At 33.7% G+C, this 71,501-nt stretch overlaps 6 protein-coding genes across 11 annotated transcripts; 5 read left to right on the forward strand and 1 right to left on the reverse strand.

Annotated features, from left to right (window-relative positions):
* Nucleotides 1-5,533: 5,533 nt before the first annotated feature.
* LOC108467687 (taxadien-5-alpha-ol O-acetyltransferase) lies at nt 5,534-7,121 on the forward strand. The gene is made up of 2 exons (XM_017768419.2): nt 5,534-6,253; nt 6,327-7,121. The coding sequence occupies exons 1-2, from the start codon at nt 5,789-5,791 to the stop codon at nt 6,948-6,950; spliced, it is 1,089 nt and encodes a 362-aa protein (XP_017623908.1). The 5' UTR covers nt 5,534-5,788; the 3' UTR covers nt 6,951-7,121.
* Nucleotides 7,122-21,663: 14,542 nt separating this feature from the next.
* LOC108467520 (uncharacterized) lies at nt 21,664-25,044 on the forward strand. Of its 2 annotated transcripts, XM_053031874.1 has the most exons (8): nt 21,664-22,050; nt 22,408-22,496; nt 22,610-22,685; nt 23,281-23,330; nt 23,417-23,755; nt 24,123-24,161; nt 24,455-24,641; nt 24,717-25,044. In XM_053031874.1, the coding sequence occupies exons 1-7, from the start codon at nt 21,876-21,878 to the stop codon at nt 24,632-24,634; spliced, it is 948 nt and encodes a 315-aa protein (XP_052887834.1). In that variant the 5' UTR covers nt 21,664-21,875; the 3' UTR covers nt 24,635-24,641; nt 24,717-25,044. The 2 variants fall into 2 exon arrangements, with proteins under 2 accessions (XP_052887834.1, XP_017623651.1); XM_017768162.2 differs by having other exon boundaries at nt 24,455-25,044.
* Nucleotides 25,045-25,463: 419 nt separating this feature from the next.
* On the forward strand, nt 25,464-29,629 carry LOC128296534 (uncharacterized). Its single transcript, XM_053031875.1, has 2 exons — nt 25,464-25,798; nt 27,551-29,629. Exon 2 carries the CDS (start codon nt 29,090-29,092, stop codon nt 29,447-29,449), a length of 360 nt encoding a protein of 119 aa, XP_052887835.1. The 5' UTR covers nt 25,464-25,798; nt 27,551-29,089; the 3' UTR covers nt 29,450-29,629.
* A 14,275-nt stretch (nt 29,630-43,904) lies between these two features.
* Nucleotides 43,905-47,087, reverse strand: LOC108469005 (vesicle-associated protein 2-1-like). Of its 4 annotated transcripts, none has more exons than XM_017769883.2 (8): nt 46,656-47,087; nt 46,363-46,453; nt 45,855-45,925; nt 45,670-45,751; nt 45,430-45,545; nt 45,192-45,323; nt 44,533-44,601; nt 43,905-44,337 (listed from the first exon to the last, which is right to left on the reverse strand). In XM_017769883.2, exons 2-8 carry the CDS (start codon nt 46,421-46,423, stop codon nt 44,125-44,127), a joined length of 744 nt encoding a protein of 247 aa, XP_017625372.1. In that variant the 5' UTR covers nt 46,424-46,453; nt 46,656-47,087; the 3' UTR covers nt 43,905-44,124. The 4 variants fall into 4 exon arrangements, with proteins under 4 accessions (XP_017625372.1, XP_017625373.1, XP_017625371.1 ...); XM_017769884.2 differs by having other exon boundaries at nt 46,646-47,087; XM_017769882.2 differs by having other exon boundaries at nt 46,363-46,462; nt 46,656-47,061.
* Nucleotides 47,088-58,700: 11,613 nt separating this feature from the next.
* Nucleotides 58,701-63,843, forward strand: LOC108467714 (uncharacterized). 2 transcript variants are annotated; one of them, XM_017768457.2, is made up of 15 exons: nt 58,701-59,228; nt 59,311-59,384; nt 59,595-60,422; nt 60,545-60,611; nt 60,716-60,778; nt 60,903-60,966; nt 61,091-61,184; nt 61,257-61,340; nt 61,409-61,498; nt 61,615-61,642; nt 61,956-62,471; nt 62,559-62,620; nt 62,772-62,881; nt 62,965-63,052; nt 63,144-63,843. In XM_017768457.2, exons 1-15 carry the CDS (start codon nt 58,868-58,870, stop codon nt 63,456-63,458), a joined length of 2,844 nt encoding a protein of 947 aa, XP_017623946.1. In that variant the 5' UTR covers nt 58,701-58,867; the 3' UTR covers nt 63,459-63,843. The 2 variants fall into 2 exon arrangements, with proteins under 2 accessions (XP_017623946.1, XP_017623947.1); XM_017768458.2 differs by having other exon boundaries at nt 59,314-59,384.
* A 264-nt stretch (nt 63,844-64,107) lies between these two features.
* Nucleotides 64,108-66,525, forward strand: LOC108467763 (bax inhibitor 1-like). Its single transcript, XM_017768520.2, has 6 exons — nt 64,108-64,474; nt 64,990-65,133; nt 65,225-65,316; nt 65,658-65,844; nt 65,946-66,101; nt 66,209-66,525. The coding sequence occupies exons 1-6, from the start codon at nt 64,373-64,375 to the stop codon at nt 66,257-66,259; spliced, it is 732 nt and encodes a 243-aa protein (XP_017624009.1). The 5' UTR covers nt 64,108-64,372; the 3' UTR covers nt 66,260-66,525.
* Nucleotides 66,526-71,501: the final 4,976 nt, after the last annotated feature.

Here is a 71,501-nt window from a genome sequence, read left to right on the forward strand (position 1 = left end):
AAAAATACTATAAAAAACAATACAAACAAAGTTGTTCAAAAAATTAAGAAAAAAAAGTGAACTGTCACTCTCATTTTTCTTACGCGCTTCTTGGTACAATATAAAACAATTAAATTGAAAAATGAAAACACCATTAAAAGAATATAGTTTTTAGGATAAATTACACTAACAGTCACCCAACTTTGGGATAACTGACAAAACAGTCACCTAGGTCTCATTTCAGTCACTTAACTTTCAAAAAGTAACAAAACGGTCACCAACATTATTAAAAAGTGACAAAATAGTCACCGGTTAACGATTGTCGTTAAGGCTTTAACGGGATTGTTGACGTGGCAAGTTAACCAGTTGATGTGGCAAGTTAACTTGCCACGTTGGTGAAACGGCTGATTGGGGCGAGTTTAGGGAAAAATTGGGTAAGGGTTATGAGTTAATGTAATGTTTTAGGGTTAGAAACAAATTAAGGGAGGGGATTTGGGGGGAAGAAAAAGAAAAATCGATTTGGGAAATTTCGATCCTGATTTAGAGTTCTTTTAGGGTTTAAACTAAATTGGGAATCAATTAAGAAGGGTTTAGGGTTAGAAATTCGTTCAATAATCCATTAACAGGGTATAAGGTTTAGGGTACGATTGTTTATTTTGTTTGGGGAGAAAAGAAGACGAACCAGAAACCATTCAATTTTTTTATTGCCAGTGACAATGGGCAATAGAGAAGAAGCTGCCAGTGGTGTTACATCCACTTTAACGGGTAAGTTGTTGCATATAGTTTTAATTTTTTTGGATTTCAATGTTATTATTTCGATTTACGGTTGTTTCTATTTCAATTTTAATTTCGATTCTGATTTCGATTTTGATTTCGATTTTGATTTCAATTTTAAAACACTCACTGATTTTGATTTTGATTTTGATTTTGATTTTGATTTTGATTTTGATTTTGATTTTGATTTTGATTTTGATTTTGATTTTGATTCCAATTTTGATCTCGATTTAGATTTAGAATTTGATTTTGATTTCGATCTAGATTTCGATTTAGGGTTATTTCAACTTTGTATTGTATGCCATGTGCATGATGTTTATTGTTTGTTTCTACCATTGTATGAATGCGATTATCAAATTGATGTGTATTGTGTATATCTGCCATTGTATGAATGCATTATCAAACTGATGTTTATTGTGTATATCTGCCATGATGTTTATTGTGTATATTATGTATATCTACCATTATCAAATTGGTTATTGCCTGTTATTGCCTGCCATATGCATGACAGAAATGTTTGCATTAAATTATTAGGCATTTTGTATTGGTTATTGTCTGACATAAATGGTTAAAGTGTTTGCCTATATTGCCTGCCTTTATTGATGAGTACTTTGTTTGGCAGGTTTAATTGATGAAAATTTTAATGAGAATGAAGAAAACATGTCTGGTAGTGATAGTGATGCATCTGAAAGAGTTAGTTTAGATGGTTTAGACATGGATGGTATAGAAGTAGATGAACTCTGTGATAGTGATAATTCTGTAAGGCTAGATAGTGCACATGAATCTGACTCAGATAACTAAAATTGGCCTGAGTTTAACTTAGAGAATGACATGAGTAATCCTAGACTTAAGGTTGGAATGTTATTTAAGTCTAAAGATAGTCTAAAAGAAGCTGCCAAACAGTATGGTAGGTTGAATAATTATTTTATTAAGTTTCCAAAAAATGATTTAAGAAGGTTAAAGGCAGTCTACAATGAAAAATGTTCTTGGTTCATATGGGCTTCTAGGCTAAACCCTAATGTCCCTAGAGATTTTTGTTACTTGGTCTCACTAACCAAATGTAGGAGGGCTAAACTTAGGGAATTGGAATTAATTGAAGGAGCTCATAAGGCTCAATATAAGAAGATTTATGAGTACTTGTTGGAAGTTAGGACCCAAAATGAGGGAACAACAACAATCTGTTATTTGGATAACAGATTGTTTCAAATGATGTATGTCTGTTTGCAGGCATGCAAAGATGGCTATAGGGCTGGTTGTAGGAGGATAGTAAGTTTAGATGGATGTTTCTTAAAGGGCTACTATGGTGGCTACTTGCTTGTAGCTGTTGGGATAGATGCAAATAATGGCATCTATCCACTTGCATATGCAGCTATCGAAAGTGAAAACCAAGCATCATGGCTTTGGTTCTTGGAGTTGCTTGCAATAGACTTGAAAATTGTGAGCTCGTACCAGATATCTTTCATGTCTGACAAACAAAAGGTAAAACTCTATTTATATATATATATATATATATATATATATATATATATGTTGTTTCTATTTAGGGTTTGTCAAAGAATTAAACTATTTTTTTTCCTAATTGCAGGGACTTTTGGAAGCAATATGTATGTTGTTTCCTAATGCAGAAACAAGACACTGTGTTAGACACCTACATTCTAATTTCAAGAATGTTAGTTTCCGAATAAAGGAGTTGAAAGATTTGCTTTGGAAAACTGCCAAAGCAAGCACTACAAGGGAGTTCGATGATGCCATGGATGAACTGAGAAAAACCAATCAGCATGCTTATGACTAGTTGAAGAAGAAGAACCCTACTCACTAGTCAAGGTCTCACTTTTCAATTAGGAGTCATTCTGACATGTTGGTGAATAATCTATCTGAATTATTTAACAAGGTAAATCCCTATGTTTTATGTTTCTTACTGATCATTAGCAATTCACTAATCATTTATGTGGTTTATAGACAGATGATACTGGAAGCAAGAGGTAAACCTATTCTGACCATGATGGAAACAATAAGGACCAAGATTATGTTACTTATTGTCAAGAAGAAAGAAGAAGCTGACAAATGAAAAGGAATTTTGTGTCCAAAGATCAAGCAAAAACTGGATGTAAATATAAAATATTCATTAAGGTAAAGATTCTTTCTAATGCCTATATTCTGACTTAATGTTGCTGACCACATGCACTGATTGTTGGAAAGCTATTGACTTTTTTTAATATGTATGTAATGATTGTTGGAAAGTTGTTGACTATTTTGTAATATGCATGCAATAATTGTTGGAAAGCTGTTGACTAATTTTTAATATGCATGTAATAACTATTAATGTGTTGCCTATTTTTTAATATGCATGCAATGAGTTTTTTTTATAATATGCATGTAGTGACTGCTTTTTTAGGGGGTGTGTGTCATTGTATGTTTTAACCAAGCATGCTCACTGTTTTTTAGGTGTGTTCCATCACATGCTGGTGGGGACAAGTATCAGGTTGAATGTGGTCCAGGCAGCCAGCATGTGGTGGACTTAGTTCAGAGTTCCTGCTCCTGCAGGAATTAGGATCTCACTGGCATCCCTTGCATGCATTCATTAGCTGTCATTCATGTAAAAAATGAGTTCCTAGAGACCTATGTACAAACCTGGTACACCAAGCAAACCCAGCTTCAAATTTACTCCAACTTTGTAAGTCCAGTAAAGGGTCCTAAACAATGGGCCTCTTTGTCAAACATGCTACCAATACTACCTATTCCACTAAGAAGGCCACCTGGCAGTCCTACTAAAGTGAGAACGAAAGAACCTGATAAACCACAAACAACAGAAAGGTTTAGCAAGAGAGGAGTGGAGATGAGGTGCAGTAAATGCAAAATAATAGGCCACAATAAGAGGAGTTGCAAAGGGAAAGTTGGCCAAAACATTCCAGTAAGTAATTTGCCTTAAATTATAGTATACTTCTATCTATGAATTTGTTTGTTTTTCATATTTCTTTTATTCTTGTAGGTTCAAAGACATCGAGTTGATGTCCGAACCTAGCAACAGGCTACCCCAAGTTAGCAAGAGAGTACCCCAACTCAACAAGGTGCCTCAACTCAGTTACCTACTACCCCAACTATCAAGAAGCTGCCCTAAGACAAAAGCACCCATTAAAGAGAAAATCAACCAAAACCACTGTTAGATGGATGCATTCTACTCAAGAGTCATCCATGACAGACCATTGATGATGATGTGAACAGACTACATTTTGTTAACCTTTTAAAACTGTGTAAATTTGCCTGCTACTGATTAGATAATTTTTTTTGGAAATTTGCCTATGATTGCTACTGTTGATAAACTTAGGCATAGTCACTGAATTTTTTTGTAAATTTCCCTACAATTCACATCTGTTCAATTGTAATGAATTGTAGGAAAATTTGGCAATATTTTGCCCCTTATTCCTTTTGTAAACAGTTTGGCATTTTGGCTTTAATATATAAGCAATTTATCCATGCTATTTGTTATCCAACTGTTAAGCAATTTGTATACCAACTGTTATCTTTTCTAACTAGTAGCCATGTATACCAACTGTTCAGCAATTTGTATATCAATTGTTATCTTTTCTAACCAGCAGCCATGTATACCAAGTGTTAAGCAATTTGTAAACAAAAACATGAGCTGGTTAGCTATGTATACCAGCAAACATTTTTAACACATGTTAAGCAACAAAAATATTCCAACACAATTTGTAATCAACAAAAATTTTCCATTTCATTCAAGTGTTTGTAAACAACATGAGATGGTTAGCCATGTATAACAACAGCCATCTATACCAACATAAGCAACAATTTACCAGCAACAAAATTACAAAACATAAGCTGGTTTTCAATTAACATAAAATGATTTTTAAGGTTCTGAAAATAGCAAAACAGTAACAATTACAAGCACCAAAAACCAGGTTCTCCTCTCCCTCTTCCTTGCATCCTCTAATGTCTTCACTTTTTTCAGCAGACCCAACAACACAACTCTTAAACGGGGCGTCAATGATGGATCAAACTAGCTGAAAAACCGACATGGTTTTCGAAATCCACTGCTGAATTTCTTACACCCAAAAAACCTCCTACCTGGGTTGTCATTAGACCAAGACGTGTTTAATTTGGCTGGGTTTCCACAATAGCACACTGGAATCACTTCAGGTATATCCATTTTTCCTCTTCTCCTTCTTCTTCTCTTCCTTCTTCTCTTCTTCTTCTTTTTTTTCTTTTTTTCAAACCCTAAAATGGTGCTGGTACTATTGTTAAAGTGTTAGTAACCGGCCAGCTAGACTTAAGGTTGACAGCAAGGACTCTGTCACCTGCCACGTCACTTTACTGTGACGTCTGTGACAAAAAACGGTAAAAAGGACCGTTTTGTTACTTTTTGAAAGTTAAGTGACTAAAATAAAATCTAGGTGACTGTTTTGTTAGTTACTCTAAAATTGGGTGACTGTTGGTGTAATTTACCCTAGTTATTATTAAAACAAGTCGACGTGAGATTGAATCACCAGCCAACAAAAACAAAGACAAACAATAATGAAAGCGTGAGAAGCGTAACTTGCCACTACATTAATTGCGTAGGGGTAGCGGAACCAGTAGAGCCAGTTGGTGCTTACAATTAGACGAGAGTGATGTTTACATGCTATCTAATTAATTAAGGAGATCTGGGCGTTGGGTGTTTTTTAGATCAACTTTCCCACACTCAGTAAATGAAGCCACCAACCCCATCCATCTATTTCAAATGCCGCCCCATTTTATTGTCCGGTAATTCCTTCCTTGCGGTCGTTCCTCATCTATGGGTCCACCCTCTCATTCAACACCCAAAGTTTAACATCTGCGCATTCCTTTTTGGGATCAATTAAACTACTAAATCATAATGGTTGGATTTAATCAATCACGGCAATGACATTTTTGTACTTTTAAAAACCAGTTAATTTCTTTTGATCCAACATTTTGAGGTGGACGTGTTTCTATCTGTATATAACCAAGGGAATTAGACACCCGTTCAGTTGAAAGAGTTCAGCTAAAAAACCCAAAGATGGCCAACCACACCACTACCTTTCTCCCTAAACTATCCATTGAAGCTATTCAGACAGTGACTCCGATGAGGATAACTGAACCACGACAGACACGACAAGTATTGGCAGGGGAGCTTGTAGGACCTGGGATTTTCCAAAGGTGTCTGAACGTGGTCCAGTATTACATGAAGGAGAAAGAAGAAGACTCCGGTTGGTTATTGGCTGGGTGGATCAAGGAAACACTTGGGAGAGCTTTACATGAGCAACCAATGATTTCTGGTCGTCTTCGGAAAGGGGAACGAAACGATGGAGAATTGGAGATTGTTTCCAATGATTGCGGCATTAGACTCATTGAGGCAAGGATTCAGATGAATTTGTCGGATTTTCTTGATTTGAAACAAAGGGAAGATGCTGAAGCTCAGCTTGTTTTCTGGAAAGATATTGATGAACAAAACCCACAGTTCTCCCCCCTCTTTTATGTTCAGGTATCCCCAAAAAACAAAAACAAAACTGTCTATTGATGAGATCTTAGTGACCCTGAATTTATTTTTTTTACAGGTTACTAATTTCCAGTGTGGTGGATATTCAATTGGGATTAGCTGCAGTATTCTTCTAGCAGATCTTTTGTTAATGAAAGAGTTCCTTAAGACATGGGCAGATATTCACAACAAGGTTATTATCAACAAAAACGATGAACAAAAGCTTCCTTTATTCTACCTTCCTGGTCTGAAAAACACCAATGGTGCCTCCCTTAACATCATCACCTCAAATTCAAGCAAAAACTCAGCCAAAACCATGATTTTCCAGATCCATGCTGAAACTGAAAGTCCAGGGAGTGACTGGTGCAGGAAAATGGCATTAGCCTGTCTGGAGGAAGCCGAGAGCAACCTAGGAAGTGTTGTGGGTGGAGAATTTTCCTTGTTTGTGAACGAATCGTTTGAGTCCATCAAAGTTGAAAGCTGCTCAAAGCAAGGGATGTCGAAAGAAGCAGAGATGGGAGTCTTGAATCGTGCAAAATGGGATGATTTGGGGGCTAATGAAGTTAGTTTTGGAGATGGGAATAAACCTGCGCATGTTTCGTATTGGCTTAGATCGACGTTGGGTGGGCTTGTCATTGTTATTCCTTCGCCTCAGGAAGATAAATACACTGTGAATATCATTGTCACAATTCCTAGCAAGTAGAGGGGCCATTAAACTATCAGCTTGAATTGAAAATGCTATAAAAAGAAAAAGGGAAATGCTAATAATTTTTCCTTTTATTTGTCATTTAAATCTTTTGGCATTGCCAAGCTTGTTCTCCCTGTGTTGTTTAAACCTTTAAAATTTAATGTGTTTGTTTTTATTTTCAACAAATTTAATCTCTTTATTCCTTTGATTTGAATTTACTAACTTAAAATTAAAAGTAGGAAGACTTTCAAAAATCTAAAGAATACAGGGATTAGAGACAAAATTAAACCCTTGTTCTTTCTTTGTTAATGTTGACATCAACATGCTCCTTCTTTCGAACATATGATGCGCCTGAGAGGATCAGAATCTCAACCAAAAGATAACCTTAATGGTGTCCTAATGTGGTGGCTAAATGAAGTTGTTATAACGATAGCTTTACGAAATTAATAATGAAAGAAAATATCGCCTTGTTGTCTTTAACGTAGTTGCCTACTACCGCCCGCCACGGTACCAATCCAAACCATTTTGATTTTGTTGGTAAATATCGTACTCATAAGTGTAAATATTTAAATTTTTTTTATTTTAAATAGTTAAAAAATACATTGAATAATTTATTCAGGATTATTCTAAAATATATAATTTTAGGCACTAATCACATCATCAATTTTAAAGATGTATATATTATTATACACTCATCCGTATATGATATCTTTTTAATTTAATTTAACTTTAATTAAATTAATTTTTAAATAATTTTAATTGAGTTAGTTAAAATTAATCATTTATATATTATTTATATATATATATATATATATATATATAAAAACAAACACCTTACAATTAATATGCAACAAAAGAACATAAACAAAATAATTGGAAATTAAAATGCTGAAATCAATAGATAAAAATTTTTTAAAAAAAGTTGAAAATCTTAAGCGGAAATTTTAATGTAAAAAAAAAAAAAAAGAAAACCTTTGACAAAAAATTGAGAAATTATAACCACTTATCAAAAATTGGAAATTGAAAATTATAATCATTTATCAAGTTTTTGGTATTTAATTTAAATTTGAAATAGAAAATTAAAAATGAAAAGAGAAAATAAAAAGATTGGCTGCCCACACAAGAATAAAAGACAATTAAATTAAAAAAAACTAAAATAATTAAAATATTATAAGATAAAAAAGAAGAAGCACGTTTGTTTATTTAATAAAAAATTTTTTTAAATAATTTAATTAAAGTTAAATTAAGTTTAAAAAAGATATCATATATGAATAGGTGTACAATAATATTCGTATTGTTTTTAAAATTGATAATGTGGTACTATTTTATTGATACCTAAAAACTATATATTTTAATATAATCTTAATATAAGTTATTCCTTAAAGTTAATATATAATTATTAAATTATGTTATTAAAATTTTTATATAATATGAGAGGTAAAGATAGGGTCACAAGATTTGAATTCATGTTAATCGGATATTTGATAACCGTTCAAAATTAAATTGTTGAAATTAATTAATAATTTTAATATTTATATTTGCATATAAATATATGTACGTAGATGTAATACTTAATAATTAGGATATTTTTACATGTAAATATAATATATAATTTATTAAAAATTAAAAATATATAAATAAGAATATCGATAAACATTAAAATATTTTTATATCAATATATATTAGTATTAAAACAAAAACTAATACCTTAGTTTTTAGGTATAATAACTTATTTGACTTTTCAACTTTATAAAAAAAGTCATTTTAGTCCTCCATTTAAATTTTGTCTCTTTAGCCATTAAACTTACATTTTTTGTTAAATCACCCAAAATGAATGGAAAAGTTAATTTTTTTTACTTTACTGATGTGACATACACGTGGATTGCCTTGCGAATGACATGTTAATATTTAATTATTTTAAAATTATTTTAAAAAGTGTAAAAATTATTAAAAATATTTTTAAATATTTTAAATTTTTATGCTGACATGTTATCAACATGTATGTCACATCATTAAAATTAACAAATGTTAATTTTTCTATCCATTTTGGGGTGATTTAACAAAAATATAAGTTTAAAGATAAAAATGAAAAATTAAATAAAAATTAAAATAATTTTTTTATAAAGTTGAAGGTGAAATTTTATTATGCTTAGTTTTTAAACCCTTTAGACGTAAAAATTTAGTGTATGTTAGGAGTGTTTTTCCATTTTCTTCATTCTTCATAAATCATGTGCAATTTAATTTCCCACCAACTTGCCTTATTGATAGACAGATGGCCAATAAAAATTGGTAGCCAAATTTATGAGATTGAATTGATTAAATATTAATAGCATTCTCTTGTTTTACGTTGGGTTATTATGGATTACAATTTTAAAGTTTAATCTTATTTTTAGTTTCAAAATTTTATACCCTCTAATTTTTAATTTAAAAATTATATTCAATTGTTAAATTCTTTTATTGAATTCATTGACGTGACATTATAAAATTTAAAAAATTTACTTGATAATTATGTAACAATAAAAAATTATATTGAAAATGTTTATATGGATTGAAAAATATTAATTTGAACTTGTCATGATAAAATAAACTTTATTTGTTAGAATATTGTTATTAAGAAAAATAGACTTCGACATTTTGATTAAAATAGTTAACAATATTAAATATTTACACTAACTAATAGCATTATAAAAGTATAAATATCAAATTATGTCAAAAATAAAATATATAGATTAAATCCCAAGTTTCAATGTAGTATAAGGTTAAAACTAAAATTTGATCATTATCTTATAATATTAAAAAAGAAAAGCATCAAGGTAAACCTAAAAGAAATAAAAAGCTATATATATATATATATATATATATATATATATTTTTAAAATTCCTAGGGCATTCAAATTATATATACCCATGTGATATTTTAATAAAAAATAAAAATATTACCTATTCGAACTAATTAATAACATTATAAAAATGCAATAACCAAATTACATTAGAAATTAATGTGTAGCAATTAAATCTCAAAATTAAGCATAATTAAAATTTAATTTGTTTTATGCAATCGCAAAAAGAAATAGTAAGAGCCACGTAAACTTCAAAAGAGTAGAAAACTACATGTTAGTCTCTAAGACTCTTAGAATATTTAAATAATATAAAATCACGTAATGTTTTAATCAAAATTAATAATATTAATCATGTAGACTAATTAATAATATAGAGACCAATTTATATTAAAAGTTAAATTTTAAATTTAAACATATTAAAAACACCAAAGTTGAAATTGAACTATTTTGATAAAATGCAATAAAAGAAAAGAGAGAGACTTGGGAGCATGGTTTGGGTATGACAACCTTTCTTTTATATATAGTTATATAGATATGGATGACGTTAGGCATTAAAATAATGATATTTGTAGAGTTAATACACTCATATTTAAACAATATTTTATGTTTATTTTGCAGATAAATAGACTTTTAATTTTAATTAAATATTTTTAAAGAAAAGATGAAATTAAGGAGTAAAAATCAAAATAAATATAGGAGTTTATTTGAACATTATACAATAGTTTGAGGGGTTTTACCTATAATCCTTTGTGTAACAAATTACTCGCTATACCTTATTTATTTGTGCGTGCACGCTTTCAAAGTATACGAAATTAGAGTGTCTTTATATATATATATATATAAATATAATTAAACTTGTGAGACAATTATCTGCTACAATAATTAAGAAATAAAACATCGAATGAAGAAGAATCCTAAATTCTGCCGCTTAATCTATAGTTTCTACCTTAAACTAATCTCAGCTACTTAATTAATTATTTTTGAAAATGGTGAACAATCGGTTAATAAATTATAATTTAGGTTCACATTTAATTTTTTGAGATTTAATTCAGTATCAACTTTTATTTCGTTACACATGTTAAAATTTCTGCATAATACTATTAATTTATGCTAATGTAATATTGATAACTAATCTAATTTGATATATAACAAACTTAACATGCCAGGTGCAAACATAATTAAAAAATAAATTAATGAATAATAATTAAATATTAAAATATTCTTTTTTAAAACTATTTAATAATTGAATTATAAATAAAGTTATAAAGAAAGCATCATGAAATTTTTTAAATATTTTTAAAAATTATTTAATAATTGGTAAATTAAATATATTTTAATTGTTTTATTTAAACATTTCAGATAAAAATAAAAGATAAAAAACCCTCATATTAATCTTCAATACTTCATTTAAAAATATTTTTCAAGTAATTTCACAAATTGTAACACTAATTCAATCAACCCGTTATATATAGTTATATATAGTTAGGTAAACTAGTTTAATCAATCAAAATTCTAATTTCAAATATAAGTTCAGTTTTGTTAATTGAATCATGAATAGAGAGAATTTGTTATCAACATCAATCACCATCAATTTTGAATTCAATCCCTAGACAACCCTTACTCCCAACCTCTTCTTTTATATATATATATATATATATATATATATATATATATATATTTGAGCTAAATTAATGTCACAAATTAACTAGACATTAACTTAATTGAAAAATTGACTAAAAATTTTTCTATTTAAAAAGTAGCAAATATGATTATAAGTGTGCTTTTATTTTTATTAATTTTATATAAAATAATAAAATACCTTCATAATAATACTAGTTATTTTATAAATTAATAATTTTTTAGGGCGTTTTACCCATATATGCCCTTTAAATAATATAATTACCGAAATGGGCCATTTTTTGCATTATTTACTAGACTAGGCCGTTTCCCACGAAAACGCGTCCACGTAAGCTCGATTTCGTAGTACGTGTCAGCAAAATGCTTCCCTAGGGGAGCGCTTTGTCCACATCAGCAAAAAATGCCTCCTTGAGGGCGCGCTTTGCTGAAGTGGACAAAGCGCTCCCCCAGAAGAGCGTTTTGCCCTTTTTTTAGGGTTAGGGTTTTTATTTAATTGATTTAGGGTTATGGTTTTTAGGGTTAGGGTTAGGGTTTTGTAAAGGTTTAAGGATTTAAGGTTTTAGAAAAAAAATAATTGAATTGGGATATAAATTAACTATTAATTTTAAATACAAAATATTAAATTAGAGTTTAGGGTATTAGGGTTAATTGATTAAATTATGGATTGATTTAGGGTTTAGGGTTAATTGATTAAATTTAAGGTTAATTGATACATACAAGAAAAAAATTTCTCAAAGATAATATGATTGCAAAGATATATACATACTTTATACTGTGCTAAGTTGAGGGTTTCGAGAAAAAATTAATTGAATTAGGATTTAGGGTTTTAGGGTTAATTCATTAAATTAACTATTAATTTTAAATACTAAATACTAAATTAAAGTGTATTAGGGTTAATTCATTAAATTAGGGATTAGGGCTTAGTTTTTTAAAATAAAGTTGTGTTTAGGGTATTAGAAAAAACATATAAGCAATATAAATTTTTTTGTCATAAGTTTTAAGGTTTTGGATTTCTGCAAGAATAATTCTGAGCAGACGTTTCTGGAAAAATAGTGTCGAAAAACGTTTCAAACAGGATGCACTGTCAGCAAAATTTCTGGAAAAAACTCTCACATGGACGCTAACAAATAGTGCCGAAAACGCTTCAAGCAGGATGCATTGTCAGCAAAATTTCTGGAAAAAGCTCCCACGTGGACGCTCTTTTGCTACAGTAGTTCGTGCAAAAATAATTCTGAGTAGACATTTCTGAACAAATAGTGCCGAAAACGCTTCAAGCAGGATGCACTGTTAACAAAATTTCTGAAAAAAGCTCCCACGTGGATGCTCTTTTGCTACAGTAGTTCGTAGAAAAATGAGGTTATAAATTAGCCAAATTTTATTCTCAGGTTGCATAACTTACAACAAAAAATTTAGAGAGGCTAAGAAGAAAAGAAATTGAAGATGAGTGAACGTATTAGTGCTGTTATTTACTATGATGGTGAGGTCTGTAACACCGAGAACGGTGTTGTTTTTTTATCGGAGAACTCAGCGAGACTGGTTTTTAACCAGAACATAGATTTGACAGAACTTCGTAAAAGAATTAGGCGTAAAATATTCGAAACAACGTCAATGAAAGTTTTGTCTATTAAGTACCGATTTTATGCTTCAGTTGATCCTGTGACATATGATTCATTCGACATCAAAGGCGCTCGTAGCTTAGAGGCAATGGTGCGGACTCATCTCGCTAGTGGATCACCCTATCTTAAGTTACATGTACAATTTTCATCGCCAAATGATGCATTTACAGCTTCAACATTTGCTGCTGGTCGAGAGGAAAATACGACCACTGCCTGACACTCCGTTAGTGGGCGGCAAAACACGGAAGTGCCCATGTTTAGTAGCAGTATAGAATACTCAACCCCTGCATTACACTCCGTTAGTGGATGGGACATGCACCTCAGTGGGTCAATGTTTGATGCTGGAAATACGTACTGGGGAATGACATCAATTAATAGTGGTTGGCAATCCACATCTAATTGGAGACGTTGTGAAACGTCCATAAGGAGGGATGATGTACTCCCTACGACGTCCACCGGCGAGGGGACCTTTTACGTTGCACATGATGATGGGTCAGATAATGAGTCCGATGCGGATCCACCTCGAGAGGCCGACCCCGATGGTGCAGAAGTTGCATTATTTTCTAAACCAGAGCCTGTTCCAACCATACTTGAAGATGTTGAAGGGGGTTCAAATAATGAAGAAAAAAATCCACGATTCAAGGCGTACTCGCCTCCAGCCCATATGCATAATGTTGATCTATCTGAAGATGATGCGTTGGAGTTTTCAGATCTACCACACAGAAGGCGTGACCGTACAAGTTCCTCATTGGATTCAGGTGAATTAAAAGTTGGTAAGGAGTTTTCCAATAAAGATATTTTTCTTGGTGCATTAAAACAACATAGCATCATGAACGGGGTTAACTACAACGTGGTTAAATCCAAATCCAATAAGTTTGAGGCCAAGTGTGCAGTGCAAGACGGTACATCTTCATGGAAAATCATAGCCTCGTTAAGGAAAAAGACAGGCTTGTGGGAGATAAAAAAGTACAAAGGTCCACATACATGTGCTACCAATACAGTATCACTAACCGTTTAGATTTTTTTAATGGTACTGTTATTATGTACTGTTGCATTTTTTAACGTACTTCGTTGACAGGTGTTTCAGAAGATCATCCCAAGATGAATTCAGATATGTTAGCTACCTTAATACTACCGACAGTGAAGGCTGATCCTAAAATTTCAGTGCCGGTCTTAATTGCCAATATTCGTAGCCAGTTAAGGTACACACCCTCTTACCGCAAGGCTTGGATAGCTAAGCAGAAGGCGTTGGAAAAGATTCATGGTGGGTGGGACGCTTCATATAATAAAGTGTGGCAGTGGTGTCAGGTGCTGGAGAGATATGTCCCAGGTTGCGTAACAAACCTTGAAACCGAACCTGCGTACTACAACGACCGATTGCTCCATGGATGCCAAGTATTTAAACGTCTGTTATGGACCTTTAAGTAATGCCAAGATGCATTTTTATATTGCAAGCCATTAGTACAAATTGACGGTACCTTTATGTACAGTAGAGATACCCATCGGCTATTGGTAGCTGTGACACAGAATGTAGTGGAGAATCCTTCCAGTTGCGTTTGCAATAACACCGGGGGAGTTAGCTGATGATTGGGAGTGTAACACCCCAATTTTCGGGATTTTCGAGATTTCTGTGATTTTCAATGAATTTTTAAAATTCCTGTGTTTTGTTTGTTTGGCGTAGGTTAATTATGTTAGTGGGCCTCTAGAAGACCCAAGCTTAAGTTAAAACTCGGTAACTTTAGTTAATTTTAGTTCCATAAGAAAAAGGGGTTCTGGTTAATTGGGCTTTTAAGTATTAATTGGGTAAAATAAAACACAAGGAAGCAGGTGGCAAAGTGGCATGTGACGCCACTGGGAAGGCTATAAAAGTGGCGTGCGGATGCTAGGGAGAGCTGAGGTTCAAGTCACAATGATAGCATATTAAGGGAATTATTATTTTTATGTTTAGGAAGGGTAAGCAATGGAACTCAAGTAAAAGACTGTCAGGAGGAGTTTGAGTTGCTCAGGTGATTGAGTAAGGAGGGGATAAGGGAGAAGATTTAGGAGCTGATAAGGGGAGAAGATTTAGGAGCTGATCAAGGAGCAAGAGTTGGTCAGCCAAGGGCATCTAGCATAGGAAATTCGGGTAGGTCATTTAGTGTTGGGAATTTTGGCTTTTGGGAAGGGTGGCTGTCGAATTTTTTTTGTTTTTTCTTTTTGATAGAAGCCGAACTTATACCCTACACCTGCCAACTCCTCCTCTTCAAGAACCGAATTCTCTCATCTTCTTCTCTTTCTTTCGGTCATCTGTTCCCTTTTTCTTCCCATAGCCAAACTTGGAACCCCTCATTGTGCCGCTTTCTCCATAGCCGAATACTACCTCTCATCTTTTTCCTTCTTCTTCCATCTTTTCTTTTCCATAACCGAACCTATACCCTTCTTCCTCTGTCTCATCATTTATTTTTCCATCTTCAATTTTCCTCAATAGCCGAATCTTGTGGTAGCCGAACTTTTCTGCTCTTACTTCTCTAAAAACAGAAAACCTACATACCGGAGGTGAAGGAGGCCAAATCTTTGGTTGTTTGAATCTGCTTCTTCTTGTGACTGTGGTGGATTGGAGATAAAAGAATCGTAGATAGGAATATTCTTCTGAGTCGATTGATGTTAGGTAAGCCTTTCGAACAACTATCATTAGTCTCATTGTTTTTAGAAAGGAAAAACCGAAACCCTTAGGGTGGCTAGCGTTATTAGACTAAGGGATTTGCGTTTTTCTGTTGGTTGTGTAAACGGTAGCATGGCCAAGGGAATATACAGCAAAGGGCATGAGAACTTATTCAGTTGGCTCTCCATATCTAACCCATATTTCGGCAAAAGGTAAGGAACTCTGGGATCTAAGGCTGTGTTAACCGAATATGGTAAGGGGTTAGAATACATAGTTGTTTTCGATATATAGATTGACATGTTAGCAATCCAATTGTAGGTAGTTCGTAGGTGGATCTCGCCAATGTATCGTCATAAATCAGGTGTGTAACTGACATCATCTCATAGACTAGATCGGTAAAAGCTGAAAAGCCGAAATGCCAAAAAGTCGGTATTTTGAGAACATGCGAGTGTGCGAATGCTCGTGAGATTAATAGTTTGATGTATGTGGTAAATTAAAATGATAAGTTTGCAAAGTGCACGATTCCGTGCATTTCGATGTTTTTTGGCTTAATGGGCCAAAAATCGGGATAGTGGGCCAACGGGCCCAATTCAGTAAGAAAACGCGGTAAGTGTTTCTGGTCGTACGTAAATGGCTATGTTATGCATGGAAACCTTATGAATAGATAAATTACTTGAATACCCCTATGTATGGAAATTACTGATATACCCCTAGGTACAAAATTACCATTATACCCCTAGGAATTACTTTTGACTGAAAAGTATGATGATTTAATTCTGTATGATGTATGCCATGATTGTATATCTGCTGCATGGGGATATGGGTTATATTATGGAGGAAGCGTCCTGGTGGCTATGCCACAATTATCTGATCTGGTGGCTCTATCACATATATCTGTTCTGGTGGCTTTACCACGATTATCTGTATCTGGTGACTCTGTCACATTATCTGTTCTAGCAGTCATGCTGCATATTTCTGTAGCGTGTAGCGGTTGGGTGGGTCGAGTAGTCTCTCCACATGGTGGAAGGTTGGTATGGGGGTGCATGTGGTTGGATATGGGTTGGGTTTTGCATAACCATGTGATATCTGTCCTGCTCTGTTCTGGGTCTATGGGCTCTATTCTGACTTTTGTTCTGGGCTAAGGCCAACTTAATCTGTTCTCTGTGATTTGAACCGATATAGGCTATGGTTGGGTTAATTTACACACTGAGTTTCCCCAAACTCACCCCTTTATTTTCATCCACGCAGGTAATCCCCAACCATAGTGGGCTTGGAGCTGTGAGAGATTCGGAGTGGCCACACGTTCTGTAAGTTAATTTTCTATTGGTGACCTGGACATCCTTTTTATTTACGTTTAAGGTTTTGGGTTCTTTAATTGTAATAAGGCCGCTTAATTATTTTTATGGTTTTAATATGTTTAATTAAGATAGGTATTACTTATATTTAACTGTCAAAATTGAATAACTTTTAGGGCGCGTTTTTAAAAACAACAATTGATTTCAAAAATACACGACAACAAGTAAAGCTTCTGCAATGAAAATATTTTCCAAAATTAATCACTTTTCCTAAAAAGGACTTAATCAAATTGGTTTCCTGGAAATATACATGACGTTAAGGTGTGGTAATGGCGGTGTGCATGTCTAAGATTGGATTCGAAGGGAGCTTGGTACTTAAGCAATCCGATAGACTCACCTCCTCCTTTCCGGTTTCCTACCTGGTGCTCAGCTTCCATTCACCTTAACCTGCATTGAAATTATCTCTTAAACCACTAAGTAAGTTTTTCTAGAACAACAACCTGAAATATTTTGAACGTTTTAATGTGGCATGTCGGATCCGGCCATAACGTCTGGGCCGGGTTTGGGGTGTTACAGGGAGTTCTTGCTTTATAGGTTAAGGAGGCATGTCTGCCCCCAACCTAATATCTGCGTCATATCGGATCGAGGCATCAGAATACTAGCAGCAATTGAGTAATAGGGAAGCCTATGGCATCGCACACACTATCGGTATTGCCTAAGGCACATTGCGTCCAACTACTACGGGCAATTTCGATTTATAAGTGAAAAACAACAAGTGACCAATATGGGTATTTAATATCTATTAATGTAATTTCGTTTGTAATATTGAATTTATTTTAAATGGAAAAGTGGTATGTAATTTTCGCTATCAACTTATATTGGCAGGGTATGATATAAGTAAGGACCGTTTTCATGAGATGTTAGAGGTTTTGCATTCAGTTAACGAAGAAGGCGTAGACTACCTCTATAACATATCTTTCGAACAGTGGACACAAGCATACGACGGTGGCCTATGATTTGGTCATAAATTCTGTTCTAAAAGGAACACGTCATTTGCCGATAACATCCGTTGCTAGAGAGACATATTTTAGTTTAGCGGTACTATTTCTGAAGCGAGCAGCGAGTTATAAAGGCCAAATGCAAGGAGGCCCTGTATGGTGCGCAAAGGTATTGCAAGAAATTAACAAGGCGAAAGCATGAGTGAACACCATACACACAGTCTGTCATGACCGAGACAACCTATGGTTTCGTGTGACAAAGTTTGACAGACCGCACGAAGGTATTATTGGCAGGCAATATCGTGTACACTTGAGAAATAGGACTTGTGACTGTAGGAGGTTTGACGCACTTCATTATCCATGTGCTCATGTAATTGTAGCTTGTTAGAATCTCCGTCTAGATCCCATAAGCTACGTCGACGAAGTGTACAAACTAGAAACCATGTACAACGTGTGGAACACGTATTCCCACCTGTCCCAGATGAACGTAATTGGTCGTCTGTATCGTTTGCTCCATTTAAGCTGCTACCGGATAGAGAATTGCATCGCAAACCGAAGGGCCGACCTTACTCGACTAGAATACGTACCAATATGGATATCCGAGAAACAACCAATAATCAGAAGTTGTGCGGATGGTGTAGGAACCCAGGTCGTACAAGTAGATCATGTCCAAATTGAAATAGTTGATAGTTGTCGTAAAAAACTATGTTGTATTATTTATATTTTATTAAATGAAACTATGTTATATTACAATTGTCTTATTCAAAAGAACTTTTATTTTTATTAAATGAAACAATATAAAAAATTTTGTACAAATATATTAAAAAAATCAATGTTCGTGGTGGTCAGAATTAATGCCACATGGAGGTCGTCGACGGGTCCGTGGTGGATTCCTCCTTCGATCAGCTTCCGGCGAGGGTTGTGGTTCCTCCGGTAAGAGATCTGGTTGTGGCTGTTGGGAGGATGAACCACCTTGATAGAATAATGATTGCGGTGGTGTTTGAGTCACCCATGGCGGAGGTGTTTGAATCCCGTAAGGTAGTGGAGATTGGTAAAAAGAAGAGCTCCCCGATGGTGCCTCGTGTGATCCTTTATGCGACGGCAGCCTATAGATTGGAGGTCGACTCAGAGTAATCAAGAACGGAGATGATACGGGCTATAGATTCCAACCTGTCATAGGACTAGGAAAAGGAAACATATAAGGGTTAGGATACATATAAGGGCTAGGATATGCACATGGCATAATCTGAAAAAGGCTGTGATGTGGGTGTCGTCCGCTAAATTGTTGGGCCTGATGATTGTGTGGGTGCTGTTGATCGGCCTGCGTCGTCGTCCCTTCTTCTTAGATTTAAAGGGCCCCGTCGTTCCCTTTGAGCATGAATTTGTTGTCGCCTCTCCTCTTCCGACAATAAATATGGGTTGTCATGGATCCTAAACCATGACATGTATTCCGCTATGCACGCTAACTCTAGAACGATGATCGGTTCCCGAGTAGGTATATAATCATACCGATTTTCCCACATTTCGATATAGTGTGACCAGAATCTAGGCCAATCCGTATGGAGTTGCCGTAAGTCAACTTTGTGCTCGTCATCAAACACCTCAGGTGCCACGGGAATCGGTTGTCGGAATCCAAATTGCCACAATACTCTATCTGACTGGTGCATCTCCACGGTGGCATAGTTCACCAATGGGACCTTCACATGCCAAACGTTTGGATTTTGAAAGAATTCATCTAGAATTACTGCCCGAATTGCCGAATCCTCGTATGCTGTCCATTGAAACTATATGAACATGATAAAAATATTACTTATATACATAATACATAATACTAAATACGAAACGACTATTTTATTATGTATATATATTTTATTTAATACTTACTTCTACTTCCGATCGTTGGTCTAATAGAAGTCATATATCTTCGAGAGAGGTAGGTATTCCGACATAACTCGTCGAATGGTTCCACCTAATTAAATTAATTTTTAGCATAAAATTATATTCTAAATCTACGTAATAATTGTAAAATTTAATATAAAAATTACCTCGTTATGAGTGGAAATGTATATGGGTGGTCGACTCGAGGACATAAAAATGGAAAGCAAAATCGTGCCCATGATTGCAGTAGTGATAGGCAACCTCCTATTTTGGCTTTGTTCGGTCGCGTCGCCCCACACATTTCCTTGTACAATGTTGTCAACACGATAGACCCCCAACTCAATTCGCCGGCTGCTCTAAAATTTACAAGTTTCAGCAGCCATCTCAGATGTACGAGGTTTCTTGACAAGTCCGACATCAAATAACCTCCAATCATCTCAAGAATATATGTCCGAGCAGATCATATTCTTTCGAGTTCAGTCGAATCATTATCCGGCTCCGGGAATGTGTCTCGTAACCATCCCATCTTGATCCGACCTCAGTTAATTTTATCAGGTATAGCACCCAAAAGCTCGTAGCATATGGCTCCCCAATCAGTAGATGATGCAGACCCGGTGACTGCGTACCCATCCACCGGCAATCCTAATTGCAAATGCACGTCTTCCAGAATGATTGTACACTCTCTGCATGGAAGATGAAAAGTCCGCGTCTTAGGTCTCTACCTCTCTATCAATGCACTGATTAGTTTCGGGTCCAACTTGCACCCTCGGCCTATCATGGCCACGTGCCAAAATCCCGCTTCTCGCAAGTAATTCTCAATCAATGGCGATGGAGGACCAAACATATTACGGATGTAGCATTGCAACACCTGATCTACAGACTATTATAAAAATTTATCAAACAAAAATTAATTAAAATTGCATAAATTAATTAATGCAAACATCATAAATGAAATAAAAAATCAAGCATCATAAATGAAATAAAAAATCAAACAGTAATAAAATATCAAATAGTATTTCAAATTTAATTAAATTTGCATAAATTAAAATAATATCGAATAGTATTGAAAATTTAAAATTATCACTTACCATTGTCATTTGATCAACGGAGATGTGCTTATTATCGAGACGGATTAACTCTCCGGCCATTGCTAACACGATCAGATTTTTTTAATTTAAATTCAAAAAAAATTTAAACAGAATTTTGATAGAAATTTGATAGAATTCTGAGAAAATTTTAATGAAATTTGATAGATTTTTTAAGGGAATATTGAAAGAATGTTGAGAATTATGAGAGAATTGTGTGAAAAATAATTAAAGGGAAAGGAATTTTGAGAGAATTATAGAAATTTGAGAGATTTGTGTGAAAAAATGATTTGGAGGGTTTATAGGTTTTTTTTTTTTGGACCGTTGGAAGCCAACGGTCAAAAATTTGACCGTTACACGGGCAAAACGCTCTCCTGGGGAGCACTTTGTCCACTTCAACAAAGCGCGCCCTCAAGGAGGCTTTTTTGCTGATGTGGACAAAGCGCTCCCCTAGGGGAGCGTTTTGCTGACACGTACTACGAAATCGCGCTTACGTGGACGCGTTTTCGTGGAAAACAACCTAGTCTAGTAAATAACACAAAAAACGGCCCATTTCGATAATTATATTATTTAAAAGGCATATTTAGATAAAACGCCCAATTTTTTAACTGAGTCTAAGTTTGATCACAGTTGGCTCAAGAGTTTAAAAGCAAACCCACAATTCACTACGTAAAAGGAGGTAGGCCCATTCTTAGAAAGCCTTTTAGCCCAAATGTAATTGAAAGACAAAAATCCAGTCCACCCATTAACTCAAAGAAACAGACAATTTAGAAGATATCTACCCCCAATGCCTATGTTTTAGTTGCAGAGAGACGGGAAGAAGTAAAGGAGACAGATTCCTTTGCTTCTTCAAACAAAAAAAGAACATGTCAAAATTCCCCATATGAGAGACAGTTTTCTTGGGGACTTTGCAAGAAGAAGAGAAAGAGAGAGTTTCTAAAGATTAGTAATGGAAAGTAATATAAAAAACAGTGACACTAAAATGGTGGTAGCAACCAATCAAAGAAAGGGCTTTGAAGGAATCAGATTGGAGAATCCATTTGTTTTGAAAGTGGGTCAAGTATTTACTGGCTTTGGCGTTGGTTGCGGTATTGGTATAGGCGTGGGTCGACCTATAAACCTCGGTACTGCTCATTCATTTCTTTTCTAGTACATTTTTTATGCAAAAAAAAAAAAAATCTAAATCCTTGAATTGTGAGGATGCACTGGGGTGGTTCGTTTAGTCCCAAGAATGATTGTGTTTATCCCAATTTGCTTCATAAGAAACTCTGTATTATCAGTTTTTCTATCACTTCCTCTTCATTTGTTGTGTTGAACAAATTGGGTAATGGCTAGTGTTTGGAACGAGAAATGAATGGAGTAGGGAAAAACCTTTATGATTGATGATCATCTTCTATGATGAAGTGCACTATGTTATTGTTAGCTGACATAAGTTTGGCTGGTGTTTCTGATTATGATTTTATGCTTGTGGTATATACCAGGTCGAATACCTATGCTGGGCGAAGTTATGAGTGCAACTAGAGGAGCAACTGATGCGTTTTCTGGTGTTAGCAGACATGTAAATGGTGCTGTAAGTCGAATATATAACTTCCAGACTCATTTTTCAGTTTTTTTCTTTTTGTTGTTGATTTTGTTTGTTTGATATTTCACTATCTGCTGATCTAGTCTTTCTCATGTTTTTAGTTAAGGAAGTTGGGTGCTAAGAACGTTGAAGCAGGGATCGGATGTGGAGTCGGTCTTGGCCATGGTTTTGGCATTGGTATGCTATAATATTGAAAATAATTAACTCAATAAGTATTACTGTATTGAGGCACTTGTATTAGGTATGGTGTCGCATACATTTATTGCAAAGTCTGAGTCCGACTACTCAATTAAGTATTGCATACCAATATGTGTGCCTAAATGTTTCAAGATTAGAGAAACTACTGATTATTTTCTCTTGATTTCCTTGTTGGTTACTACATTTTATACTTTGTACAAATGTGTTAGTGTCATCAGCATGTGATTCAGATAAATTTCAAGATCAGGTCGTTTAGTTTCGTTACTTGCTCATATGATTGTTGCAAAATAGCCGATTGTGGTGGGGATTTTAGCAACCTCAGACATGTCTTTTGTAGCAACATGAAAATTCGTTTGGTCTTTCATCTTCTTTTGAATTTAAAGCATCTGCATAAGGGGCATCATTGTCAAAATATGCTGTACTTTTATCTTTATGCCTTAACGGACATTGATATCTTTATCTTCCTGTTGCAAACTCACAGTACAAATAATCTTGTATATTAATTATCTGTCTAGCATATGAATGAAAATAAATTACATCTTTTTTGACTGAAAAAAAAATGTTTGTATTGCAGGACTTGCTGTGAAGCCTGGGGTGGTGAATCAAATTCAATGTTGTGTTATGGTACGTATAATTTCTTATATAATATCTATATTTCCTCTTCTTCTTTTTGCATTATTTGTAACTAAGTTTTTATCTGAAACTTCTAGCAAACGATGACTAAATTGATGAACAAGTTTGGAATATCTTCCAACTTGCCCTTCAATGAAGGTGCTTTTCCTGCATCCTTTCAAAGTGCTTTGACCACAACAAATGAACCCTCTATTCAAGGCCCGCAAGGAAAATTGAAGCAGGTGCTGCCAAATCTACCAGATACTACATCTCAAGGCTTGCCTGGACCTGGAAATACAAGCAGAGGTTCAGCTTATCAAAAATTTTCATCAGAACCTCCAAATGAAACATCATTTGGGACTCGAACAGAAAAAGTTCTTAATAGCTTTTTGCAAAATCCATTGTTGAAGGAAGATGAGACTAGCCTAAGTGAACTGGTATGCAATGATACCTATATGCTTGTGCATTTGGCTTTGTAATTCATTGCTTGAGAGTTTTTCTATCTCTTATCGGCATTCCAGCATTGAGTTTGCATGTGGAATGTCAATTTTATAAAATATTATGGTGCCTGTAGGCTAAATTTGTGCAACATAAGGCTTGAGGTGAGATCAGTTCATTTTATACACTTAACGGGAGAGAAACATCATTTCACTCCAGCAATTGGAACAGTAGTTGGGGATGTTAAGATTTCAAAAGGAACATGCTTTAACGTGCAACAAGCAGTTATTTTTTTGCTCTTATTTTGGTCACTGGTGATAGCAGTAAGCAGCAGAAATAATTCACTTGGGTTTGGTTGTTTTGTAGGCTGGACGGTTGCGCTTTGAAAACAACTTACTTCAACTGGTAATGCTCCTTATTTATTTTATCACCCCAATCTGATGCCATTTTGTTTGCTGGTGTTTTCGCTGAGATGATTATTGATTATTTAGTGGGAGAAGACATAAATATTAGCCGAAAGCAATTGTAATTAGATGTAAAATTTTCTGAATATCGGAGTTTATTGGTTGCCATATTTAAAATTTGTGTCAAAAAGATTTATTCATGATGAATGCTGCAAGGTTCTCGAGATACATTTAATTCTTCTCATTTTATTAGGATTGCGTTACATTTTTACTGAAACTTATATTTCCATTTAGGTGCTGAAACATCAACGAATCATCGAGGAGCTTATGGAGGAGAATCTGAAGCTTCGTCAGATACTCATGGAAGACCTGAAAATACCCCCAAGCAAGCTCCAAGCTAGTTATTCTAGTAAAATTAAATCTCCATGTTCGGAATGCTTCTATTGCCGAAGGAAACAAAGGAGAAATAGATGATGACAAAGTATGATAAGTAAACCAAAAACCATACTAGTGTTATACCAAAGTTCTTATTCGATAACATTTCCGACTGGAACAGGATTTTAAGTTCTGGCAACGCCAACCTGATAATGCAGAAGTGGTGTTAACCATCATGACGTGTGAGTCAAAGGAGAAGGATACCAAAGTAAATAAAATCCGTCGATGACCAACTTAACGAGCTGATTAAACAATAGACATGATTTTACCAAACAGATGATAGAGCTACTTAAACTAACATCCAGAGGAATTCACTCATTTTTGTAGATTGTAATCTTTCAATGACATCCTTTTTTTTCCCCTTGATGCAATTCTTTGTTATAACTTCCATGAAAACTCCATTATTGGTTTGATTATTTTTATCTAAATTGCAAGTTTTATTTTTTTTATATATATGTTCAGAAAAATTCCTGTTTCTTTCAAGAAACAGTGCAAACTGATGAATACATATATCCAATTTGTAAAACTCATATTTTGCCCGGCCCAAAATACAAACCTATTGCATTAAACCCAAATTAAATACGCCCAAAAAAGTTTTACAATGGCCTAATACTGAATGAAATGAACCAAGCCCAGTAGGCCCAGGTTTTTGGAGTTTTCAGAGCCCTTTCCCTTTCCCCCTTGCGCTGCTGCTGCCTTCGTGCTAGCCTCTACGTGCGCCATTGCTTCAGCCCACGCTTCCACCTCCCATATTTCACGTTTACACGCCCATGAACGCCCTCTTCACGTCTCCACATACCTGCAAAATGGAGAATAGCAAGGAACCGTTTGTATTTGGCTATAAAGCCTTCGATTTTTAATTGAAATTGGGGGTTCCTTTTTGTTCAGAGAAATAGGACACGATTTCTTTTTGGTTACAAATCAAAAATCAAATACACATAAAAAAAAGCAGCCAAGAGAGATTCAAAGGTGGTTATTGCTATTTGATTTCGTTTTTTTTTTTCTTTTCATTTTCATCGGATATACTAAGATATAAGAGAAAGGGGGAGACTCACCAGAGTTGCATCACGCTCACGTCGTCGGAGGGCTTGACTCCGCTCGCAATAGTCGGATTTTGGGGCGGTTGAAGCTTGGCCATTCGTCTGGGGAGCGTGGGTTGTGGGCTGGGAGGGGGGGGGGGAAGCGTGTTGACCCATTTGCCAGGTAGGGTCCACGCATTTTACCTTAAATGGGTAATTTCGCGGCCAATCCTTCCCTTTTGCACTAGCGTTCGATAGGGCCATTTCCATGGTTTCTTTAATTCTTTTAAAGTGTCCCAGGAATTTGCGTGAGTGTTCATCTTAGTCCGCGCTTAAACGATTTGTTTTGGGGTTTGGTTAATTTGCATTTTTAGACCCCAAACGTTGGAGCGCGTTTTACTTTGGCCCAAAATTCTGTTTAAATGGTTTGCTTTGTTCATAAATTGTCCCTTTAATTTTGTTTTTCTTCCAATTAAGTTTTTTATTCATTTTTTCTACAAAATAAGAATATATTATTTTAACATATAGTTTTGTTAAACAAAATTGATGTATATATTTTTGTATATATTATTTTAACAAAATAAGAATGTATTTTTTTCATGTGCATATTTATTTTTTTTCAAAAATACTTTCATATATTATTTTGTATTTATATACTTTACTTATATTAAGTTTTCTTTATTTCATGTATATACGTAACTTATACAAAGTTATTTTTACTCTAAGTGTACATTATTGACATCCTTTTATGTAAATATTTTCTTCTAAATTTATTATATATATATTTTCTTTAAAATTATTCATATAGAATTTGGCCTTCTTTTGAGGATCTTGTTTTAAATTGCATATTTTATTTATTTTAATTACTTTGGTATCTTTGTATATACATTGTTTTCATTTATTATTTTCATATAAATATGTATGTCATTTGTTAAGTCAATTTGTTTCATTTGAAATTCTGTTGCATATTATTCATTTTAATATATACTTTAATAATCATTTATATATTATCCGCTTTTTATACATATAAGCTATTTTGATTTTAATATATGCTATCCCTTTGTATATTGTTCATATGGTTTTTGTTTTGCGTTATATTGGTTCCTAGTTTTCATGTAGTCCGGTGTATCATGTGTTATTTTTTGTTTTCAATTCGTATCCACCTATTATTGTTTCATGCTTATAATTATGTTTTAGTTTCTTATTATTGCATCATGATTTTTTTTTAAAATCCCGCATTTTCGCCCAACATCGATTGCTTTTCACCCTAAAATAACCCAAACGAATATATTTTGAGCCGATTTCATAATTGCTTATTTGGGAAACTCTTCAAAACAAGGCAATGTTTCGTATTTGAGAAATTCGGGAAAACGTGCCCTAACGTGTTGGGTTTTTTTTTTCAGTTTTGCCAAATAACGGAGTACCCTTTTAAGAATTCGTTGTGTGTTTTGGAAATAATGAGGTGATCTCAGTCTTTGGAGGCTTAAAGTATCGTGTCCTAACGTGCTGGATGTGGTATTTTATTTCTTTGGAGCAAGTGAACCTTAAAATTCAATTCGAATTGTTCCTACATTTTTAAAGGAATCGTATTTTAATTTTTTTCCTAAATTTTCAACGATAGGACATTCAATAATCAATTGGTACTAATTTTGAGCGTTACGGGGTGTTAACCCTTCCTCGTGCATAACCGACTCCCGAACCATTTTTCTCAATTTTCGTAGACCTAAAATTATTATTTTAATAAATCAAATGTTTTATTAAAATGATCAACCTTAAGATGATCCTATTACACTTCAAAAAAGGTCGGGTCCGACTCTGTACCTCTTTTTTAAAGTCGATCTCCGTTTTTCTAAAATAAAAATGGTTTCGACACAATTCATACAACCTTCTATTCTTAGTTAAATTATTCGTAAATGATCTTGTTTTCCTCAAACAGGATTCCCCGAAGAGGCAAAGACCACGGAAGAATGAGTGCTGCTTCTTTTTCATGATTCTGGCAAGTCCGTGAATTTTTGTATTCTTAGCAAGTGAAGAGGGATAATGGTTCCAATAAACATGTGGACTCACGGGAAAGAACCCAGACCGAGTCTGTCTAGATTTAACTGGAACAGATCGTGTTCTCTATTCATCAAGAAAAGGAGGATACGATAAAGATGTTTTTAGTGCAATGCTTCTTTATTACATGTTACAGTTACATCTTTAATAGGTATCCAATGCTGTTATCATGATAGTTAATTCCAATTAATCTGAAGTTTACATAGGTTATAAGACTATAAGAATATGTATTTGTCGGTGAGGGCAAGGCAAGCACCCCATGTGCACATCCCTTTCATGCTAGCAATTGTTTTGTCTTTTGAGTTTTAGGCCCACAACAGCCAATCATGCATCCCTCCCATTCTATCCCAAGTCATCGCCCTTTAGACCTACCAACTCATGCATCCAATATCCTTCATGTACTGTCATATAATCATCATATTTGAAGTGTTTTATATTTATATAAAATTTGATTCATTAATAATAATCTGTATATAGCTTTTGAGGTATCCATGCATACATGTTAATTTTTCTTTTTCTTTCTTTAAATCATGTTTAATATTATCCGGTCTCCGTCGAAAAGAGAACCCAAAGGCAATGGCAACTCTCCTTTTTATCCCCAAAAGTTAATTACTCTTCCATCATCCACCCAAAGTCTATAACAGCTAGCACCTAACTTTTTCTCTGACAATATTTATCGGCATCACCCATTCACCACCACCAATTACTTGCACCTATTCCATCTTTCTATCCACCCTTCAACCAACCACACTCATCTTACTTTTAGCCATGTTGATCGGACTCCGGTAGTGTTGGGTATACATGTATATGTCCAACATTGAGTATATATATATATATATATATATATTTTTTTTTTAAGTTGTTTTTTCATATTTAGAGGATTAAATTCTTATAATTCAATTTAAGTACTTCCATATTGATTAGACTAATTGAAACTTTGTGAACCAATGTCTTATTTATTAATAATAAAACCATAGTCCATTAGGACTAATAATCCCAGTTCTAAGCTTTTTTGTGCGTGTGTTAATATCAGAGTAAGGAATGGCCTTAAAAGTAACCAGCCTTTTTTCCACTATTTTCTAGTATTATTTTCTCCATTTTTTTCAGCAAAATAATTAGTCTGACATGATTTAATTCTAAAGAAGTCAAAAAAAGAAGAAAATAATTGGACTAAAGATTACAGTAACACAAACAAGAATCACAAAGTCTCTCTTTATTAAGCTAAGTAAAAATGATACAAAAGAGCCCTCACAAATCACGAAAGCATCAGCTCCAAGAATAGACGAGAAGAGAAAGAAAATGGAACAATGAAAAAAGAATACACAAATAAATAGCTTAATCTACATCAAAGTAAACGAAACCAAAAAAAGAAGTGTCCTAAACAAAGAGTGCAACTCCTCCAAGCAATGCTAACAAGTACATGGTGTATTCACGTGTAGAAGCAGCGGAACCTGGTGGGCCCTCCCCAGGGGTCATGGCTGAAGGAGGAGCTTGTGGGCCCTCCCCAGGGGTCATGGCTGAAGGAGGAGTTGTAGGTGCTGAATTAGGCGTCATAGATGGAGGTGCGGGTGCCGGTGGGGTTGGTGCCTCTGGGGCAGAGGATGGGGTTGGGGCCATTGGAGTGGTTGAAGGGGTAGGAGCCATAGGGGTTGACGGTGCGGGTGCTGACATTGGAGTCATGGCTGGGGGAGGGGTCATGGTGGTTGGTGGTGGAGTGGCAACGGGAGAGGGGGTGGTGCTTGAACTTGGTGACATTGTAGGTGATGCCGATGGACTTTGAGCCATTGAACATGAGAGTAAAGCAAGCATCAGAGTGAGCTGCACAAGCATGGCACTTGAACCAGCCATGCTGCTACAAAATTAACTCGTAAATGTGTGGGAGTTGAGGAGTTAAGGTGTGAGATGGGGAGGTATGGTAGTGAAGGGAGAGAGAGTCCTGAAGTTGATATAAAGGCAGGGAGTTTTGAAGTATCATTTCAAGTCTACGGACTTTTCATGCTTCTCGCCACAAGAATGGACGCGTGTCCCAACGGAATTTTTGTTTTTATGTTTTCATTTTTTTTTTGTGGTCGAGATTTATATGCCATGCACACAACAAAGATGAGGATATTTTCTGTTTTCATTGTTATGTAACTTCACTTTGTTATACTTAATTACCTCATTTAGCTCTATGCTAAACCAACCTGAATGAAGAATATAAGATTAGGACTTAGGTGGGTTTATTCTCAATTTTAAAGATTTGTTTAATTGAGTAAAAAAAAAAAAAAAAAGCTTGAAAGAGGAGGACGGAGATGAAGGGAAAAAATAAATTTAGTATGCATAAAATAAAATAGTAAAATGATAATTTTTCATAAAAATAAATCATCGCAAATTAAAATAGAGAAATATAAGTCAAACTATAATGCCAGCCTCCATCCTTTTACAAAATTTAAGATTTAGTCTTAGTATTTAAACTCTTTTTATTTTTTAAAAATTTAATCATTAATATTATTGGTATTTTTTGTAAAAATTATTAACTTTTCATATTTATTTTATCCATCATATCATAACAACTTTAACTAAACAATGATTTTTAAATCAAAACTACCAACATCTTTTAACCTGCATTTAAAATTTTTTTTTCATCAAAACATACCAATGAGAAAATAAGAATGGAAGATGCAAAAGGAGATATTTTGTAATATGAAAGGTAATATTGGATGGCGCAAGAAACACGAGGTGGTCCAAAGACAGAAGCAAAGCCAGATGTATGATATTCATCACTGCTCCTATCTCCATCCATTCGACCTTTCAGTTTGTTGCCTTTTTCTTAAATCAAAAACCCATGGTTTATTTAACCCTAAATACTCAGATTTTCTTGCATAGTATCACTTCCAAACAGATGATGTCTGAATATGAGACAGTGTAATTCTAAATTCAAATAGAACTCGTTGAAAATGTTGTCCAAAAACTGTGTTTTTTTTTTTTTAAATAAAATATATTAGGAAAATAAATAACTATGGTTACTATTAATCAAAATGGAGAAAGAGGACAAAGGGATGGTTCCGTTCCAGCTAAATACAATGGTGATTGATGGTAATGCCTGCTTTGGAGCTATTGAAAGAGACAGTTTTCATTACTACTACTTAAACAGTCATCTAAAAAGTGATTAAATTAACAAATAAAGCGGTTTTTTCTTAAATTATATAAGTAGGTCGATTTTTTGAAAATTTACAGGAATGGATTATTTTTGATAAAAACTTTCAGCTAGAGTCGTTTTTAAGAAAAACTCAGAAAATCGCTTCAAGCTGGAAGCATGTTTCCCCTTTGATCAGTAAAACGCTTCCAGCTAAAGGCGTTAATGAAAAACGCATCCAGCTCAACGCGTTCCCCCCAATGGTCACCCCCAATGACTATTTTAAATAGTCGCTAAACCCCTCCCAACGGTAAAAAAAAAAAAAAACTATAAAACCCCCCACGGCCCCACCTACTAACTTCTCACATTTCTCTCTTAAACCTCTCAAGTTTCACAATCCACTCTCAAAAATCTCTCAAACTCTCTCTTAATTTTTTTACTAAAATTCTATTTCTATCTAAATTATATTTTTATTAATATTTTCAAGAAATATTTTTTTATTGAAATTTTTTTCGTGTTCTATATAATTTAGCAATGATCGGGTCTCTAATCCATCTTAATAGGAAGTACATCTCTGTCAATCAATTGCAAATGATAAAATAAATTTTAATCGTGTTTAATTTTTTTATTTCATTATTATATTTTAATTTCATATTTTTTATAATTTTGACATAAATAGCGAAAGATTGAATTTTACAATCCCATATTCGTAATCTACCCGGTCCTTCATCACCGTTGATTGAACCATACTTGAGGGAAGTCGGTTTTTGGCACATGGCTCTTGTAGGCTGAGGGTGTAAGTTGGACCCGAAACTCATAAGCACGTTGGTGGAGAGATGGAGACCCTAGATGTACACATTCCATTTTCCATGCAACGATTGTACTATTACTCTAAAAGACGTGTAACAGTCGGGTTTAGACCCTAGTCGAAATAGTAGTTTTGGGACCACAAATTCGAGTCAGAAAAATATTTTAATATTATTTTCTGTGCTTATAATATGTGAATTGATACCTGTGAAAGTTTCATGTGAAAATTTGATCATTTGTGTGCTTAATTTAGAAAAAGGACCTAATCGCGTAAAATGTAAAAGTGGCTAGCTATTTGTTAAAAGTACTTAAGTGCGATGTCTTATTAAAGGAGAGGTTTTTATGTTGTAATTAGTCCATTGATAGTGGGAATGGACATAAATGGGCATTAAAATGATGGTTTTTAAATGGTTTATTAAAGGGGTAAAATGGTAAAATGTGCATTAATGTTAATTAAATTAAAACAAAAGAAAAATTCATCCATTATCATCCATTCATTGCCAAAAATACAAGGAAAAAGAAAAGAAAAAGATTCCTAGGGTTCGGCTAAGGAAATTGATGATTTAGGTACGTGTTTTGATCCGTTTTAGATAATTTCTACATTTTTGTGATCGTTGCTTAGTAATCTTTCAAGCCCATGCCTCAATTTCTGAATTTGATTATGATTTTAAGATGTTTCATTGTTGATAATGTGAGTTTTATGAAGTTTGATGATAGAAAATGAAAGATATGTGTTAGATTACTATGTTTTGTATTGAGATTTTTGATGAATTTGAGTATTTTAGACTGAATAGTAAAAATGAGAAATTGAGGGGTTAAAATGTGAAATAAATGAAATATGTGGTCTTATATGAACTAAAGGAAAATTGGACTAGGCATGTGTGAAAGGAAATTATGCATATTTTGTGATTTTATGAAATAGGGACTAAAACGTTAAAATATGAAAATATGAGGGCTACTTTGTAAAATACCCTAAATATGTGTTTATGGATTGATTTGAATAAATTTGAGATTGAATAAGTCAAATTTGAATGTGTTTAGATCAAGAACCAAAGAAAACGGAATTAGATCGAGGAAAGTCGAAAGTTGTTGAATAGTCGTTCGTTTCCATTCATTTCCGTACGAGGTAAGTCTATATATAAATAAATGTGTTTGAATTGATTTATTCATGTTTATATGATATTGAATTGTGATGAATGGTTATAGAAGTTGAATATGTGGAATTGAGAAAGTTTCTATAATGTGACGATGTCGAAAGCCCCATACGAACCATATGAATAGTTAGGATACATATGTCATGACATAGGATTTCTGATATTTGATTTCGTGTAAGGCCAAGTCTGGGACGTTGGCATCGATTTGAGATTTACGTGTAAGACCGTATCTGGGACATTGGCATCGTATTTGGTTTCATGTAAGACCCTATCTGCGATAGTGTCATTGATATTTGATTACATGTAAGACCACGTCTGGGACGTTGGCATCGTAAGAGCTTTCCGAGTTATCCGCGTATCCTATTTAATTCTGTACGGTTCAACGGGCATTCTGAGAAATACGTGATTGAATGAATGAATAACCGATTCAGGTACTTGGAGATGTGTTCAACATTTGTTAATGAGAAGTAAGTATATGTGCAAGTGATGATATGTGATATAAGTATGAGAAAATATGCTATATGTGCAAATGAATTGGGAATATGTGAAATGTATATGAACTATGTGATTTGTGATAGTATTTGGCTATGGAGCATATGTATTTTATGATGCTTATATGCTTAAAATGATAATTTTATTTGTATATGGCTTACTAAGCTTTTGAAAGCTTACTTTGTGTGTGTTTGCATTGTATTCTAGATATCAAAGCTACTGGAAGCTCGGGGATCGTCGAGAATCATTATCATTGATCGCGTGATTTCGTGATAGGTTTTAAATATTTATAATTAATCGTTCTTGAAACTAACTATTATCGCGATGTAGGCAAGTGTACCTATCGAATAGTAGTATAGTTTTAGCAAGACCAGATTGTCAAACCTAAAAGAACTAAAAGTATTAGTAATGACTGTCTTTTTATTATCTAGCCTAAGAATAAAGAGGTTTTTTTTTAACTAACTAATTATCTAAACTAGGAATTCACAGAGAATAGAATTGGGGAATTGCTTTTGGGAAAATCGATTGAATTAAGACAATACCTAAGGAAAAATCCACCTAGACTGCACTTGTTATTCTGGCTCCGAATCGGACGATTTATTCATTTAACTTGTTCCGTAGAGATCCCTAAGTTATGTTATTATCCCTATTCAAGACTAATAACGTCTAATCCCTAGATTGAATAATTGAGACCTTTCTCTAATTAACACCCTAGGGTTTTATTAACTCGATATATGGATCCCCTTATTAGGTTTCACCCTAATCCGACAAAATCTTGTAACATCTTAATTTTAGGCTTAGTCGGAACAATGGTTTCGGGACCACAAATCCGATGAGGAAATTTTTCATTTTTATTATATTTTTATGGTCTACGATTTCACAAAACGATTTTGTGAAAATTTCGTTCGAAAATTTCGACGTTTAAGCACTCAATTTGGTCAAAAGGACTAAATTGTAAAAAGTGCACAAGTTGAGTTCTACATGTTAGAAGTGTTTAATTGTTATGAGTTTTTAAATCAAAGGTCCTTAAATGGAATTAGACCATTTTGAATTTTGTGAACAAAAATGGACATGGTATGATAGGTTTTTAAAAGTTTTTCATTAAGGGTATTTTAGTAAATTGGTAATTAAATGAATTAAAAATGCCAAAATAAGTCAATTTTGCTCATCTTCTTCCTCATGGCCGAATATTTCATGAAAAACACCATGTCTAGGGTTTTCAAGCTTTCCAAGCTCATTTGTAAGTGATTCCGAGCCCCGTTTTTAATGTTTTTTACATTTTTGAAGTCCCGGTAACATGTTCTAGCTATTTCTATCATTATTTTGAGCTAGGGTTTGTGTTTAAAAATTTACCCATGAATGATATGCATGTATTTTTATGTTTAATGGTAGAATATGAAGCTTGAAATTGTGTTAAACAACTTTTGCTAAGTGATTTTACGTGAAAACAAGTAAAACGGCATAATCGGTAAAAATACCTAATGTTCATAAGTACATGTTAAAGTGAGAATTTGATGTTTCCATAGAAGGGAAAAATTATCAGCATGTCATAAAACATAAGAAAATAGGATGAAGTTTAATTTTCGAACCTTGGGGAAAAAGTGTAAATATGCAAAAGTTTAGGGGTCAAAATGAAAATTTGTAAAAATATGATTTTTGGACCCGTATGAATAATGTGACTAATTATTAGGCTAAATATGATATTATAGATGAAGGAAATCGAGATTCGGGCTTAAATCGAGAAAATACAAGGTTTTGGACTAAAATGGTAAGTCGTTTCTGGATCGAGGTAAGTTCGTGTGTTAATAATAATGCAATACCATGCATGAATTGTAATTCTCTATTGGTATGGCATAAATTGTATGATTTAATATATTTAAGAGAAGTTGATGGATGGTATGTATGATATGGAAAAATGTAATGCTTGTTATGTCATGTGAAATTGAATGGCAAAATATTGTTACATGAATTGAGTGTTAAATTACTATTACCTGGGTCGTATGAGTTGCTGCACGGTTGTACCTGATGAGATTTCGATAAGTTTGTACGTAAAAAAATTATCGATTCTTTTTATTATATTATATTTTGTTATCATAGGAAATATGGCTACCTATAGAATGACTATTTGTCGTAAATTGCAAATTGAAAAAGGACTATGAATAAATTTGTAACTTGTTGGAAAGTGAGCAATTTCCCAGTTGAGCCTTCGAAATAGAAACGATACGAATGATCTATTATGAGGTCGCATGTATAGTACTAAGTGCAGGCTACTATGCGTACCCAATAACTTCGATCACGTGTGTAGTACTAAGTGCAGGATACTACGTGTATCAGATGGTTAGGTCACGTGTGTAGTACTAAGTGCAGGCTACTACGTATACCGGATAATTGGTCGCATGTGTAGTACTAAGTGCAGGCTACTATGCGTACCAGATAGCTTTGGCTATAAGTGTGAAAATATGTGCAGGCAACTGAGTATCAATTATTATTCCGAGGAGTTCAACGAGAAAATCGATTAAGTAAAAATAAATGTGAACATGATTATATGATGAATAAGTGCAGGTATATGTTTAAGAAAATTTTGAGCAATATGCTTGATATTTGAGTGAACTTCGATAAGACAAAATGGATTAAGTGAAATTATGTAAGAGTGAATTTTAGTAGTAAAACAATGTTGGACAGCAGCAGTTGTGTGAATTTTAAAATTTACCAAAAATTGTGTAAGTTGAATTAAATTTCAAATAAATTATGGAATTAAAGCTTAATGAGTCTATTTTCATAAAAAGAAAATATGGGGAGCAAAAGAGTTGTATATTATGTGATATTCTAATTTTTGTGAGACAGTGTTAGAATGAATTCGAGATCCCTTGTTCTGACTTGGAAAAATTTTTAAAAATTGTAGAAGATTAATTATGGGTTATAATTTATATGTTTAGAATCTTTGATGAGTCTAATTTTATTAGAAACAAACGATAACATTATCCAAGTCTCGTACTATGAGATAAATAAATTTTAGTGAAGAAAGGTTGAAGCTGTCAAACAGCGAAATAGGGGAGAATTTGAATAATAAAATGTACTTATTTGCTGGACCAAAAGTTCTGAATATTTTATGGTGGAAATATATATGAGTCTAGTTTCTGTGAAAATTTTCGGATTTTAATTTGGAGTTCCGTAACTCTAGATATAAATGATTTAGTGACTGTGACTCAAGAAAGCAGTTTAACCAGAACATGTGTAAATGTACAATTGGGTTAGTTTTGCTGTGGAAAGCATGTTAGTAAATTGCTTATTATTATTTCATGCGAGCTTACTAAGCGTAAAGCTTACCCCCTCTTTTCCATTTCTTTTAGTGTTGTCAAGTTAGCTTAGGGTTGGAGATTGTCGGAGGCAGCATCACACTATCAAGCCAACACCTTGACAGTATAAACACATATGTTAGAATTATCAAGTGAGTGGCATGTATAGGGACCTAGTTTTATAACATGTGTTATTATAATTTGGCCAAATATATTGGTCTTTAGTGAGCTAATGATTCTGACTTATAAATCTAGCTATTTATGTTATGTTTGATATTGGTGATGTGCATATGCTTGTTTGTCATACATGGTTGGTAATATGTTATGTGTTTTTGTGAATGTTTAAGTCCGTTAACGCCTCGAACCCTATCCCGACGTTGGATACGGGTAAAGGGTGTTACAATTGTCACCCTATGTCTAGGCGTGCAAACAACTCCGCTTAATTATGACAAATGTACTCTTAGACAGGGTCTATTCCTCCTCTGACTAAGAGCTTATCTTGAATCAGTATCCTGGGATATCAAAACAAGAATTAAGAACACATAATTAAGAACAAGTTAAATATTTATCGTACAATTCAGAAAATAATAACAAGATTCGTCTTAGGTTTCATTCCCCCTAGGTATTTAGGGGTTTTAGTTTATAACTAAATAAGAAAACATCTCAGAATAATAAAGAATACAAAACATAAAGCAAACCTAAAACTCCTAAAGGGGAAATTGATGAGAGATCTTCAGTGTTGATGGTGAATCTGGCTTCTGAGATGGATCAATCGACTTCCTTGAAGTAATTCCTTACTCCCTATTCTATGTCTCCCCTTTTCTTCCTCCTCTAAGGTGTATTTATAGGCTTTGGAATGCCTAAGAACCCTCAAAATTAGCCTTTTTTGAATTGGACTCAACTTGGGCTCGGCAGGGACACGCCCGTGTGTAATTACTTCAGACCATGCTCGAGCCTGCCAAATTGACACTGCCGTGTGGTCTGCCTGTGTGAGGAGGTCCAGGCCGTGTTGATTTCGTACTTTGGCCCATTTTCTCCGTTTTTGGCCCGTTTCTCATTCTTTTTGCTCTCCTATGCTCTCCTAAGTTTAAAACATGAAATTAAAGCATTAGGAACATCGAATTCACCGATTCTAATGAGAAATTATCCATGAAATGCGTTAAACATGGGGTAAAAATATGTATAAATTACGGTTTATCAACCACACTATCAAATATTATTTTGGTACCTTTTGAAAATGTATATATCATCGTATGACATGTATAGGCTAAAATTAATGTGGTATGTTTTGAGATGTGTATATCATGCCATGAGATATGGCTTGATTATGGTTGAACTTATTGTTTGATTTTGGTATATGATATGTGATGCAAAAATGGTAAATTGGTGTATATATATGGCCTAGTGAAATGGTCTTTTTGGTAAGTTAGTTTTGTGGTTGAAATGGTTATAAATGTGATATGAATCATATGTTCAATGTATGAATTAGTTAAATGAAATTAGTATCTTTGAGTTGGAATTATGTATAGAAATGATTAATGATATTGAAGTATGAGTGATGCATGTTTTGGAAATGTTTTGGTTGCATATTGGGTTATGAAATGTGGTCTTAAAAGCTTATGTATATAGGGTGGCAAAATGGCTTTTCTAGTATCCTATTTTTGTCCACACGGGCTAAGACACGGGTGTGTGTCTCAGCCGTATGTGACACACGGTCATGTTACACGGCTGTATGTCCCCTGGGGTAGTCCTATAATATAAAGTCAGTCTCGAGCACGGCCTAGACACACAGGCGTGTCTGGTGGCTGTGTGAGGCACACAACCTTGGTACATAGGCGTGTGTAGCCATTTTGAAGTGTACACGAGATATGGTCGGCCGTGTGACCCAAGTCAGTTTCGACCACTGCTAAGACACACGAGCATGTCTCCAGTCATATTGGACAAGTTAGTATGTATGCCTTGTTTTGCCACAACCTAGACACACAGGCGTGTGACTGTGATTCCATGAAATTTTTTCTAAGTGTTTGGAAACTTTTATACGAGATCGGTTTAGTCCTGAACCTTCTCCAAAGTATGTTTAAGGTCTCGTTGACCTAAGAAAGGGACATTATGTTGATATTTAACTTTGATATGATAATGTATGATTTTTTTACTGTGAAATGATTGCAGAATGTTCTGATATGTCCAGTAATGCCTCTTAACCCTAGTCTGGTGACAGATACGGGTTAGGGATGTTACAGAACGTGCATTTACAGTTAGGGTTACCTGTGGATGAGTCAGTAGTCACCGGGTCTATTCAATCTGCTAATTTGGGAGCTGTATGTGGTGATATTTTGGGTGTGGCTCCAAAGACAATTTACGGAGGTCGGATCGAAATGGCTTGGATATGAAAGAATTTTGTGAGGCTCATTAAGGATTCAATGAAGTCCAAAGATAAAGATATGCTCAGGCGTACATCCTTTAGATCACAAAGGCATCTTGATGTCGGATAAGTACGAAATCTCATTCATCTAAAGTGGCTGCTGAAATCTATCGATTTTAAAGGAGCGAGCCAACTCAGTTAGGGGTTCGCCGTGTTGGCGACATTATACCAAGAGATGTGTCGGGCGACGCAACCAGGAAAAATCAAAATTGGTGGTTGCCTTTTACTATTACAATTATGGACTTGGTTTTGGTTTCCATTTTTACGTCCTCGAGCGAACTACCTGTACATTCTCACTCGTAACAAGGTAAAATTCAATAAATATTACCATGATTAAATTTATTTAAATTAAAATTATTATGCTAAGAAGTTATTTAAATAGGTAGAACCATATGTCGAGTCACGTGGGATTACCTACTAAGCTTCAAGATATACGATTTCTATTAGACCAACGATTGGAAGCGGAGGTATGTATTTATTTAATTTTGAACTATATACAAATAACATAGTCGATTTTGTATTTAGTAATGTATATATATAACTAATGTTTTTATCACGTTAATATAGTTTGAATAGACACCATACAAGAATCCGACAATTCGAGAAGTTATCCCCAGGGAATTCTTTGTAAATCCCAATGCCTGGTATGTGAAGGTCTAATTGGTAGTGTATGCTACCGTCGAGATGCACAGGACCAATAAAGTGTTGCGGTAGTTCAGATTTCGATAGTTGACTATCGTGGCACCTCAAGACCTTGATGATCTGCATCCTATCGACTTGCAACGACTGGATGAGAATTGGTTGGCATTTCACTCCCAACATATCAACATGTGGAATAATCAGTATGATTTTTTACCTACTCGCGAACCTATTATCGTTCCGAAGTTAGCATGCAATCCAGAGTACATGCCATAGTTTAGGATCCATGGAAAACTATATTTGTACGGGGAAGAGGCGAGGCGCCGACAACCCCATAGGAGTAGTCCACGACGACCCCCTTTAAATTTAAGAGTTGGCAATGCGGGTCCATCATCAGCACCCATACAAATATCGGCACCAAGGGCCTCAGCACCAATTCTCACACCACCTCTCGTTCAGTATGTATCGTCTTATTCTGGTGTGTATTATAACCCTATCATTTTCGCACAAGCACCATACTTTGTATTATGTTTTTCTGCTTCTAATCCTATGTCAGGTTGGACTCTTGGACATCCATCCCTGATGTTTTACACGCTCGGGCCATCTTCTTTTTCGAAGACGCCATCGACAACAATGTATAGGTTATCTCAACATAGTTATGCTTATTCATCATTTGTGATGCAAACACCCCCGAGATCTTTGTTCTACCAAGGTGGGTCATCTTCCTAATCATTTATTCCTAGGCTGGAGAATGCACAATATCAACCGAGAATGCAAGGATTACAATCGATCGAATGAGAAGAAGAGGAGAAACTGAGACCATAACCCTCACAACCCTAACAACCACAACCCTACCCATAGGCTAAACTAACAAGAAATCTAACGTGTAACTATCGACCACCCCGATGTGGCACAAATTTTAATAGGCATATGCACTGATTAATTTTATCCTTGTATCGAACGTTTATATTGTATCAATGCTTTTTATTATTATGTTTTTAGAGGAATATTGTTATCATTTAACAAAATGCTAGTTGATATTTGTTATTATTTCACAGAGCCATGCGTTTACATATTATAATGGAATTAATATTTGTTTTTTAGTTTGCATAGTCATTTCAATGTGGACATGACGGTGTTGTATAGCCTGGGTTCCTACACCACCCGCATAACCTCAGTTAGTATGACTAATCCCAAATATCCATGTTGTCGCGTATTTGAGTCGATGTCGGTCAACATTTTGATTTGCAACGCAATCTTCTACTGGGTAACAACCTAAATAGAGCACTCGATACAGGTGGCCACATATGTTCATCTGGGACTGGTGGGAATGCGTGTCTCCACACGTTGTACAAGTTTTCTAATTTGTACATTTTGTCGACAAAGTTCAAGAAATCCAAGCGTTGATTGCTACAAGCTGCAATTGCATGAACGCATGGAAAACGAAGTGTGTCAAATCTCCCACAATTGCAAGTCCTATTTCTCAGGTTACACGGTACACTCCCTCGATAATACCTTGGTCCTATCTACCTCTCAATATTGAAATCTAAGGTTGAGATGGATGAGTGTCTTCCCATTGATGATTCTAGGATATCATAATAGTAACTTTCTAACAAAGTGGTTGGACTATTGGCATTTTCAACCGTTCTCATCTCTCGAACAAGAAGAGATGTTGACGACCGAATGCCTTCATCTGGCCTTGAAAATTCCACATATAACTCGAGAAATGGTGATTAACTATCAATGTGCGTCTGCACCATTGCTTCCAAGCCCCAAACATCTTTGATATTGAAAGCGTAATATCTCACGGGATCGACTAAAGCACAAAATTGATACTTAATATACGATACTCTCATCTGGCTGGATTTGATGATTTTTCGCCTAATTCTTTTCCGAAGTTATGGTTAAAAGTCAGCCGCGCTATGTTCTCCGATAAAAAAACCACATCGTTCTTGGTGTCACGGACCTCACCGTTGTAATCAATAATAGCATTAATCCGTCCACTCCTTTTTAACCAAATTATATGTCGAGAGAAGTTCAAAACAAAAAATATTATGCAAAAAATATAATGCTTCAAATAAATATTAACACGAAAAATCAATGTTTATGCTTACTTTTTATACAAATAATATCATTGTTCCAACTTATGTCTTTCCTGCGAACTTTTATTCTTTTGAACTTAAATTTTATTTCCCCGGTTTATGCCACCAAAAGTCAAAATATGTTACATTTATAGCCTAATGGATAACAAAAAAAAGAAGTTTCTAAGATAATGCCCCAGATAGTGGGGGTTGAAATTTGTAGAGAAAAAACGCTCCAAACAGGACGCACTGTCAGTAGCAGTATTGAAAAGAGTGTTCAGCTGAAAGTATTTTCAATACTTTTGCTGACAGTGCATTCTGCTTAGAGTGTTTTTTCTCTACAAATTTCAATCCCCACTATCTAGGGCTTTTTTTCAGAAACGTTTCAGATATCTTGAGATTCCCAAGATATTTTTCAGAGCTCATCTCGTCAAAGATATTTTTTCAGAACTCATCTCATCAAAAATATTTTTCAGTACTCTGAGTTTCAATTTTAATAAAAAATATTATACAATTGGTGTAAATACAAATATTTTAAATATCAAATTCAATTATTAAATTTTTTATCAATTTAAAACCGTAATAATAAAACCCTAACCTAATTAATAAACCTTAAAAACCCTAAACAACTAGAAAACCCTAATAAAAACACGGGAAAAAGTGTTTCTAGCTGGAAGCATTTTTTTGAGTTTTTCGTAAAAACGACTCCAACTAAAAGCGTTTTTATCAAAAATGACACATTCCTGTAATTTTTCAAAAAATCGACCTATTTTCGTAATTTAAAAACGACCTTTTTGGTATTTAGTCTAAAAGGTAAATATACATTCCTTAAAAATGATAAATATACATATTTTTGGTTTAGTAAATATATATTATACATTTTTTTTGTGTGTCAACAATTTTATTTTATCATTTCTCATTCCAAACAAATATTTTAAGTTACTTGTAATATAATTTAGTTCTATTTTTATTTTTAAAAGAATTTAATTCTTATTTTAAAAGAATTTGTTAAAATTCTTCTATTAAATTTTTGACATGGCAATTTAAAATAATAATAATAAATACTCACTTAACAATTATATAATAAAAAATTCATGTTGTACTTTTACAATTGAAATTATATTTTAAATCCTAAAAGTAAATTGATTAAATTTTTTGAAATAAAAATAGAAATAACAGATGGATTTGGAGCATATTTTATGATTAAAACTTGAAGGAGCATGGAGAAGCAAGAAAACAGGGGGAAACTTTGCTGGAAAAGGGAAAAGAATAGAAAAGGTTGCCTTCAATACAGTTAAAGGCAGATCCCACAAATACATAATGGTAAGAGACAGGAATTAGCATGGAACATAAGTAGTTGGGTTCATGTAATGTAAGAAGAGGAAATACTCAATAAGACATTAATTGCAAATTGAAATGTGAATAATAATAATAATAAACTGTGTCAAGGCAATCATGTCCTGCTGTGCATATATCCCTTTAAAGATGGAAACTAGCAGTAGCAGTAGTTGTCCATTACTGAATATATGTTGTGGAACTTACATTTATTTACTGTTTGATGATTAACTTCTTTTATTAACTTTATTTAAAATTCTCCGATTACAAAATTAGATTCAATTTATAAGTTTCTTAGGTAAATATTTTTATATTAAAATCCGATTTCAACCTGTTAAAATATAATAATAATTAGAGTTAATTATATAATTAGTAATTAAATTTTTATTTTGGTCACTTAACGAAAAAATTACAATTTGATCATTAAATTATTTAAAATTTTCATTTAAATCACTGGACTATTAAAATCTATACTATATGATTTTCTCCATTCTCACTACCTGCATTAATCAAATGCCCTCAAAGTCGATTCTAGTGGATGCCCTCAAAGTCGATTCTAGTGGCTGGCATGGGCCTAGTCCCCCTAAAATGAAAAATTGTCATGTAGACTCTTTAAATTTTTTTAAATTTTAAATTAATAAAGGTAAAATTAAACATTAACTCCTTTAAAATTATAAAAATTTAATTTAATTTTTTAAAAATTATTCTAGCTTCTCCCCTGAAAGCCCTCCTTTCCCTTTTTTTTTTCTACAGTTCAGTCTCTTACTTTATGGTGTATCAAATTTGAGTTTGTGTTAAACTAAACCCATGTCGCGCTTACAATAGCATACCAGCACTGCAACTATCCTTCAACAAATTGAACTGGGTAACCCACTAAAAATACGAAACTAACTATTCTTTACTGAAAAATAACATATTAACTTATAAATTGAATGAAAGTACATAAAATAAATTAATCAAAAAATAAACATAATATAATAATAATGATGATGGCAAAGATCAAAATACACAGAAAAGGAAAAAGGAAAGGAAGTTAGCACACTCCTCTTCATCCAACAGTAACATTCAGCATTATACAACCAAGTAGACAAAATGACTGGTTACCACATTTCTTTTAAAGGGGCGTCTCTATTCCTTCTGTAGTAGATGGCTCTACAGGTGATGTAGTTGTCGCTACAGTTGGTACTGCTGCCGGTGATGACAACGATGATGAAAATGAAAAATTCAACAGCAGCCCAACCATTATCCCTATCAGTCCCACAATCAACGCAAACTTTAAGGAGAATCCCGTGTCATTCCTTCGATGTCTCCGTCTCTTCAGAAAATCCTGTTTTCACCATTACACAGTGTGTTTACATGAGTTACTAATGCTGTTGTACTTCACAACATAAACAAGAATCAAGCATTCTTTCTTGGGCTCGGTTTAGGAAGTTAAAGGTTTATGGGTTAACTTGGAGATGATTTTCAGATGGATGACAATGTTTTACCGGTTCCCATCGGCAAGCCCGAAGTAAAAACATACCAGTTCCTGTTGCAGCTGCAGTGTTTGCCGAACTGCTGCATCTCTTTCATCCTTCAGCTGCTGCACAGCCTGGTTCACGAGTGCAGAATGGATATGTAAAAATGAACATAAATATCAGATTCTGGGTTTTCATTTTTCAAGTTGCCTTCATTGGAGAAAAAACCAATTAAATAGAATGCAAAATGGCAAGCATATAACAACGAATTACGCAAATGCAAGACAATATGATGATTTGCAATAGCTAGCTTTGCTTAGAGGAAATGAAAAAGAACAAGGGTCCTTAATCCCATTGTAAGCAGGTCATAGGGAAGACGTTGCTGCAACCAAGGAACTGGAATTATGAGCATGCATAAATCAGAAAACATCTGCCTACTTCAGTCAAACAGCAAATTCCGGATTAACTTATCAAAATTCAAAAGCTTTAGTGCATGCATATTTTTCCCTTCCGTCACAAGGCAGATGAGTGATATTATTATATAAGAAACTAGAAAGCATAATATTATACAAACAAAACCAGGCTTTGAACATACTTAACATGACAAAAGCATTAAAAACGAAAGAGCTTTGAGTCACTTATATCAATACTGATTTCAACGCAAAACCTCAATGCGCATATGTACAGGTCTTGTGAATTTAAGCAGAACAATGACTAGACTCACAGAGTTTGAATCAGGGGCTTGATCTGAGTAGCTCTTGAATCCTTCATCTTCAGAATTTCCACGAGAGGAAGGAGTTACATAGAAAACTTTAAGCTTGCACTCCTGTATCTCCTTAGTACTTTCCTTATTAAACTGAATGCAAAGACAAGGATGGCATTCCAAAGATCATATTTACTTTTGAGCATTATAATAAATGTAGTCAAACTAAAACCATTATTCTCGATGTCCGACTTCTTACAGTATCGGATGGCAGGTCATCCACATCAGTATTTGGAGGCACTACAGTACTCTGTAGCAGAAATTTGTCTTTGCATTGCATATCTGGAGGATATTCCCTTGGAGCTTGCAGAGTGACTGATATTCATGCATATAAGAAAACCAGTATCATATATATAAGAATCCCAACAAACTAACTAAGAAAAGCAATGGACGGAAGCAGATCGTTAAATTCTCATTTTACAAGATGGTTAAGTAATACCTCTGATAACAGATGAATCCCAAGGCTGTACAACACCAGTGTTTGGTCGCACAAAGTACTTCTTAGGCGAAGTCGTTTTAACCTAAAATGAGTACAAGTTGGGAACATTAAATCATACAAACATAAACAATCTCAAAATGGACCAAGAATACACATAACGATATACCAACCGAAACCGTGAATACCTTAAAGGCCACATGGTGTTCTGTGTTGTTCACCACTTTAAGATCACAAAAGCTTGGTTTTTCAAGCTCAACTGAAAACATAGGTTAACTAAGCTTAAAAATTTGTTCCTCAAAAAATTTCCAGAATAACCATATGCTGAAGACAAAGATCACATTGACATTTAGCATTTCAAAGAAACCAGCATCTAAGAGCAAAACATAAACTAGCTACACATTGAAGAATTGATACAAAGATAAAACTGGCATATTGTAAAGAACACTATGTCAAGCTTCACAAATTATATTGGCATTGCCTCTGATTGGGGGAGGATGCTGAATGGGTATGTGCTAGCATCCAAAAAAACATATCAGTCACTAGAGTCTTCATAATCTAATTCCATAAACTTATCAAAGGAACAGTCATCTCCAATCCCATGTACAAGTTGATCACATAACCTTGGAATTGAATCATGAATGTATGCATTACATGCATGCATAGGAGTGAAAACAGAGATAAGGTGGAACTTACAAACGAACTTGAGGGCATTGGGTTGAACAGAGATCAATGGATTACTCCCGTCAGCAGTCATGACTGGGTCCACCGCCAACACCTAGATGATCTTCACTCTCTTACAGAAAGGAAAACAAAGAAGAAAAATAATCAATCAAAGCCACCCACAACAATCTTTCAAAACCAAAGGGGAAAAAATAAATCAAACCCAAAAACATTGAAAACCCAATGATCCAAAAAAAAGTGTTTCTACTTTTGTTTTATTTTTCAAGAGAGAGAAATTTAAGTTAATATTAATCACCGGAACTAACATGTGGTGCAAACTGCAACTGGCTCGGTCTAAAATCCGAGGTTTCTTCTTTTGCCTTTTGGGTAAGTGGTAAACGAAATCAACGGTTTAGCCGCCACCAAGCTCGGAAGTTGGAATAAATTTTAATTTTGTTAGGAGCTTTGGTGCACCCTGAGAATGCCAGACTGCGGTTTCCACGAGATGGATAGAAAAACAAGGAAAGAAGAAGAGATGGGTGACAGGTGTGGAAGTAAGAGGGTGATAAAGCCCGGTTCTGTTGTAACAGCCTGGACGTGGGATTCATTGACGGGGCACTCCATCAAATGTTACCTCTTACGTGTCATTAAGCCTAAAGGAAAATCAAAGAAATTAATCAGCTATGAATTTTGGGATGTCTCATGAAAACTTTAACAGAAGATTAATTAAATACAAAATATAATTAAGGAAACACATATTTTAGTTTTTAAAATAAAACTTGTGGACGAGGATCAATGGTAGGACCTATTTAATTATCGAAAGTGTGCATTGGCAACAAATATCATCGTTAATCCTTACAAAAATTTCAGCATAAGTACAGAATTTTAAGTCAAAGTCATAATTTCAGCATTACAAGGTAATATTAAACCAATACCATCCAACCTGCAATATGAAAACAAAACAATAAAGTCAGAAAACTAAATGAATTTTTTTTATTATTATATATTATTCAATTTCCAGTTTAAAAGAATATCATGCATATACTGACCACGTTTTCCTTGAAATAGACATCTGGCTATATAGACAAGCCCATTACTAAAATTTATCAATCTCGAATGGCATATAAGCCATGCAACTCCCATTCCCCAGACCTACAACAAGTAACTAACATAATCTAACCAACCCATTTCCATCAGCATATCAAAACGGAAAAAAGTGTCAGAAAGAAAATTATATAACAAGAGAAATTAAGGGTATATTTATTTGCCAGTAAAATGTTTTCCGAAAAATAATTTCTAGAAAATATTTATTTTTCTGGAAAATAATTTACTGAAAATATTTTCTGGTGTTTAGATGAAGCTGTTTAAAATATTTTCTGTTATTTGGTAAATTTCCTAAAATATTTTCCGTAAAAGTTATTTTTACATATATTAATAAATTTATATACATATTAATAAATTTTTATATTTTAAATTTTTTACATATATTGCAATGATTTATTTATAAATAAATAAATTAAATTAAATATATAATAATACTCAATTATTAAGCTACAATATTAACCTTCATAAATTGAAAACAACCAAAGTCAAATAAATTATTTGTAATTGTGTTAAAAAATAAAAACAAGGATTGAATAATTATAAATTAGCTTCCAAACCACAATTAATACTAGAAATTAATAATATTATTCAAATGCATAATTAGTAGTACACCACATAATAACAAAGATTGTCCAAGTGCATAACTAAATATTACACCACATAAAAGTATCAATATCTTCAACCTTGAGAAAATTTTTAAGCCAAATTTTTTATGCTTCTTATTTTAACTAAAAAGCTTTGGCCTCGATTCATGACTCACTAGATAATCAAACACAGAACACAAGAAGTCATCATGAAATCCTTCTTCCTCCATCGACATCACTTGTTTGTAAAGCTGTGGTGTCTTATCCACAGTAAATTGTTCTAAAGCGTTAGCAATTTTGCCAAGTTGTTCACCCACAAATTTAACTTGTTCATCAACGACACTTTCTTGAACATTTTTTCTTTTACGTTTGGATGTGCCAAATGAAGATACATTTGTTCTTACCTCTTCATCCTCTTCATTGTAGTAGTTTAGAAGCACTGAATCTTGGTTACCATCATCCAAATCTATGTCAGCAAATGTTTTGGCAAAACTCCCTGTTGCTATATCTTTGCCAACAACCAAAGCCATTTCATCATAATGATCAATGCTTTTATTCAAAAATGGTCCATACTTCTTGTGTGCCTGTTGGATATTATACACAATTAGAATAACAAGTATAAAACAATTGAAATATACTTAACATATATATACATATATTACCATCACTGCTGCATCATATGTCGCTCTATCACATGTGATCATTTTCATGTTATCATCCCATCCAAAACCATTTTCACCTCGAATTTTGCATATAATTTGCCATTGGTTTTTTATAATCTCAAATGATTTTCCACATGCTTCGCATCGCATTGGACTTGGAATATTTTAGAAATAGTTTCGACAACTCGTTTAATAGAAACTGTTTTGAAAGTATTAGAAGGCTTATTTCCTTTCTGGGCCTCCTCTGCTAGAATTTCAAGAAAAACATGTTCCATCGGTTTTGTCCACCTGAATTGCTTGGAGGTCCCTTCTTTGTTGCCCTTACCCATTCTACATTAATAATTGTCATTGTCAATCATTTCGATATCCAACAAGCTTAAAACATAATAAATTCAATATCTAACAAGCTTAACATAATCAATATCTAACAAATTCAAGACATAATAATTTCAAAATCCAACAAACTAAAATTTTAATATCATTATCCAACAAACATTAACAAAAAAAGAACAATTTTAATACTAAAACATACATAACATAGAAACAACAAACCTATGACCTAAACCTACCTAATATTTCTAGCCATATAATTAATCCACATAGTTTGTGCAATTTCGTCTCTCTTAGCAGACCATTCTCTTGCTTCTTCTCTTTCTTCTCACTCCGTAAGAGTTGGTATTATCAAATCAGACTCAAACTCCTCGTATAATCCTTGATTAAGTAAATCATTAGGATCAACTCCCATGATATGATTATGAATGATACAACAAACCAAAACTATATCTACTTGAGTTTGAAAATTCCAAAATGGTTCAGCATCTAATACAAGAAACCGTTTCTTCAAAATCCCAAAAACACGTTCAATAGTGATTCGCAATGATGAATGTCAAATATTAAAGAGTTCCTTTGCATTTTCAGGCCCCTGAGCACTAAACTTTTTTAAATGATATCGGACACCACGATATGGGGTAATATATCAATTTCGGATGCCATATCCAGCATCAGCAAGATAATATTTGCCTACAATTTTACAAAACATAATAAATTATGAGCTTATTAGAACTGTTTGGTATTTAATGATAATTATTACCTTCTGGAATTCTTAATCCTATTGGGCGTGAAAGTGCATCACTTAAAATACGAGAATCATGTGCACTACCTTCCCAACCAGCTAGAACATAGGAAAATTTCAAATCAAATGTAATGGCAGCCAATACATTTTGTGTCGTCCCCCCTTTACGGCTATGAAATCTTCCTTCAATGCTAGGTGGAACGGATGCACAAACATGAGTTCCATCTAATGCTCCAATACAATCTTTAAAATAAGGATAAAACCTTCGATTGTTTTTTATTTCACTAGGAGTTGACTCATCAGGTGATCTAATAACTAGTTTATACAATTTCAAAATAGCTCTCAATACAATCCTAAAGTAACGGTGAGCTATTTCAGTTGATCTATAATATCTAGATCCAATCACTCGAAACCTTACATTATGACCAATTATATGTAAAAATATCACTACTTGCTCCCTAATATTCACAGATTTAGTTGATTGTAATAAATTATTCCTACTAAGAATATCACACAAATTAAAAAAGGCAATCAGTCTCATCCTTATCATATTAATACAATGTTGGTCACCACTATATAAAATACTATTAATATAATTTTCTCTTTCATAATCTCGATTCACACGAGGGTGAGAAGTAATTTCCTTCCTAGTTTTTAATTTTTTAATCCAAAGAGCCCCAAAAGCTAAAACCGAAGCCACATTGCAGAGAATTACATTTCGATGTTGACTACGATCCATCTACACAAAACAATGCCATACAAATATTTGATCACTACAAAAAGGTGCAAGCTTTTCATAAGATCACATATATGAATAAAGCTACCATGACTAAAGTGCATACATACATATATGAAAATTGATATCTAATACACTAGTAGCTCATGAAGATATCCAAAAGTCAAGACTTTAAAGATATATATTTATTAAAATAATTATAACGACTGAAATTATTTTTATTAATTAAAAAGTTGCAAAAAACTTTTAATAATGTCGAATTTTTATTAAATCTATGTTAGTACAGATTATTTTAGGTTAAATTATGGTTACTGTTTATTTATTATATTTAAATTTATGAATTAAGAATTAATATTTATATTTTAATTTGATATTATTTTATTATTTTATTTTTATAATATCATTAATTCATGCTAAATGTTTTTTATTTTTTATTTTTATCGATACTAATACAACTAGAATTTATCTTTGCCTAATAGAGAACTAGAAATCAACTAGCATACACCCAATATCAGTCTCTGATCAATACACGAGAGTTCTCAATACCATAGTGAATATGAAAATCTCAACACAAAAAATCAAAGAAAAGCTGGAAATAAATAATTAGAGAAAGATGATTCAATCTTCTAGCATTCTAATTGCACACCTCTCAAAGAGAATGAACATCCTATAAATAGAGCCAATAGCAAAAGAAAAGGAACTTGATAAGTTTTGCTAAATAATTAATAAGTCTGCTATACCAATGCTTCAAATTTGAAGTCGTCAACCGATAATGATAAAGCAACAATCATTATTCAATAAACTGCTCATGATCAATCATCCATTTGGCTAAAGAGATAATGAAAGAGTTGAACTGTTGAAGTTTCCTATATCTAGATAACCGACCGAGTGACCCATAACATTGTTTTGTCAAAAGATGCCGACAGAACCTTTCAATCTAAGAAACTAAAAACACCATACTAATCAAACAACAATATTATATGTGCTGCTTTTTAGTTATAAGTTCAATTTCTCAAACTTAGATATTTATCTCGAACTTGAATCAAATATACAAGAATCAGATAAGCACAGTTTAAACTCCTAATGTGCTGTCCGTACATTGTATTTTGCAAAAAGCTTGCACATGCTTTATAGGATCAATTTGCATATTTTCACAGCTCACACACTACTACAGCTCACACATTACATAGCTTGCACAGTACACAACTCGTACATCATTGTAGCTCACACATTACACAGCTCACACATCACTATGACTCGCAAATTACACAGCTCACACATCATTACGACTCGCACATTGATATATACATATACTAAATCAATTGACATATAAAATCTTACTAAATCGGGTAGCAGATAATTACTTACATAGGATTCGCACATAAGTACCTTTCAAGTCAATTTACTCAAGCATTACAAGGACAATTAGCACATATTTTGCCAAAGCAGTTTACACATACCTTATAGTAGCTATCCACACATGCTTTGCAAAGACAATGCATAAATAATTTACAGTTACACATGACTACCCTACACAGTAATCTGATTCACAAAGAAAATTTCATAGTAATCTAGTTCACAGCACATACCATTGAATCGACAGCAGAAAAATCTAACAAAAATTCCATTCAAAAACAGAAGAATTACCTGAAACAACAACAGAATCTTGACGAACAGCAACAAAAAGGTGAATCTGAAGAAAGATCAAAAGAAAAAATCGGTTAAAATTTCAGGCATAAAATCGGCTAAAGAAACAAAGAAGGCATAAAATTTCAAGCTTGACTCCGGACACAGGCTAATTACAGCAAATGATTTATTGTAGTATCCTACCAAATGATATTTTATTCGTAGTTTATTAAATTTCATTATATTGTAGTATCCATCTATCCCAATACAAAAAACACAGGTCAACATTGGCAAACGTAAAAAATATTAACAGAAAAACACACAAGTGGTATAGAGAAAAGTCAAATTTGTTGAACATCAGTGTCATTTTCTAAGGTGGTCCAATGGAGTTTTGTTCTCTCACATGGACTAGAGTGATTCCTAAAATACATACATCACATGGAAATACAGCCAGCACAAGTAAATTATTATATCAATGTTTCTAGTAACTCACGATCAAACAGCCCAATTCGTTCATTCATTCATTAAAAAAGACAAAAGCCAGGGGCAACATTTCAGCTTTCTATTCATATTATATATTACAGACATCATCCATCTTTGTCCTCATATGCAACATTAAACAGAGGAAAATTAAAGAAAGAGAAATTAAGAGCAGCAGAATGTGATCACTGAATCTGTTTAAGTTGAGCGACGAGTAGTAAGTATGTATATATATACATTTACATGAAGCAGTTAGTAAATTATTTTATCTCAAATCCACAGGAAATATGAGAATTTTTTTGGGGGGTTTATTAAGATTAAGCAAAACTAGCCTCTCAGGGTTATTTTATGAAGCTTTTGGAACTGTGGATACAGTTCTTGTACTTCAAATCTCACTAAAATAAAACCCCTGAAAATCCCCCAAAAAAATGGTAACTAAAAAAGAGAAACCATTGGATTTGAGAAAGGGTAGAGCTTTACCTTAAGCCAAGACCCGAAAAAAAAGCTTTATGCAGGAAGAGGAAAATGCCTATGAAATAGAGAGAGAGAGATTGCATGAGAAAGAGAGAAAGAGAGGGAGAAAGGAAACGAAATACCAGCAAAGAAAAGAACGGAAATTGAACAAAGAAGAAGAGAAGGGCCTTACGGATAAAGGAGAAGCACGGAAAATGTCTTACGAAATTGAAACAGTAAGACATTTTCCCAAAATGTAAGGGATTTTACGCGTGATTTGGAAAATGTTTTCCAAATGGAAAAGGTTTTCAGGCTACCAAACACTGGAAAATGAGGAAAATATTTTCCGGAAAATGAAATACAACTAAACAAACACACCGTAAGATTAAAAACAAACAACAAACTCATCTCAGAAATAAGCCATAATATTAATTGATTATTTTATCTGTAATTAAGAGAAAAATAAAAAATAAAAAGTTTAATTTTTTGTAAAAGTTGTTAAATTCTATTAGATTTCTCTTTTTATTCAAGTAATTGACACTATAAAAAAAGGGGTTACCCAAGCTATTCTACATATTCACAAGTTCAAAAAGTTTAGAGGTATTATAGAAATATACAAAGAAACTAAAAAACTCAAAGAAATTCTGAAAAATGCCACATTAGTTCTGAATAAAAGTTGCCTTCTGATCTAGTTCAACCATGGAAAAGAAACCACGACTCTTTTTTGAAGAAAGCCCCCTTTTAGTCCAAATCAATTGAAGAAAGAAGGCCCAAACTCATCTTAAGAGCGAGTCAATACAACCTTTGAAACAATCCACATCTATTCAAGATCAAGTTAGGTGATTCTTGGATTGAAGCTCAAACTAAAAAGAAGAATCAAAAGAGGATTTCTCTGTATTCAATAAATTTTCAGAAACCATAACTTTCTTTTCAAAGTTATCAATAAGTTTGACTCTGAATTTTTAGGTCAATCTATGACTCGAAATTTGTATGTACAAATTTTGGGCACACTTGGTGGGATAATCTTCGCCTTTCATCTTTTCTTTAAAAAAGTCAAAGATTTGATCTTACAATGAACTCAAAGAATATCATTATCAACAACCCACCTTGCAAGCCTGCTTAAGCTAATCTCACAATCAGTTTCACTTCATCATCAAGCACCAATGTCCTTGTTCATCCCTATAACACTAGGAAGAAGACGAAATCTCTTTTTCAGTTATTAAATCAAACTTCTTCGATGCTCAATGACAATCCATTTTTTTATGATTCTTCACCAACTCATGAAACAGAAGAAGTTTCTTCTCATTAATCAAGTGTAGCTTGACGACTGTCATTTGAGGAGAAAAATAATCAACCAAGTGACAACTCAATTCCAACATCTCCCTCAAAGCCAAGTTCCAAAGTGATGAATGCCATGACAACTAACACCACTTCATTGGAAGAACAGATGACATCTTTATCAAAGACGGTGGACAGTCTCACTACAAGCCTCGAAGAAAAAGGATGACTAGATGACATTTATGATAAAAAAAACTCATTGATCTTGTTGGGAATAGGTCGAACAATGAAGAAGTTCAACATGAAAATCTATCATAAGAGACTAATGAACAATCCAATGTGAAAATTGTCAAAGATATTCAATAACAATCAACGAATTTTGTCATTGTCAACCAAATCATTGGGCTTATCAATGACGTTTTCAAATATCAAGTCGATTGTGTAACTCAACCTTCATACACCTATGACCAAGCCGTACTCCTACAAGATTGATCATGATAAGAATGTGCAGAACAAAATTGCAAGTTTGTCCAAGTCGCGAATTTGGCTTAGGGCTCTAGACGAATGAATGAGAACTTGGAGTTTGTCACAACCTGAAATACAAACAAATCTAAGTCAAATATAAGAATTAAAATATAACAATTAAAATAAATATTTAAGATAGAAAAAAGTTAAATAATCAAATATTTGAACAATTAATCAATAACAAGATAGAATAAAGAAGAAAATAAAAAAGATAGATGGAAAAGTAGTGTGTAGAAGTCCTAAGGAGCCTTGGGAACCAGATGGATCCACAACCCCCTTCAAACGACTCTAATTTTTCCTCCAAGAAAGAAAACATGATAAGAAAAAGCTTGAAGATGATCCCCACAATCTGAATAGATTATTAAAACTCTCAAGTATACCGAAACAATTAATTTTAAACTAAACTTTCTTATTGACATAAACTCCTAAAAAATATTCAAAATTCGGAATAATAAAATAATAAAACTTAATAAATACAATATTGAGCTCGCAGATAATAAAAATTTAGTCTAAAAATCAAACCTAATATGATTTAAACTAAAAATAAAAGCTCGAAACTCGTATTTTTTGTAATAATCCATTTCAAAAATTTTACTTTCACAATCTTTACTAAAATGGTCATAACTTGAGCTCCCGAACTTAAAAATCGAGTAATTCAAAGTGCATTACAAAACTAAGAGACAGACATTCAATTTATATGAATATATATTGACCTAAAAATGCCTAGATCCTTTCAATAAATGTACCGTAATTCAACTTATTATAATATGCCTAGGCATGTGGGCTTGATTGGGGTCCTTGAAGTGTGATGCCTAAGCTTGATGACATATTCCACACAGACTTGTCATCCTAAATTGAGATTTTAAGTCCACAAACAAAATTGGTCCCTTATAATTCATCCTTGTTCCGTATTGAACTCCAAAGTCCATCAACTTGGATCTTTAACTTTTTTTTATCAAAATTTATTCATGATAAAGTCTTGAGCGAATAGGTTGAGTTTTGAGTTCAACTGCTTGGATTTGGCTCTTGTGAGGGAAACTTAGCCCGTAATGTCCATTGGCCTAAAATTGTGCCTTGAGACTCGTATCATTCCCCCTTCCTCGAGAAGATTCATCTTCGAATCTTTAGGTGCATAAAAAGAAAAAGGGATTAGAATTAATAACAATAAAAATTTAACAAATACTTACATAAGCTTTCTTGTGCACCAAAACTATCTTCGGGATCAAAGACATGATTTTGATCCTTCAAATCAGCTTCGATCAAGTGTGTTTCCTTTAAAAACAAGTTATCAACACTAAACAAATAAATGTTAGGTACATGAGTGTTCAAGTAAAAATAACCTCTAAATTTCTTTGAATATGTATGGTCATCCATAAGAATTTTCAACAATGAGTCAACAATTTCACATAAAAATCAATAAGGTTAATATTATTATGCGAAAATTATTTTTTAAGATTTAAGTTTGATAATTCTTTTACAAGCGCAAATGCATAAATTTCTTTACAAACCTAGATAAACCCATAAAATCTATTGAACATTCAAACCAATGTTTAATGAAACTTGACCAACAAGAAAGTATGTCGTAAGAAAAATATTTAAAAAACAAAACCAATAGCATACCTATCAAAAACATTCAAGGTATTTCTTCTTAATTCAATTTCTAATATTTTCCTACATTTATTAACTTGTAGCACTTTTGGAGAATTATCAATGTTCAACTTACCTCTCTTCCACAAGTAAAATTGTTTATCGATGGTAGCGCAATGTAATTAAAAGTCCATCAATGGATTCTTGAAATTCTATAACAAATAAACACCACTAAACAATTTTGAGTTATGGTTAGTTAAAACATAACCATTCTTCACTTTTGCATGGGTGTTTTCTTATTTTTCATTTTCTTTTCCTATTTGAGAACTCTCCAATTTTACCTCATATTTATTTTCACTCACAAAAAGTGGACTATCAAGTAGACTTCTCATATCCCTCTCACAAGTATTATGAATATTTAGTTTAGCACAATACATTTCAGTAGGAGAACATGACATTTCTATCTCATTTAAATCTATATATTTGAGGAAAAATTCTCACTATCATTTTTTCTGATTCACAAAATCACATATCTCTTTTCTACTAGAGTAAGAAGATTCAACAAAAGGCAGAAGGTCATACTTACTTTCTTATTTAATTGGATATTGATCTGGAAATTGGAAACCCTCATGATCTTTTAAACTACACCAATATCATTTCACAACAGGTGAGAGATCAATCATACTTCTCCTTTCGTTTGGCCATCTCCCCTTGAATTGACATACTAATTTATACCCAACATTACCATCACAATAAGCCTCTAAATCATCATTTCCACGAAATTGTTGAATAGAGAATGTTGGTTTAGCCAAAGAAGGTAGGCTACAATCATTATTAACCAAAGCCTCTTCATTAACATGAGGGACACATCTAGCATTATTTCCACGAGCACAAGGTTGTTCAACCTCAACATCATCATCATTGCCCCAATAATGAGTCAAACACTCAATTCTCGACTCATGTGGGTTCGATCCTCGGAGTATTCATGTATCTCGTTGTACAAATCATATTACAACTGACCTATCACACTTGCAGACACCGCATGTAATTATTTTGATTTGATCAATGTTGAATTATCTCTTCCTTTAACTCGCGATCTGTGAGGAGAGAGCGAGGGAGACGTGGTCAATCACCTAAGTCTTCAATCTCTTCAAAAGTTAGTTTTTGAGTAGACTGAAAAAGCAAGCGCTAAAATATCCGTCACCAAGCCATGCTCTATCCATTCAATTCTAGGGAGTTTATGTTCTGAAAAGGCTAACTATAACAAGAAAATAAAAACTCACATTTCAAAAGAGTCGCGGCTGAAAAGGTGTTTTGAATTGAAGATAACTACTGGTGAAGTCTTAAAAGCCAAACAACATACAATAGTTTCAATTAATACATCCATGAATGAAGGGTACGAATATATGAAAGTCCTTTCATCTCGTTATTTATCCGTGAAAGAAATCGACTAAGAGTCAAATGAGGAAGAAGCCCAATAAGCTCATTCATCATTTGAGGAAGGAGATCAAACCACTATTGATGAGTTGAAACTAGTCAATATTGGTACTAATGAAGATCCACGCCCAATCTTTATCATTGCAAGCTTGTCTCCACAAAAAAAAAAAAAAGAAAAAAGAAGAAGTTGATCTCGATCTTTTGAATATTGGGTTCATTAGACAAAGAAGGTTTAATATTGAAAGCTTTTGGTGTTAGAGAACAAAGTTCCGTTTTAAGTTATTGAGCAATTTTGGGGAAAACATGAACTGATGACGAAGCAAAGCGAATAAACGGGAGTTCGTCGGTGCCATTTATTGCTAGAAAAAGATGCTGACACAATGAAAGTAAATGTGATTACGGCTAGATTTGTGGGTGAGTAAGAAGAAACGAGAACAAAAGAGAAAAAAGGAAATGGAGACGGGGAGAAAAGAAAGAAAAAACACATGTGGAAAAAACTTATATATATATTTCATAATTTTGTTAGAATAAGTATGAAATTTACATGATATATAAATGGTAAGAATTAAAATATTTAAAATTATGATCAAATTGACATAATATTTAAATGTTTAGTGCAAAATTTATTGTGTTAATTTTAACAATTAATTGTTTTACTTAATTAACCATAGTCAAACGAAATAAAAAAGAGAGACAAAGTAAAAAAAAAAAAGTGATTATTTTATAATTGTTGATAATTAAATGAAAAAAATATTAATAATTGAGCGAGTAACTTAAGAATAAATTCACTCATACGTTATAAGTTAACAACTGAAAGTTCTGGCGGGAAAAACCGCACGTGCTAAAATCTCAAAATCTCCCTCACTTAATTCCCGCCTTTCTCAGTGCCGCCCAAAATTGTCTGTAAAATTACCTCCATTTTCAAACCCTAACATTTCTCCTTCTCTCTCTTTCGGCATTTCCTTCTGCTTCTCTCTTTACATTCATTATCGTCATGAAAAGTAACTCGGAGCAACTCGCTGATTCGCCGAGTCTCTCCGCTACCGAGTTTCACAAGGCCTGGCACATTTTTTCTCTCCTAGTCTTCATCGGCAAGCCCGCCTCTCTCCCAGATCTCGCTTCTCAATGTACTCTCTTTCCGGCAAGCCCGGCTATCATCGCCTCCCTCTGTACCATCCCACACTCTCCCATCACTCTCTTAAGCAACAAGCATTTCGTCGCTATTTCCTCAATAGGCCTTTCCTTTTTGGCCGCTTACATAGCCCCGATTATCACTGTCGCCAATTTTTTCGCGTCGCACCCGATTCTATTCGGTGGTCCTCAGAAGATATGGTTTGGCAAGAGGAAGCGAGACGGTAAAAGAAACATATTTGTTACTCTTTTAGGTGTAATTTCGTATCTATTTGTTTTCTTGTTGATCTTTAAGTGATTTTTCAGCAGTATGTTTTGTGGAGGACGAGGAGAGGGAGTTGGTTCATTCGGTGAAGAGAAGTCGGAATTATTTCACGAAGGTATATATTTTTTTGAGCTTATTATAAACAATAGATCTGCAGATGAACTCGATGGGATTTATATTGAGTAGTGTTCGTTTACTCAATTCGATTGTATTTTTAGTTTGCGACAATATTTCTAGTTGAAATGCCATCAAGCAGATCTGTTTTCAGTAATTCTCCGTTTCTAAGTTATAGTATCCTAAGACTTATTTATTCAAAAAAATTCAGGTACATTACAATCTAACTGATGATATCAGCAAAATTTTAGAATTAAGCAACCCATCGTTCTGGGTAAATAATATTGTTCCGAACCCCTACTTGTTAGCCAAACCAAGTGCTAGGCAATTATGTTGTGAAGTGGAGGGCATTAAAAATGCAGAAATCGAAATAAATATGGAAGACAATACGGGAAGAAATGCCAGCGCAGCATTGGTAGCTAGTGAGACTGAAATCAAAGATTCTACAGCAAACCTAGTATACGATCCAGAACGCGATGGGCATAGCAATATTTCTGTAGCGGTGGGTGCAAAATTACATATGGACGATACTGCAACATATTTTAGAACCGCAGACAATAACGAAGCTGCTGACGGCAGCAAGAAAGAGGAGAAACTTGATTTGGCAAGTAAAGGAAAAGAAATAGATCTTTCTCCATCATTTGACATTAACCTTTCCAATTTACCACCTGGAAGAGATTTGGAAACGCTTGATGAGGATAAATGCAATCATAAGATGCCGTCACTACGAGTGGTGGAATACCCCACCCCTCCAGCAGGTCCTAGTGTTATGCATTCCGTTGCCAATCCTTTTGTTTTAAAGGATCGGCTGTCAGAACCTTCGGAGAAGGCAAAGACTAATCAGAGGTATAGGGTGACTCCAGTAAGGAAAAACCCAAGTAATTCTTTAGGTCGTACCAAGGTTGTTAATACTTTCAGAAGGAAGCAGCATGGTGAAAGAGATAATTTATTAGTCCATGTCGTACAGAAACCAACTCAGAATCAGAAAGACATGTATGTTGAAGAAAGAAGGGAAAACTCTGCCTGCGTTTCTTCTCAGGTAAGCTCAGTTTTCCATTTGTAGTTTTTCTTTCTCTTGTTGGATGTTCTAGTATTTTCTATTATCCTGAATTGGCTGTTCTGCACTATTTTAATTATAACTTAAATCTTTGTATGCTTTAGGATCAGGCAAAACCAAAGTTATTGCCTCAGTTTGAATCTTATATTGTAGAAGAGGAAGAAGGGTCAGGTAGAATATATCTGGTTATTTCTTGCCTACATATCTCATCACTTTTTATCTGCTTATCACTATGCCGATTTATTGATTAGCTGAGGTGAAACTCTAATTCACAGGCGGTTATGGCACTGTATACAGGGCAAGGAGGAAGGATGATGGGGCTTTAGTTGCCATTAAATGTAAGAGGCATATTTTATGCAGTATGCTGTTGTTTTTTATGCTGCAATGATGGTTGTTATTGTAATATGTGCATGAGGGCACTCCCTTGATGTTATGTTACATTGCTTATTTATCTCTTTGCAGGTCCTCATGCTAGTGCACATAAGAACTATGTTAGCAATGAGTTGAAAATGTTGGAGCGTTTTGGGTAAGTAATTTAGATAAAGTTTGTTTCGCTTAAAGAAAATTTTTATGTTTATGAAAGTATAGTTGTTATTAAGCTCTTATTATCCATCCTCCAAACCTAAATATTCCTGCTCTGTCAATCTCAGGGGTAGAAACTTTGTAATAAGATATGAAGGATGCATTAAGAGTGCAAATTCTGATTGCTTTGTTCTACAGTATGTTGAGCATGATAGACCTGAGGTAATTATTAAAATTTAACAGTCATATGTTGTTTGTTCTTTAGCTTGATGGTGAGTATGTTTCATTGTGCAGATTTTGAAAAAAGAAGTTGATGTTTTTCAGTTACAGTGGTATGCTTATTGCTTGTTTAAAGGCCTTTCAAATCTTCATAAACAGGTATACAAATTTGTAGATGTGATGTTTCTATTCAACAAATTACATGTAATAACTCTATGCATCTGCAGGGAATAGTTCACAGAGACGTGAAACCTGGAAATTTTCTTTTCAGTTGTAAGACCAATAAAGGTTATCTTATCGATTTCAATCTTGCCATGGTAAGTAGTGCTGACCTTACATCATTCTATGAATGGACATTACATGCTTTCTTTTCCATTATTTCCACGGTCTAATTTAAGGATTCGTGTTTTTGTTCTTTATATCATTTTGATAGGACCTGCATCAAAAGTCCAGGAGTGTGGGTAAGTTCCTTTTTCCGGACCTTGTTATCAAGTAGCCTCGTGCTATTATACTTTAAGCAGCAAAAAGGGTCACCTAAACATTTTTCTTCTCTTGTATCCCTCTATATCCATAAAGATTTAAAAAGTTTTAACGTGGCTGCTAAGCTGTCCTTTTCTTGTCAAATGCTTAGTTTCTTATATGCTCTATTCTGATTAAATGGTCTTGCTTTTATTTTTATGGTAATGGTTTTCCTTCAAAGTTTCCTGATATTACTAGCTTGGAACCTCCAGATTATTGATATTAATTGATGTGGCATTGTTATATATTTTACAGACAAATCGAAGATAGGATATGATTTAAGTTTACATCATAATAGCGTTCCTGCCAAAGTCATTCATCCTGCAAATAGCAGCAAGTTTTTAAATGCCAAATCAAGGGAGGGGATCAATATAGAGATGACAAAAGTCTCCAGGTTAACATTAGAACCTAAGAACATGAAGGCAACAGACAAAAGGAAGGCTCATAATGATGTATGTAGCTGGAATAAAATCAATAGTCAGGGTGCAGATGGCTCAGGCATCACCTCAGCAAAGGATGTAAGTGCAAGGACTCCTTCAGCAGAAAGGGTCAGAGAACCTTTGCCATGCCAAGGTAGGAAAGAGCTCATCAGCTTGGCACAGGAAGCAATGCAGCATCCAAATCATGGAGTGTCACGTGCTCCAGCTGCCATGAGAAAGCGAGTTGCTGCTTCTCCTGGAAAAGTGGATAGACAGGTTCTTCATCCTACTCCAATGCCATTGAACTCAATTAGCTTTGCTATTTCTGGAGATGGCTTTACCAAGAACAAAGGTAAGTAGTATTCCTGTTGGAATTTGAAAATTTGCTTTCAAAGAGTGATTTTTCATAGCTAAATCGTTAAATTTTATTAACTCTTAGGGGATGGAAAGCATAAGAGAGAAGGTCCATGTGCTGGAACAAAAGGCTTCCGAGCTCCAGAGGTAATTCGTAATTACTTTCCTTAGGTTTTTATTTTATATAAATAAGAGGGGAGAACTTAAGAGTTAGGTAATTTGGAGTTTCCTGCTGGTGGTTTTACAGGTTGAATTCATAGGGAAGAAAAATATTAACGCTCTATCCTGATTAGTGCAGGTCTTATTTAGATCTCAACATCAAGGTTCAAAGATTGACATCTGGTCTGCCGGGGTCACTTTGCTCTACTTAATGATTGGGAAATCACCCTTTTTTGGCGATCCTGAACAGTAAAACTTCTTGCTTAAATTCAAATTACTCGATCCAGTTTCTGCTTAAAGCTTTATGTTGCTAATATCACTGTAACTTTCAGGAACATAAAGGATATTGCAAAGCTGAGAGGGAGTGAAGATCTTTGGGAAGTTGCTAAGTTACATAATCGTGAATGCTCATTCCCTGAGGTAAACATATAAGGCGTGACCTCTAACTTTTAATAATTTAATCAAAAAGTAAATAGTGGTGTATTGTATTGATGAGTATGAATTGCTGTAGGACCTCTACGGGAAGAAGTATTTGACATCTATGAGCCTACGGGAGTGGTGCCAAATGAATACCAAACGACGAGACTTCCTCAAGGAGATACCAAACTCACTTTACGATCTTGTAGACAAGTGCTTAACAGTGAACCCAAGAGTAAGAATTACAGCAGAGGATGCTCTGAAGCATGAATTCTTGGCTTCAATACACGAAAACTTGAGAAAGCAAAGAGCTTTCAAGCAGGGGCTTAGCTCGGACTCCGGTACCAACAGCAGCAACAATCTTTTGCTGGGAGAAAGGATCAGTAAATCTTTAAAGGTTTCTCTTTAAAAAGCCTGATCTACTTGCAGTTTTGGGGATCTATTCTGCTGTAAATGTAAATGCAGTAACACATGCGCTTACATGTGTCAATGTTGTAACCAAGGGGGGGGGATAGATACTTAACCTATTGCTTACGTTAAACTTGAACCTTTCACTACGCGAAGAATTAAGATGTAAAAAAAGATTGTGATTCTTTTTGGTCGGATTCTTTGTTTGGCATGGAAGGGATAGATGGTGTAGATACTTGTAAAGAAACGGTTACGTGACAGTCCGTGAGAGGTACACCTACACTATCAGTAGGAGAAGGTTCATGTGCAATTACTGTATTTCTTATTAAATCTTTTAGTTAATGAAATTAGGTGTCATGGTGACATGGCAATATCCTATTTGTTCATATTGCGTAGATTTTTTCCTTACTGACAAAGGAATTCTAATGTCTTTGCCTGTCATCGGGAAGCTATTGGTCAACCTATGAAGCCGCGAATTTTCTAGAGCATTTGCTATTTTATTTCCTTTATTGCCAACGCCAACAGTAATTTAAAATAATAAACTTTTATATGTTTTATTTTTTTAAAATAAGAAATTTCTCGTAATTAATCAGTTACGACAACTTTAATTATTATTTAAGAATATAAAATTCAAAATCAGCAAGTACTCAGATTATAAATTCCTATAACTCTTGTCAATAAAATAAAATAAAATAAAGGAATTTCCAGCCAAGTTGGAAGAAACTTCAATACATAAATCTGAGAGGGGCCTTTTAGTCATTAGCTATCTGGAAATTTCCGGGAAATTATCTGAACCAGTCCCATTAAATACTGCGATCCACAAAATGTTACCGAAATCAAATAAAAAACAAGACGGTTTCTATCTCTCTTCCTAACAATTGAGCAATTTTCAGTTATTTTCTCTCTCGACAAACAATGGAAGCGTTCTTTGAATCGCGATCGAGAAGCAACTGGAGTTACGATACACTCAAGAATTTCCGTCAGATTTCTCCCGTCGTTCAATCTCATCTCAAAAGGGTAATCCTCCCTACAAATAAATTTTCTCAAGGAGGAAAAAAATGGAGATTCTGATGTAACATATCCTTTTTCGAATTGACAATTATTGTTGAATTTGCCCCTAATTTGTCACCTAAGGCTTTCTACGTTGATGTTTTGGCTGATCTCTTGGAACGAATCTTTCCTCTGTTCTAGTGTAAAAACCTCTACTGTTCTCATGTGATTCTAATGCCTGTAATGATTTTATCTTCGATATTAGTACAGATTTTATCTGTTTAATTTAGTCTTTGCTTCCAGATTTTGTTTTATTGATTATCTGAATATAGTGTTTTTCGTTTGTAGGTTTGTTCATTTATCTTGAATATGCCCCTAATTTGTAACCTAGGGTTTCTCAGTTTTATTTATTTATTTGGTTGATCACTTGGATTGAATCTTCTTGGGTTCTGAGACTGAAAAAGAATGGTTCTCAACTTTCTATGTTTCTAATTTCTATTATGATTTAATCTTCGACTGAATGGTGCGTTTTCAATTGGCAGGTTTATTTGACCTTATGTTGTGCCCTGGTTGCCTCTGCTTTTGGGGCTTATCTTCATATCTTATGGAACATTGGGGGTTACCTCACATCATTCGCATGCTTCGGAACCATGATTTGGCTCCTCTCTATCCCTCCTTATCAGGAAGTAAGTTTCTTGCTTGATTTGTCTTTAATAAATGATGGTTCTTTATGCATGTTTAGAACTCAGCTTCTAATTTGGTATCGAAAATTTGCAGCAAAAGAGAGTTTCTCTTCTGATGGCATCTGCAGTGTTCGAAGGGGCTTCAGTTGGTCCTCTGATTGACTTGGCCATTCAGATTGATCCAAGGTATTTCTCTTTTTTTATTGAATGGATAGTTTATATATTCAATTGATTAAAGTACTTAGATTTGAAATAGTGTTAACAAATAAATTCATCTTGCTTTTCTTTTGGAGGGTATTATTCTTACCTAAATTAAAATTCGGCTATTGATACCCTAGATTCAAAAGGTTAGGGGGTCTCTCCATAGTGGTGGATGATTAAGCTTAATTTTTATTATACTTTTATCCTTGTCTAGACCTGTACATTTGATTTGGGTGGGTGACTATTTGTTTTCTTCCTTTCTACATCTTCAATAAATAAACAGAATGAATTATTCTTACGGTGTTCTTTTCTCTGCATCATGACAGTGTTTTGGTAGCTGCATTTGTGGGAACTGCAATAGCCTTTGCATGTTTTTCAGGAGCTGCTATGTTAGCAAAGCGCAGAGAGTACCTTTACCTTGGTGGCTTGCTTTCATCTGGTGTGTCCATGCTTCTGTGGTTGCATTTTGCTTCCTCTATCTTTGGTGGTAGCGCTGCCTTCTTTATGTTTGAGGTGAGTGAATAGTAATTCCAAAGGTTGTGTTGTTTTAGTTCGTGAAAAGCTGCTATTGGTTTTGACTGACATTCCTGTGGCTCAATTGATTGCTCTTATAGATCTACTTCGGGCTTTTGGTGTTTGTGGGCTACATGGTAGTGGATACTCAAGACATTATTGAAAAGGCACACTTGGGTGACCTGGACTATGTTAAGCATGCCCTTACCCTTTTCACTGACTTTGTTGCTGTATTTGTCCGCATTCTGATAATTATGGTGAGTCAATGACCAACCTTTCTTTGTAATATCTTTAGTAACTTAATTTATACGTATTACCCATCATTCTGATGTATATGAACTAACATTGAACCTACTTGTTTCAGTTGAAAAATTCAGCTGAGAAGAGTGAGAAGAAGAAGAAGAGGCGTGACTAGATCATGCTAAAGCTGAAAGCGGTAGCAGCGGAGGTTTGCTAATCTGATATCATTTTTCTTTTTTTTTTTCTTTTTCTCTTTTGCCTTGGAAAGATGAAGGTTGTGATGAATACAAGTTTTCTTGCGCTTTGTACTAAAGCACCATGTTAATATATCCAAAGAAGATAGGTTTTATTTTCTGCATCTTTTGATGGTATTGATTAGTACTTGGAAGAGTACATCAAATTAATAACACGTTACTATGTTTGCATTTTTCGTGGCTTAAATTTTTTTATAGTCTTCATTGCATGTTACCATATTAAAGCTCTATTTTTCATGTTCAAATAGTCTTATCACAATCTAAATATTAAATTTTGCAATTCCTGATAATCGATAAGCAAAAAATGCATTAATTTTAAGTTTAAGGATTGACTTATGATTTTATAAAATAAAATTCATTATCTTCTATCAAACTTTATTTTCTCGAGTAATTTTGAATTGTACGTTTGCTTTAATGTTTACATTTGACTTGATTTTTGAAAAAACTCTGATGATTTTTAAAGATCATATTGCGGTTAATTTTTTAGGAGTTGCTTACATAAAAGTTAAAAGAGGAATGTTGATGCGTTACATGACACCAAAGCTAAATATTACTTAAAAGAAAAAGAAAAAAGAAAAATGCAGGATTTAAAATATATAATATTTGAAACCATTTTAATGGTTTAATCTTTATACAAGCAATTCATAAAAGGTTTATTTCCAATTGAAGCCTTTAGCCGACATAAAGGTTTTATGTTTTCACTGGTTTTTGCTCCAATATATATAAAAACATACCAATATTTCATTATTACAAATTACAAATTTTTGGGTCTTGTTTGATAAACTAAAAAAATTAAGTGTTAAAAAAATTAAATCTTGAATTTTTAACATTTAATTTTATAAGTACTGAATTTATATTAAAAAATTAACTTCAATGATAAAAAGAATTCTTCATAAAACAAATGAATTATTAATTGAGCTCATAACGGAAAACAACACCTAAATGAGCTCTTATTCGAAAATTAACAATCAATTTAACGCTTGAAATTATGTTTTCAGTTGAAATCCCTAATGTTTGTTAAGCCGTGACAACTTACGCGGTAGTTAACGTAGAAATAAATGTGACAACTAAATTTGAAAATAGATCATGCATTTACTTTTTGTGGGCTCTTTACCATTTAAGCCTAAAATGTAACAGTCCATTTTTCCAGTGAAATCGGAACAGTAGTTTTGGGACCACAAATCCGATCCAAAATATATTTTATTTTTATTTTACCATATGGCCCGTAATATGATAGATATGACCTGTGAAAATTTTGATATGAAAAATTTATCGATTTAGTGCCTAATTACGAGAAGGACTAAATCGTATAAAATGCGAAAATTGAATTCTAGTAGCTATGAGGATCAAATAGCTATGGAATTCAAAACTTAAGGTCCTTATATGGTAATTAGACCATTAATAAAAGTATTTAGATTTTTATGGTGACTTATCCATGGAATTATAGAAAAAGACAAGGGACTAAATTGAAAATATTAAAATATTAATTAATTAAAAGATGAATAGAATTATATCATCTTATTTTGTCATCTTCAACCTTAAAAACTCATGGAAACCCTAGGAGAGAGAAAATAAGCTTTCAAGGCCTAATTGGGTAAGTTTCCTTGTCCCATTTTTAGTAATTTTGGTATTTTTTGAACCGGGATAACTTAATCTCTCTATTTGAGGGATTAATTTGAAAAGTTATCAAGGCATGAAAATGGGTCATGGATGTATTATGCTGGAAATTAGAAATTTATGGTAGAAAATGAAATATTATTGATAGATAAATAACTTTAACTTGATTTAGGGACTAAAATGTAAACTTGTAAAATTTGATGAAAAATTATGAAATTTTATGTAAACATGTGCTGGAAAATTTGTAATGGGGCTTTGGTTAGGCTTGGAATAGGGAGTAATTTGCATAAGTTTCATTTTCTGGGCCTAGGGACAAAATCGAAATTTTTGGAAAAGTTAGGGGTAAAATGGTAATTTTGCCTAGGACATAAGTTGAGTCTGTCTAAGTATGAAATGTATGAAATTAATGATTAAATTAATTTATATAGATTCAGAAAACACAAACTCGAGGTTAGATCGAGGAAAGGAAAAGATTTTAGATTAGTAGATTATTACGCAAACAAGTGTGGAGGTAAGTTCGTGTAACTTAATCGAATATATAATTATGTAAATTGAATGTTTTATTGTATGTAATGTGATTTATGTTAATTTGACTTACTTGTATGTTATGATAGAAAACTATACATGCTTAAAATGGTGATAAAGGGTTAAGTCCCGATTGAATATTGAATTTCAATGAATGTATATGCTTTCCCGAAACTAATAAGGTCCTGTATTTGTTGCGGACGGGATTTAGCTCAGATGAGTAATCCCAATGACCTTGTTATATAATAGATTTAGCATGGACGGGTAATCCTGATATAATACCTCTCGAGCACACGTTATGATTAGGGTTTAGCCTGGATTGGTAACCCTAATCGAACTCTTGTGAGCATACGTTATAATAAGGATTTAGCCTGGACTGGTAATCCTGTTATACGGCATGTGGCTCTTGGTTAAGTACCTTAAGGGGTACCATCAATAAGAATTGACGGATTAATGAATCGTACATCTCGAGTGTACTACTTGAGCCTTCACCAGGGTTTCAATGATTCAATGGACATATAATTCTTGACTTGGCATGAAAATCTTGAGATAAAATGATAATGACTTGAAAGAACATTGCTTGATGAGCTCATCTATGTTACGTGATTGATATGAAGATTTTGGTGACTAACATGTTTGAATGATTGTATGTGTTTAGGCAATTTAGCCAAATGGATGGAAAGCATGATATGTATGCTTATATTTATTAAACAAGATTGGTAAGTTTAGTTTCTGTTATACGAACTTATTAAGTATGTAATGCTTACTACTTTTATTTTTCCCTTGTTTTATAGTGCTCGGAAGCTCGTGAAGGTTGGAATATTGTTGGAGTATCGTCACACTATCAACCTAGCATTTTGGGTACATTTAGTGAAATCATTTTGGTGTAATGGCATGTATAGGGAAACTTGGCGAATAGTGGCTTAAAGTGTCATTTTGTAACCTAGCTATTGCAATGGCTAGTGATGACTCATTTTGGGATATGATTTACTAAACTATTATGATATATATATCTATCCACATGTGTTATGCTAAGTTCATGTGACCCAATGTTGTGAATGTCTAAGTTAACTAAGGTGAGTTAGTAACCATGTATGCATGAAATGGTATGCCTTGATGAATGAAGAATTTGTTCAATTGGATCCTAGAATTGGTTGGAATTGGTTAAGTGTTTATTGTGTAGGTTTTTGGGTGATTTTGGGTGAGAACTGAAGCTAGGAAATGACTTCATTTTGTCCACACGTGCAGACACACGGGCGTGTATCTAAACCGTGCATGACACACGGCCTAGTAACACGGACATGTGGTTAGGCCGTGTGTCCCCTGCACCTAAATTTTGAAAAACAAAATGCTTAGAATTGGGCACACTGGCAGAGACACGGGCGTGTGTCTCAATCGTGTGTGCCACATGGCCTGGAACGTGGGCGTGTGTCCTAGCCATGTGAAACCTGCACCTAATTCGAATTAAATTAATTAACCACACGGCCTAGCACACTGACGTGTGACACGACAGTGTGTGCAAGTCAGAGAGTTACATGTTCGGCCTCTAGCATGGGTGTGTCCCAGGGTCACACGGGCATGTCCCTTGGACCACACGGGCGTGTGAGCCCTGCACCTTAAAAGAATTTTGTAATTTCACGAAAAATTCTTAGAGGTCTCGATTAAGTCCCGACTCAATTCTAATGCTCGTATTGGACCTTGAGGGTCCAATTAAGGGACGTTATAAATAATCTTGGTTAATGAATAGTGATTTGCATGAATGAATTGAATTTTTTTTTGGATATTTTGGTAATGCTTCGAAACCCTATTTTGGCGACGGGTACGGGTTAGGGGTGTTACAAAAATTTATGTGGTGAATTTATATCATTAGTAAAATCTTTGATTGAGTTAGTGTCACGAGTCAATTAGACACCAATTTGGTTAGAAAAATTATAAAAATGACCTTTCATATTTAAAATAAGTAATATTATCAAAGGTAATTTATTCTTTTAATTTAAAAATAATAAAATATACATATAAAGGATTTGAACTCATGCCAATTACATTGAAAAGTTTTAAAATTACCATTCAACCAAAACTTCACTTTTATTATTATTATTATTATTATTATTATTATTATTATTATTATTATTATGCACACTTTATTACCTATATCAATTGTATAAATTAATGATGTTGTTGATTGAGATTGTGTCACAAATTAACTCGACATCAACTTAGGATTGATGACAGCACTATGATAAATATTTGTATTCATTTAGTATTCTTAATATGATGTATTCATGTGTTTACATATAGTTTTACTTATAATTTAATCTAATTTTTTTATTTTAATATCGTATATATGTAATTATTGATTAGTTTCAAAGAATATATTTCATTATTTATTGCATGTTATTTTAAACATACATTTTATTCTAAATATGTGGTTTCCCATGCATACATGTATTGTAGAGTTTCTAATTATAATTATGTTGTTTAATAAAAATAAATATTGATGTTTAAAACTATTTATTTCTTACATATTAATATAAAATTATGTATATTTTTAGATAGTTTTAAATAAAATTAAATAAGATAATTTAAATATTTAACTTTCTTTAAAAAGAGATACTTAATTTAAATATATATATTTAAAATAAAATCAATTTAACATTATTAGCATTAAGTGATTATCTACCCATTTTTTCTTTCTCTTCTTAAAAAATTTTCCTCTCAAAATTTTATTTAAGTGAGAATTTAAAATGATTAACATTCACATCTAAAATATTAAATATTAAAATTTTTATTTTCAAAATTTAAATAGTAAGAAAAAATTCAAAATTTTATCAAACAATTTTTATTTGTTACACATATTTCATAATTACAGATTACGATCACTTATTCGTTGGGCTAAACATTTATGGGAAGAAATAATTTTAGTAGGAAAAATTCTCATTAATGTTAGTGTTTTTTCCCTTTTTTTTTAGATAAATAGTTTTCTTTTTTGAGGTTTTTTTTAGTTAATTAGTTGTTTTACTT

This window comes from Gossypium arboreum, chromosome 8, assembly GCF_025698485.1.
Source record: "Gossypium arboreum isolate Shixiya-1 chromosome 8, ASM2569848v2, whole genome shotgun sequence".
Taxonomy (NCBI): Eukaryota; Viridiplantae; Streptophyta; class Magnoliopsida; order Malvales; family Malvaceae; genus Gossypium; species Gossypium arboreum.

Excerpts from the sequence above, each read along its gene's own strand:
- LOC108467687 (XM_017768419.2), top strand. The coding sequence starts at position 5,789 with ATGGCCAACCACACCACTACCTTTCTCCCTAAACTATCCATTGAAGCT. Across the intron at positions 6,254-6,326 it reads CCCCCCTCTTTTATGTTCAG|GTTACTAATTTCCAGTGTGG; the intron begins GTATCCCCAAAA and ends TTTTTTTTACAG.
- LOC108467520 (XM_017768162.2), top strand. The coding sequence starts at position 21,876 with ATGGAAAGTAATATAAAAAACAGTGACACTAAAATGGTGGTAGCAACC. Across the intron at positions 22,497-22,609 it reads GCAGACATGTAAATGGTGCT|TTAAGGAAGTTGGGTGCTAA; the intron begins GTAAGTCGAATA and ends TCATGTTTTTAG. Across the intron at positions 24,162-24,454 it reads AAAACAACTTACTTCAACTG|GTGCTGAAACATCAACGAAT; the intron begins GTAATGCTCCTT and ends ATTTCCATTTAG.
- LOC128296534 (XM_053031875.1), top strand. The coding sequence starts at position 29,090 with ATGGTGTATTCACGTGTAGAAGCAGCGGAACCTGGTGGGCCCTCCCCA.
- LOC108469005 (XM_017769883.2), bottom strand. The coding sequence starts at position 46,423 with ATGACTGCTGACGGGAGTAATCCATTGATCTCTGTTCAACCCAATGCC. Across the intron at positions 45,926-46,362 it reads CAATGCCCTCAAGTTCGTTT|TTGAGCTTGAAAAACCAAGC; the intron begins GTAAGTTCCACC and ends CTATGTTTTCAG. Across the intron at positions 45,752-45,854 it reads AACACCATGTGGCCTTTAAG|GTTAAAACGACTTCGCCTAA; the intron begins GTATTCACGGTT and ends TACTCATTTTAG.
- LOC108467714 (XM_017768457.2), top strand. The coding sequence starts at position 58,868 with ATGAAAAGTAACTCGGAGCAACTCGCTGATTCGCCGAGTCTCTCCGCT. Across the intron at positions 60,967-61,090 it reads AAAATGTTGGAGCGTTTTGG|GGGTAGAAACTTTGTAATAA; the intron begins GTAAGTAATTTA and ends TGTCAATCTCAG. Across the intron at positions 62,621-62,771 it reads AAGGCTTCCGAGCTCCAGAG|GTCTTATTTAGATCTCAACA; the intron begins GTAATTCGTAAT and ends TGATTAGTGCAG.
- LOC108467763 (XM_017768520.2), top strand. The coding sequence starts at position 64,373 with ATGGAAGCGTTCTTTGAATCGCGATCGAGAAGCAACTGGAGTTACGAT. Across the intron at positions 64,475-64,989 it reads TTCAATCTCATCTCAAAAGG|GTTTATTTGACCTTATGTTG; the intron begins GTAATCCTCCCT and ends TTCAATTGGCAG. Across the intron at positions 65,845-65,945 it reads CTGCCTTCTTTATGTTTGAG|ATCTACTTCGGGCTTTTGGT; the intron begins GTGAGTGAATAG and ends TTGCTCTTATAG.